The sequence below is a fragment of the Salvia miltiorrhiza genome, chromosome 1 (genome assembly GCF_028751815.1).
Source record: "Salvia miltiorrhiza cultivar Shanhuang (shh) chromosome 1, IMPLAD_Smil_shh, whole genome shotgun sequence".
Classification (NCBI taxonomy): Eukaryota; Viridiplantae; Streptophyta; class Magnoliopsida; order Lamiales; family Lamiaceae; genus Salvia; species Salvia miltiorrhiza.
Window position 1 is genome coordinate 72,326,690 of NC_080387.1, and position 71,161 is coordinate 72,397,850.

General features: G+C 35.1%; 7 protein-coding genes and 1 long non-coding RNA gene across 10 annotated transcripts in view; 3 read left to right on the top strand and 5 right to left on the bottom strand.

The window, feature by feature from the left end:
* Positions 1–23,279: 23,279 nt before the first annotated feature.
* LOC131006050 (uncharacterized) lies at positions 23,280–26,456 on the top strand. The gene is made up of 3 exons (XR_009095404.1): positions 23,280–23,921; positions 24,237–24,323; positions 25,184–26,456. It is a non-coding gene; the product is annotated as an uncharacterized LOC131006050 (long non-coding RNA).
* Positions 26,457–27,048: 592 nt separating this feature from the next.
* Positions 27,049–28,218, top strand: LOC131012661 (uncharacterized). The gene is made up of 2 exons (XM_057940652.1): positions 27,049–27,255; positions 27,343–28,218. The coding sequence occupies exons 1-2, from the start codon at positions 27,061–27,063 to the stop codon at positions 28,216–28,218; spliced, it is 1,071 nt and encodes a 356-aa protein (XP_057796635.1). The 5' UTR covers positions 27,049–27,060.
* Positions 28,219–32,991: 4,773 nt separating this feature from the next.
* Positions 32,992–36,392, bottom strand: LOC131005892 (receptor-like protein 7). The gene is made up of 3 exons (XM_057933009.1): positions 36,109–36,392; positions 35,071–35,214; positions 32,992–34,420 (listed from the first exon to the last, which is right to left on the bottom strand). The coding sequence occupies exons 1-3, from the start codon at positions 36,152–36,154 to the stop codon at positions 33,012–33,014; spliced, it is 1,599 nt and encodes a 532-aa protein (XP_057788992.1). The 5' UTR covers positions 36,155–36,392; the 3' UTR covers positions 32,992–33,011.
* A 7,599-nt stretch (positions 36,393–43,991) lies between these two features.
* On the bottom strand, positions 43,992–46,938 carry LOC131005956 (syntaxin-81-like). 3 transcript variants are annotated; one of them, XM_057933081.1, is made up of 8 exons: positions 46,786–46,938; positions 46,349–46,465; positions 46,049–46,132; positions 45,855–45,959; positions 44,982–45,125; positions 44,579–44,845; positions 44,355–44,486; positions 43,992–44,252 (listed from the first exon to the last, which is right to left on the bottom strand). In XM_057933081.1, the coding sequence occupies exons 2-8, from the start codon at positions 46,424–46,426 to the stop codon at positions 44,109–44,111; spliced, it is 954 nt and encodes a 317-aa protein (XP_057789064.1). In that variant the 5' UTR covers positions 46,427–46,465; positions 46,786–46,938; the 3' UTR covers positions 43,992–44,108. The 3 variants fall into 3 exon arrangements, with proteins under 3 accessions (XP_057789064.1, XP_057789066.1, XP_057789065.1); XM_057933083.1 differs by lacking the exon at positions 46,786–46,938 and adding an exon at positions 46,598–46,785; XM_057933082.1 differs by lacking the exon at positions 46,786–46,938 and adding an exon at positions 46,588–46,779.
* Positions 46,939–47,027: 89 nt separating this feature from the next.
* Positions 47,028–49,386, top strand: LOC131006033 (uncharacterized). The gene is made up of 3 exons (XM_057933192.1): positions 47,028–47,178; positions 48,096–48,368; positions 49,077–49,386. The coding sequence occupies exon 2, from the start codon at positions 48,098–48,100 to the stop codon at positions 48,329–48,331; it is 234 nt and encodes a 77-aa protein (XP_057789175.1). The 5' UTR covers positions 47,028–47,178; positions 48,096–48,097; the 3' UTR covers positions 48,332–48,368; positions 49,077–49,386.
* Positions 49,387–50,339: 953 nt separating this feature from the next.
* Positions 50,340–53,417, bottom strand: LOC131005902 (proline transporter 2-like). Its single transcript, XM_057933022.1, has 8 exons — positions 53,071–53,417; positions 52,787–52,970; positions 51,932–52,156; positions 51,740–51,834; positions 51,461–51,650; positions 51,213–51,334; positions 50,929–51,144; positions 50,340–50,856 (listed from the first exon to the last, which is right to left on the bottom strand). Exons 1-8 carry the CDS (start codon positions 53,122–53,124, stop codon positions 50,479–50,481), a joined length of 1,464 nt encoding a protein of 487 aa, XP_057789005.1. The 5' UTR covers positions 53,125–53,417; the 3' UTR covers positions 50,340–50,478.
* A 10,507-nt stretch (positions 53,418–63,924) lies between these two features.
* On the bottom strand, positions 63,925–66,407 carry LOC131005899 (uncharacterized). Its single transcript, XM_057933019.1, has 2 exons — positions 65,552–66,407; positions 63,925–64,792 (listed from the first exon to the last, which is right to left on the bottom strand). Exons 1-2 carry the CDS (start codon positions 66,332–66,334, stop codon positions 64,079–64,081), a joined length of 1,497 nt encoding a protein of 498 aa, XP_057789002.1. The 5' UTR covers positions 66,335–66,407; the 3' UTR covers positions 63,925–64,078.
* A 2,288-nt stretch (positions 66,408–68,695) lies between these two features.
* Positions 68,696–71,161, bottom strand: part of LOC131005926 (uncharacterized) — a 2,815-nt gene continuing 349 nt past the window's right edge. The window contains exons 1-3 of the mRNA XM_057933047.1: positions 71,128–71,161; positions 70,333–70,680; positions 68,696–69,463 (exon numbers count right to left, since the gene is read on the bottom strand). The exon at positions 71,128–71,161 is cut by the window's right edge and continues 349 nt beyond it. Of these exons, the coding sequence (XP_057789030.1) occupies positions 68,879–69,463; positions 70,333–70,680; positions 71,128–71,161 (967 nt within the window). The 3' untranslated portion in view covers positions 68,696–68,878. The remainder of the gene's footprint in view (positions 69,464–70,332; positions 70,681–71,127) is intronic.

A 71,161-nucleotide genomic window follows, 5' to 3' on the forward strand; every position in this document is an offset into this window, starting at 1 on the left:
TTTGTGTTAGAAATTAGAATAGGGTTGGGCTTAGGTTTTGGGCCTCTATGTGGGCTGCGAATTATATTTAACTTTGGGTCTTCTATTTAATTGTTTGGGCTGTTTTTACTTTAAAATCTTAAATTCCTTTAAAAGCTCGATTAGGCTCGAAAGCCTAACGAGTCGAGTATGAAGAAACTCGAACTCGGGCTCGACACCTAGCGAGTAGCTCGAGCTCGAGCTCGACTCGACTAACATCGAGTCGATTTCGAGTAATTTTCGAATCGATCCCGAGTAGCTCGCGAGCTAGCTCGACTCACTTACACCCCTAGGTGTAATTAATGGTGGAAGAGGGCGGTAGTGAAAAAAAAACCACACTCCCATTATAATTATAATGAGGTAAAGTCAACCTAAGCATTGTGCACCTGCGCATCTTACCTTAAAATCATACTAGTGTATAACCCGTTGAAATTCGACGGGACTTTAAATTTTGATTTAAATTATTTATATTATTTTTAATTAATTTAACTTGATGTAATAGAGCTTACGTTATATTAATTTCAACTATATTCGTCAATTAAATGTTCATTTTTTGCTAGAATAATAAAAATACTCTTTTATATAAATTTTGTACAATTTTTTTATATTGACAGATAAAAATTAATTTAAGATATCATATGCCATATAAGCATCATCTCATCTCAACTCTATAAGACCAGAGGGTCATCAAGAACTCGAAAGACAATATTTTACTTTTGAACGCCAAACTTTTGAGGATTATCTCGTCTCGTCTGGACCCTGAAACAATATATCTGACTTTTATGCGTCAATCGTTTGAACATCACTATTTGATACTTTAAATATCATAACTTACTTCTAAATATTATTTTCATTAGGAGCTTGAAAGACCATGACTGATTTGTGAGATTATACGATCTGAAGCTTATAAGATCATAACTAACTTTTAAATATCATATTGTATGGAGCTTGAAAAACCGTAATATGATTATGTGCATCATCTCATTTGGAGTTTAAAATACTATAACTAACTTCTAAACATCATCTTGTATGGAGCTTGAAAAACATAACATAATTATGTGCATCATCTCACTTGGAGCTTAAAATAGAATAACTGAATTTCAAGCATCATTTCGTTTGGAGTTTGAAAGAATAAAACTGGCTAGTAAGCATCATCTTGTTTGAAGTTTGAAAGACCATAATTAAGTTTTGAGAATCATCTCGTCTAAGGCTTAAAAGAATTGATACGAGATTCAAATTATATTATATCAATTTATTTAGTATTTCAATTGGTAAATTTTAATAAAAAAATCAATGTGGGATGAGAAGATTTAGATAAATAAGAATTAATATATATATATATATATATATATATATTGAGAAATAGGATAAGATAAAAATGCAAAAATATGGTGATGCTACATAGGAGTATTCCATTTTTTAATTATATATGTGATGATATTAATATTATTATCGTCCCAAACCCATATATATACATATATATATATGTGTATATATATATATGTGTGTGTGTGTGTGTGTGTAATACCAATTAATTTCTTGAATTTATTTAAATTTATAAAATATGTATATAAATAAATAAAATATAAATCAATAATTGGTTAATAATCTCGACAAAATTTACACGAATAATCATCTCGTTAGTTACTCCAAAATATCTATATCCTTAAAAACTTCTGGATTGAATGCAGTATGCAATATACTCCCTCCGTCCCATGAAGCAAGACCAAGTTCTTTTCGGCACGGGAATTAAGAAATTTGTATTTTGTGTGTTAAGTGTGGTAGGTGAAAAAGTGAAAAGGTGAATAAAAAGTAATTTTTTTGCTACTTTTAGAAACTGGTCTTGCTTCGTGGGACAGACCAAAAAGGAAACTTGATCTTGCTTCATGAGACGGAGGGAGTATATTCTATTTTTTTTCTTTTCATTATATCAATTTTTATTATTGTAATTTTTTTATTTTTTTCAATATACATTTCAAATATATTAAGTTAAAACTATTTTTTAATTATATTTATAAATATGATAATTGAGTTGATATCAATTTTATATAAATATAAAAGTTTAAAGTTTCCCGTGCATTGCACGGTGTGCAAATGCTAGTATTACTTTAAACCTCAAATTATTTTTACACTATCAATTATATCCTTAATTATAGATATTTTTTTTACAAACCTTGAATTATTAATTTTGTATCAATTGCACCACTCATCTATTTTTTTTTTGCTCTGAAAATTTGACGTGGCTCGCCGGATGCTATGATTATTCAAAATCAATCCTTTTTGAACATGCTTTATACTCCATAAAACAACATCATTATATGCTTTATTAATTGAAAATTTAAAGAGTGAAAAATGGATGAAGGGTACAATTCAAACAAAATCGATAGTTTAAGTCTTAAAAAATATTTTTCAATAGTTCAAGATATAATTGATTGTGTGAACATAATTTGAGGTTTAAAGTAATATTCACCGTTATATCTAATCCTTATATATCTTATATATATATATATATATATATATATATATATATATATATATATATATATATTATAATAATAAATTACAAATTATAACTTTCATGATTAGTTATAACTTATAAATTATATTTTCTCTCCCAAAAAATATTATAAGTTATGTTTATATAATAAGTATTAATGTATTATACTAAAGCCTAAACATATCTATATAAAATATGATTAGTATTATACTAAAGATGTCTAATTATATATCTTGTATAACAAAAAATTATCTTATATAACAAATTTCAAACTATAAAAAGTTATATAAGTATCTTATATTAAAGACATCTTTATAAGTTATACAAGTATCTTATAAGTTAATTGACCAATTAAGTTGTATTTAGCTTATATAACAAATATTAAAGTATAATTAATAAATATTAATGTATTAAAGACATCTTTATAAGTTATATTTATTAAATAGCGATTTTATAAAAAGAACCTAAAAAGAAACCCTTGAAAGCACAGAAAGCAGACTAAGGGTCGGGCCTCATTAAAACCTTGCTAAAGAAAACCCAATGGGAAAAACCTTAACAAGGAAAAAGAGTACCCGTCTACTAAGAACAAGAAAAAAAGAGACAGCCAAAAAGGCAACGAAAGGTGAAACAACTTCAGGAACTCCGGCCTAACCATTGCCCCTAAGAAGTTTCGGACCCTTTCGCCGCCCCACAAACGGCCAAACCCAACCCAAACATAAACAAACCAGCCGAGAAAAGACGACAAACTAAGACGGGCTAAACTACCCATCACCAACTCTACAATGACGGTCCAGTTGGTGACACAAAAACTCAAGGCCGAAGGGCGAAACCCAGCAACACCCAACGCCTTGCAACCAAACGAGAACGCACTCTACGGCCCCAAGCCCGAGCGCACCCAGAGCTTGAACAAAGACCGTGAGCCGCCCCAACAAGCCCCACCCGAGAGAACAACCTCCAAAACCGCTAACGCCTCCGCGAAACTCCAGCCACGCCCGATCTCCAACGCCCTACCTATCATCGACCCAACAGGCTGCATATCGTGCTCAAGAGACTGATCACCGCATCTAACCGAACCCCGTCCCCGATCCAGAACAGCCCCCGCAAGCTGCTCCCCAACGAGGACCTGGTCATCACTCCACCAACTGTGGAACCAAGGCTCGTACGGATAAAAACGCCGACCCCAATCACGCAACACGCACATGAGAATGAGAGCACATATCCAAGCGTGCCATATTTTTTATCTCTTCAATTTCATGAGGCCACCACCCTTCATTGCGGACAGGATTCGCCATGATATCCGCAACTTTATTTCCTTCACGAAAAATATGCGTGACATGGGAGCTGGAAGTTATCCAACAAAAGCAAAGTATTTTCCCAAAGAGCAACGAAGCGCCAAGGAACCTTTTTGGATCTTTCCTGCAGAAGACTTACAACGTAAGTCGAATCAGCTTCCATCCAGAGACGAACCCAACCTCTAGCATGAGCAATCCTAATGGCAGTGATCACCGCCATTAATTCAGCCTCAAATGCGTAACTAGTGCCGTGCTTGTAATGGAAACAACCTCTGACCCAACCCCAATTATCTCTGAAAACCCCGCCAACACCAATGGCTCCCGGCGCCCCCAAAGCCGAGCCGTCAGTGTTCACCTTCATCCAAGAATGAGGGGGGGCACCAGCTCACCGAGATGAGATTCAGCGGCGGCGCGGCTCTTCCCTTCACACCAATCCTGCGAAGAATCACATAATCCGACCACTCGTTCTTCATATGCCCCAAATGCTTGAAGTTCTGCTCCATCTCGACAAAGGCCACTTTTACCCCTTGAAGAACCTGTCTATAAGAGAATTGCTTATTATCAAAGATACAACTGTTACGTTGTGTCCAAACCGCCCAAATAATCGTAATTATGCCAGCCTTCCAAAACTTCTGCACCTGAGAACTACAATTTCTATTCCACGTAAGCACCAGAAAACTTTTGATGTCTAATTCATGGAGAGCTTGCGGAAAATTAAACCAATTCAAAAACTCCTCCCACACTTTTCGAACCTGCACGCAATTCCAAAAAGTGTGATCCACCGTCTCCTCATTACTCCTGCAAATCGGACACCAATTAGGAGTAACAAGCCCATGTTTAATAAGACGATCATAGGTAGGCATCCTATCATGAAGGAGGCACCAACAGACCAACGAACGCCGAACAGGAATAAACGGTTCCCAAAGCCACGAGCTCCAAGAGACCTGCGGAAACTTCTGCCCATGATGAGCAAAAGCAAGAGCTGACGTGACCTTCCCCTGCAGAGATGGCTTCCAGAATCTCGTATCAGAGTCCCCAATCGGAACGAGCAAGATATCACAAACAATTTGCGGAAAGGCGTTGACAAACTCCTGAGTGAAGTGCCAAAACCCATCAAAAAAGTAATCTGCCACAGTATGGTCAAGAGTGTCTCTAACAAAAAACGGCACCCCACATTTGTCCACAAGACGATACCCAAGCCAATCATCCATCCAAAAGAGAGTCTCCCTACCACTACCAATGTAACTATAGGAGTCAGCGACGAGCTCCCCGATCTGATCGCGAAGACCGAGCCAAACAGAAGATGTCGCCACATTTCTTATCGAGCAGTGCGGAGTCAAATAACGTTGCTTCACAATGTCGTAACCAAAACTGTTCCCCTCAATCACCTTCCAGGCCATTTTCATTAAAAAACACTTGTTCATCGTCTTAAAAGATCTAACACCCAAACCACCTTCCGACTTATGAGAGCAAACACGATCCCAGCTAACAGAGCACACCGGCGTTTTACGGGTATCCCCACTCCAAAGGAAATTCCTGCAACTCTAGTCAAGGCTCTTTAATAAATCCTGAGGCCATCGATATACCAGCATAGAATGAGTAAGGGAGCTGCTGATCACCGAATTGATTAAGCACAGTCTACCCGCCATAGACAACTGAATACCCTTCCAGTGGCCAAACTTGTTAATAATTCTATCATGAATAGCGCGCAAATAAGAAGCTTTAGGCTTGCCTCTAAAAAGCGGAACCCCCAAATACACGAACGGCAACGAACCTGTAGCAAGAGGCAGATGTCTCGACACTTTCCTCTTAGTGCTCGATGTGACTTTATCCGAGAAGAAAATGTGAGATTTCGAAGGACGAACATCGAGTCGATTTCGAGTAATTTTCGAATCGATCCCGAGCTAGCTCGCGAGCTAGCTCGACTCACTTACACCCCTAGGTGTAATTAATGGTGGAAGAGGGCGGTAGTGAAAAAAAAACCACACTCCCATTATAATTATAATGAGGTAAAGTCAACCTAAGCATTGTGCACCTGCGCATCTTACCTTAAAATCATATACCTGCTGCACGTGTGGATGATTCATTTTCAGCTATTGAAACTGAAGCATCACTAGAATAAGTGAATATTGAAGTTGAAATGTGGAGAGTAATGTCGTGATTTCTCAAACAATCATATTTATTTTGTGTTTTTAACTTGTTATTTAAATAATATTATAATTATGTTAATATTTTTTAATTTAATTCTTTATATATTATTTAATTATTAATTTTATCAAAAAAGAAATTGAACCCCTTAAATCGAAAGCAAAAGTTTGGCGGCTCTGCCTGTGATCATCATATCATGTATGTGGTGTGGACTCAGGGAAAAGATTGTATGCAAAATATTGTACGTGTATTCTACACTTTTTTTTTTTATAAATACTCCCTCCGTCCATGAAAGAACTTCCTAGGAGGGAGTGGCATAGGTTTTAAGAAAAAATATTGTTGAGTGTATTGGGAGTGGTGAAAATGTGTTATAATTAATATTGGGAGTTGTGAAAAGTGAAAAGTAAGAGGATTATAAGTAGTGGGGTATAGTCCAAAAATAGGTAGGAAGTTCTTTTGTGGACGTCCCAAAAAGGAAAGATAGGAAGTTCTTTCGTGTATGGAGGGAGTATATTTTATGCGGCCGTGATGGGGACGGGGGGCCTGTTCTCTCCCGATCCCGAAACATACTTTCTCATTCCCAAATATATATATTTTTAATAATATTTGTCTTTATTTGGGAAAACATATAGTGGAGTAGTAACATATATAAATAATTAATTTTGAATGTGTATACAAGCTACATATGAATCGACCCAGCAATGGTGATTATTGATTAGTTTAATAAGAAAGCACAAAAAAGAGTGAATAAAAACAGCAGAACTTGAAGGACTCAAATAAAAAAAAAATTAAGTTCTAATTATCCTTAGAATAAGGAAAACCTCGTGGTGAGGGAGAATCCACGCAAGTTTTTGCCTTCAAAAATTGGAGGGTGTTTGGCTAAGCTTATTCTGAAGAGTTTATAAGCTTTTGAGCTTATAATTAGATGTACTCTAATTTTTAAGAGCTTATAATTTGTCAATTTGTTTGGATAATTGAACTTATAAGTTAGAGAGATGATTTTTTGTTAGTGAGAGAAAAAATATATTTTTTAGAGAGAGAAAATCGAAGAGAAATGAATTTGAATGATATATGATGAAAATAGTTGAAAAACTATTTGTAAAATGATTGTTGTTTATGAGACTATAAAAAAATAAATTGGAGTAGATGAACTTATTTTTTGGGGAGCTTATAAGCTCTTAGAACTTATTTTTGAAGCTTATAAGCTGTTGAAGAGCTTATTTTGCCAAATACTTTGAAGGGGCTTATAAGCTTTTAAACAACTTATAAGCTATTTTGAATAGCTTATAAGCTCAGCTAAACACTCTCTTAATGTTATAAAGTTCAAAATTCAATTCAACTCTATCATTTGATCTGAAAGATAAGGTAAAAGTAATCTACTTTGAGACATTATAAAATCCAAAGTTTATCTTAAGTCTAGCATTAATTAACCAGAGGACTGAATAGAGACTGCAACCCAAGCAAATAAGTTGGAGTGGAGAGACTTATTTTTATAGAGCTTATAAGCTGTTAAAATTTATTTTTACAATTTATAAGATGTTTAAAAACTTATTTGCTAAACACTTTGTAATACTTATATGCTTTTAAAAAATTTATAAATTATTTTAAAGAGCTTATAAGCTCACTTAAATGACGGATCCAGAATTTTTGAATTGGGGGTACGAAAAATAATCTCATAAATATAAATATAAAAGATACTTTAATATTAAAAATAGTACTCCCTCCGTCCCATTCCAATAGGCTCACTTCTTTTGAGCACGGAGATTAAGAAAACTTACTTTTTAGTAGTAAAGTGGTGTGGTCCACACCAATTAAGTACATATTTTTTACTCAAAATGGAAAATGAGCCTATTAAAGTGGGACATCCCAAAAAGGAAAATGAACCTATTGAAGTGGGACAGATGGAGTATATTTCAAAACATTGTTCAAAAATAAGAAAAATAAAAAATATTGTATAATTATTTAATTTATCCCGTGGACTCTCGCAAGTGTGTTTAATTATTAATTTTTTTATTTAGTTAGTAGTATTTCTTTATTAATTTTTTTAGAATTCTTTTTATTAACGAACCATTCATATTCCCTAGATCAACCCAATTCTTTTTTATTTAGTTAGTAGTATTTCTTTATTAATTTTATTTATATTTGAATATATAAAAACATTTACCGTGCATTAATTATAAATTATAATAATAATAAAAGTAAAATTATAAGGATGACTTTTTTTACACGAATTCGACCACCAGCCCTTGTTCTTTTCCTCACCTCACACTGCTTTAGTTGATCTTTATACTCCATTTCGTTTCTGGAATTGGTGGTCAAAATTTGAATATATATTTCAAAAAGTAAAGAGAGTCCACTTCTGTGGAATTCAAAGAATTCAATCGCCATTTCGTTTCTGGAATTGGTGGTCAAAGTTTGAATATATATTTCAAAAGAAAGAATTCAATCGCCAAGATTTGAGATCATATTTAATTTTTTTTGAAAGTAAGATAAGATCATGCATGAACTGAAGCTTTAGATATTTTGTGTACTCAGTCATCTCGTCGCATTCAAGCTATTGTCGAATATGGTCTTATTTTTTTATTTTATTTTTTTTTAAAAAAAAAGAAAAACAAAAAGAAGAAGAAGCAAGAAAACATTAAAGAACCCTAGTAGATCAAAGCTCGATCACTCCAAATACCAAGAGGAAACAAAATATATTGAGGGAGTAAAAATAGTACTCCCCATCCCACGATTTAATATCTATATTTTTATTTTAGTCTGTCCCATAATTTAGTATCTATTTTATTTTTTAGTAAAAGTATTCCACATACCCTATAAAAGAGGCGGTCTCCTGTAAAATCGGTTTTATGATGAAACCGCATTCACAATGATACTACTTCAACATAGAGAGAGTTCTGAAAAACAGTTAACCTCAACCAGTGACACTGACCAGCCAAAAACGGATGTTGATAAAAGTACTTCTTCCTCAGGCAATGCTCCGGGGGAAAGCAGTCACGGTGATGAGACGTCGTTTTCCTCTGCTGCTTCGGCCACTCAAACTCAGGACCTTGAAATGGCTTCACCAGAAGATGATGGTAATTTCTAGTACCTTGTGCATTAAAGCAGAGTAACCAATGATGCTACTCTTTGCAACAAGCCAACAAGGCAACAACTATGTAATATTAGCTCAGAATATTAATTGTGATATATGGTGGAATTTTGTAATATCCACTCCCCTCGTAATCGATAATATATATCTAAATTTAAATCACACAATGTAGTCGCGTGGCTCACTAGAAGCGCGACACGTGGCAAATGCCTCCCAAGACCCTCCAAAGCATTTCAAGGCAAAAAAATTTGGAGGGGGAAATAGTAATTTTTAAAAATTACTATATATAGGGTTAGTATCAATTAAGATTCCCTATAAGAACCAGAATTAAGAAGTAATCTTAACCATTGATTTAGTGAATCTAACGGTTTGTAAAATAAGGGAAATTGGTGATTTAAATTCATTGAATAATTCTTAAATATGTTTTACAATTTCAGAGGAGTAGTAAAGTAACCTTTTCCCATTGTATTTATGGCAAATCTAATCAGACGCGAAAATTTCGTCCTTCCTTCTCTGATTTGTTCAGCAGTATTCAATGAAATCATACTGAACATAAATAATTCATACATTTGTGAATTTGTTCATTGTATTAATTTTTTGTATTTTTAAAATGAAAACTGTGTAAATATGAGCGTAATTATTAGTTTCATAGTTTGGATTTCTGTTACCAGTGGACACAATTTATGATTAAATAATGTGTTATTTAATTGCTAATTCGTGAGTGACTATGTATAATTCATTAAATTTGTTAAATTGTTCATACATTTTGTATGTTTGTTCATAATATTTTTCGTTTAATGCAAAGTGTTAAATATTTTATTTTTAATACGTTAATTTGTTAAATAAAAAATACTACTACATTTTATTCATAAAATATATATATATATATATATATATATATATATATATATATATATATATTAAAGCAAAATAACAATCCTTTATAAAGAATCCAAAAACACAAGAAATTCGAAATAAGCAAATAGGTTAGCACTATTTATCGAACGAGAAGAAGCACTATGCTTGTAATTTAATGCCAAGATTTTCCAACTGATTTTCTTGACAAAATTAGAACAGCAAATACTGAGGTTGTAAACTAAATCGTTTGAAAATATTCCCAAATTCCTTCTCTTATTCTACTACTATGGGAGTGTTCGGTTGCTCGAGATTAAATTGTTCTGAGATTAGCCGAGATTGAATTGACTCGAGATTATTTTTGTCATAGGGGATTGTTATTGACGGGTGTAGAAATGCGGACAGAGTAACGACGCAAAAGTATGAACCGAGGCAAGAGTTAGACTCTTTCTCCGTAAGACAAAATTGCCCCGCACAGTACACACGGTTCGATGGCAAATGTCCCCAAGATACAACGGTTTGAATGAGTACGAGACCTTGTACTAGGAACTCGAACTTCCGGCGAACTACAGAATACTCGGGACTTGAGTATGAACTAAAAGACAGAATGAACGATTTAATTATCTGAATTATTTCGGTGTGTTTAATCTCATTCTGCAGGGCTATATTTATAGGAGATGGAAGGCTGCCATGGAGAGGTGTCTGCAGGGAGGTGTCCATTCGAACCAAGCAAGGGTCCGAACCATTGCAATGGTTCGGTCAATGGTTGCGAGCCAACCACCCCCACCTCACCAGCCTAATCCATCCGAACCATCACATTGGTTCGGTCAGCCTGATCCATCCGCCCGCTGCCACGTCAGCCTTATCCGCCATGTCACCGAGCCACATGTTCCACGTCACTGCCACGTCACACGAGCCACCGTTTCAGTTGTCAAAACTAAAGGCTCCTCAAAGCTCCTCGCGACGACGTCGCGAATGAGCTAAGTGCAAAGTGCGCCTACAAAGCGCCCATTGCGACAAGTGCGACGTGCACGTGCTCGGCCTCGGACTCGGCCTCGGACTCGGAAGGTGCTTCGCACCTTCCTCGTAGGAATTTGAGTGCTAGCCTTAAAAGACTAAGTCAAAAACCCACTTGGGTGCACCATAAGGTCCACCATAGAGGAGCACACTTGATTGTTCCTTTATGGTAGAGAACACTTTATAAATAGCTTTAAACTTCCTTATTTTTCCAATGTGGGATGACACTCCACATTTCCATCTTCAATGGCTATCTTTGGGCATTAATTACTCATTCAATTCTTAATAGATTTGAACAAGTAAATATACCAAATTAATCTACTCAAAATGTAGATTCCAAATATACCATTTAATTCCATTAATTACAAAGTAATTATGGACTATTAAAGCCATTTATTCCAACAATCCCCCACATGAATGATGATTAATGCAAATGCAAAAAACTAAGTCCCGACGATCCATTATTGCATTAGGATAGGTAGTTGTTAGCTTTGAACCTTCCTTAGTGTAATGTCATCGGATTTACTCGTTGCTCGGTGAACATGATGTCTTGAACCGGTCAACTTTTGTGTAAACCTAGTCAACAACATACACACAATAATAGATCTAATATCTTTCGTTCTTACGTTGTGTCCATTTCGGCCTTGGACCAATTCTTGGATTCATAAGTGTTTTTGATAATTGAAGCGGCCTCACTTCTTCACTTATATAGGTGATCTCCTATAAGGAGTATCCTGCCATACTCCACCTAATAAGGCTATAGGAATCATTAAAAGCTTGAAGGCTTACCCTTTACCACAAACTGCAGGCTTTGCACTTGAGCAGCTATAGGAATGGATTTTAAAGTTTCAAGTGCTCAACTTGAACTTCCATAATTTAGTTGTCTCATTGAACCATGTTCTTGGGATCTCCAGTCATCATGGTTGAGTTACCACTATGAGAGTTCTTAACGTGTGGATTTTAATCCCATTCCCCTTACTGCGTTATACAATTGATCACGATTAATACCTTTAGTAAACGGATCCGCAATATTGTCTTTTGACTTTACATAGTCAATGCACATTATTCCTGTAGTGATCAATTGTCTAACGGTATTATGTCTTCGACGAATATGTCGAGATTTACCGTTATACAAACTATTCTTTGCTCTCCCTATGGCAGCCATGCTATCGCAATGTATCATAACTGGAGGCAAAGGTTTTTCCCAACAAGGAATATCTTCTAAGAAGTTTCTTAACCATTCGGCTTCTTCGCCGGCTTTGTCTAAAGCAATAAATTCCGATTCCATTGTAGATCGGGCTATACATGTTTGCTTAGAAGATTTCCATGATATTGCTCCTCCACCAATGGTAAATACGAACCCACTTGTGGATTTAGAGTCTTTAGTGTCGGATATCCAATTGGCGTCACAATACCCTTCCAAAACTGCGGGATATCTCGAATAGTGTATACTATGAGAGATTGTGTGTTTTAGGTATCTCAACACTCTTGTCAACGCGGTCCAATGATCCTTCCCGGGATTACTTGTAAACCGACTTAATTTACTAATCGAATATGCTATGTCTGGCCTTGTACAATTTGACAAGTACATTAGGCTTCCAATAACTCTAGCATATTCTGATTGTGATACGGGTTCTCCTCGATTCTTGGCTAAGTGTATACTTAGGTCAACGGGCGTTTTAGCCGGAGGCAGATCAAAAGCTTTGAATTTCTTAAGTACATTCTCAACATAGTGAGATTGTGATAAGATTATTCCCTCGGGTGTTCTAAGGATTTTAATTCCTAGAATCACGTCAGCTAATCCCATATCTTTCATGTCAAAGTTTCTCTTTAACATCTCCTTGGTTTCTATGATGATTTTATTGTTGCTACCCATAATTAGCATATCATCAACGTAGAGACAAAGAATGACAAAATTGTCGGATGTACCTTTGATGTACACACATTTATCACATTCATTGATTTTGAATCCGTTTGCCATCATTGCTTGGTCAAATTTCTCATGCCATTGTTTGGGAGCTTGTTTGAGTCCATACAAAGACTTTACAAGTTTACAAACTTTCTTTTCTTGGCCGGGAATCACGAACCCTTCGGGTTGTTCCATATATATCTCATCTTCTAAATCTCCATTTAGAAATGCTGTTTTTACATCCATTTGGTGAATCTCAAGATTATACAATGCGGCTATAGCAAGTAGCATTCTAATGGACGTAATTCGAGTGACTGGAGAGTATGTATCAAAGTAATCATACCCTTCTTCTTGTTTGTAGCCTTTAACTACTAAACGTGCTTTGTATTTATCAATAGATCCATCGGCTTTGTATTTCTTCTTAAGAATCCACTTGCAACCCAATGGTTTATTTCCCGGGGAAAGATTAACAATGTGCCAAGCGTGATTGTTTAAGATTGACTCGATTTCACTATTGATAGCTTCACGCCATAGATCGGCATCAGGACTAGACAATGCTTCTTTGATTGTCTTTGGGTCATCTTCTAAAGTATAAACTACGAAATCCGGACCAAAGGTTTTCGCAGTCTTTGTTCGCTTTCCGCGCCTTGGTTGCGGTGTTGGTTCACGTGTTGGTCCATTATCCTTAAGCGAAATTTCATCATAAGTTCTCTTTTTCAAACTTGTATCATTTTTCTCTTTCTTAGGGAATATATTTTCAAAAAATATGGCATTTCTTGATTCTATAATCATTCCCTCATTCATATCGGGTACTTCCGATTTGTGTACCAAGAATCGGTACGCACTACTATTGTTTGCATATCCTATGAAGATGCAATCAACAGTTTTTGGTCCTATTTTTACTTGTTTGGGTTTTGGTACTTCAACTTTTGCTAAGCACCCCCACACTTTTGTATATTTATAGGACGGCTTCCTTCCTTTCCATAGTTCATATGGAGTTTTCTCTTGTTTCTTTTGGGGTAGTTTATTCAAAATTTTATTAGCCGAAAGAATAGCTTCCCCCCACATGTTATGTGATAGGCCTGAGCTTATCAACATAGCATTCATCATTTCTTTCAATGTTCTATTCTTACGTTCTGCAACACCATTTGATTGTGGAGAGTAAGGTGCAGTCGTTTGATGAATAATGCCATTTTCAAGACAAAATTCTTCAAACGGTGCAACATACTCACCTCCTCGATCACTTCGAATCATTTTAATCTTGGTGTTAAGTTGATTTTCAACTTCATTTTTGTATGTTTTGAAAGCTTCGAATGCTTCGTCTTTGCTTTTCAAAAGATACACATAGCAAAATCTTGTGCAATCATCTATAAATGTTATAAAGTAATTCTTTCCACCTCTTGTTTGCACAAGTTTTAAATCACATAGATCGGTGTGAACCAATTCAAGAGGTTTCGTTGATCTTTCCACCGAATAGAAAGGAGATTTTGCCATTTTCGCTTCAACACAAATTTCACATCTTTGATGTTGATTGAAGGACATCTTTGGCAATAAGTCTAAATTTACTAAACGACGTAGTGTGTTTAGATTTGCATGTCCTAATCTATCATGCCATAAATTAGGAGACTCAACCAAGTAAGTAACTTTTTTCTTTATTGCATTATCAAGTACATGTACAAGGATAACATTAAGCTTGAAAAGGCCATTATCTATGTAGCCTTTTCCTATATAGTGACCATTCTTGGTCATTACAACTTTTCCTGCTTCAAACACTAGTCTAAATCCGGCGTTGCACAAAGCGGATCCTGAGATCAAGTTCTTGCGAATGTCGGGAACATGCAACACCTTTTGTAAGGTCACCTTGAGTTCCGACGTCATCTTTAGCACAATAGTTCCAACTCCGATGATAGAGGATGCGGCAGAATTGCCCATATACAGCTTTCTGTCGTCGGAAAGAGCTTCATACGAGGAGAACATTGTTTTGTCGGCGCAAACATGCCGGGTAGCACCGGTGTCGATCCACCATCCTTTTGGGCTGCCGACCATGTTGACCTCGTCTACGACGGCACATAAGTCGAGTTCGGCTAAGTCAAGGGGCACAGATTTCGTCTCTGTCACGTTGGCTTGATGGTGACCATTGTGCTTGTCTTTCTTCGGTTTGCGACAATCTTTGGCCATGTGACCGGGTTTGCCGCAGTTGAAGCAATCTCCTTTGATCCTCTTTTGACCTTTTGAGTCTGGATTTTTGCCTTTGAACTTGCGTTTCTTCTTGTTGCTAGACTCGGCTAGATTTGCTTTTGCCTCCATGGAAGTTTTGTTCGTCTTGTTTTCGGAGATTCTATTGTCCTCTTCGATTCTCAAGCGAACGATCAAGTCTTCAAGTCCCATCTCCTTGCGTTTGTGCTTGAGATAGTTCTTGAAGTCCTCCCAATGTGGTGGTAATTTCTCTATCACCGCAGCAACCTGAAAAGATTCAGACAATTCCATACCTTCGGCAAGAATGTCGTGCAAGATTAGTTGAAATTCTTGCACTTGTTCCACAACGGTTTTGCTATCCACCATTTTGAAGTCTAGGAAACGACCGACTATAAATTTCTTTAAGCCGGCATCCTCTGCCTTGTACTTCGTCTCCAAGGAGTCCCATAGTTCCTTGGACGTCTTGGCGCTAGAGTAAACATTGTAGAGAGTGTTGTCTAGCCCATTGAGAATATAGTTGCGACACAGAAAGTCGCTGTGATGCCATGCATCATATGCTATCCGCAGTTGCGAATCAGTATCGTCTTCCCCCACAGTTGGAGGAGACTCATTCACAAATCGAGCCATATTTAAAGTAGTGAGATAAAAAAGCATCTTTGACTGCCAACGTTTAAACTCAGAACCTGCGAATTTTTCCGGCTTTTCGGCAGCAGCAGGTGCTGGAGCATGTGTAATGTTGGTCCGAACTGGTGGAGCATCGTTGATGGGTGGTGTCGTCATCTTCTACACAGAATTTTGTCTTACGATTGTTATTGACGGGTGTAGAAATGCGGACAGAGTAACGACGCAAAAGTATGAACCGAGGCAAGAGTTAGACTCTTTCTCCGTAAGACAAAATTGCCCCGCACAGTACACACGGTTCGATGGCAAATGTCCCCAAGATACAACGGTTTGAATGAGTACGAGACCTTGTACTAGGAACTCGAACTTCCGGCGAACTACAGAATACTCGGGACTTGAGTATGAACTAAAAGACAGAATGAACGATTTAATTATCTGAATTATTTCGGTGTGTTTAATCTCATTCTGCAGGGCTATATTTATAGGAGATGGAAGGCTGCCATGGAGAGGTGTCTGCAGGGAGGTGTCCATTCGAACCAAGCAAGGGTCCGAACCATTGCAATGGTTCGGTCAATGGTTGCGAGCCAACCACTCCCACCTCACCAGCCTAATCCATCCGAACCATCACATTGGTTCGGTCAGCCTGATCCATCCGCCCGCTGCCACGTCAGCCTTATCCGCCATGTCACCGAGCCACATGTTCCACGTCACTGCCACGTCACACGAGCCACCGTTTCAGTTGTCAAAACTAAAGGCTCCTCAAAGCTCCTCGCGACGACGTTGCGAATGAGCTAAGTGCAAAGTGCGCCTACAAAGCGCCCATTGCGACAAGTGCGACGTGCACGTGCTCGGCCTCGGACTCGGCCTCGGACTCGGAAGGTGCTTCGCACCTTCCTCGTAGGAATTTGAGTGCTAGCCTTAAAAGACTAAGTCAAAAACCCACTTGGGTGCACCATAAGATCCACCATAGAGGAGCACACTTGATTGTTCCTTTATGGTAGAGAACACTTTATAAATAGCTTTAAACTTCCTTATTTTTCCAATGTGGGATGACACTCCACATTTCCATCTTCAATGGCTATCTTTGGGCATTAATTACTCATTCAATTCTTAATAGATTTGAACAAGTAAATATACCAAATTAATCTACTCAAAATGTAGATTCCAAATATACCATTTAATTCCATTAATTACAAAGTAATTATGGACTATTAAAGCCATTTATTCCAACAGGGATAGGCTAAGACTCATAAGCCATAACTAATCCTACGTGGCATAATCTCAAGATTAAGTCTCGGGCCCTATTTATTCAACCAAACATAATATTACATAATTAGGGTTGCATTCCATGACAACCACTATATTATGTAGAGAACAAAGACCAGATCTGGTCCATTCATATAATTTAAATCAACAGATGATGATTTATTCTGAATCAGTTTTTTATGAATTAAAGTAATTATTTTTCTAAATTATTAAATACGATAAGGGTTCTTTTGTCCTTTGAATTTCACATACAATCTTCCAGCTGAACGAATCCCGAAAAATTCTCCATTTCCTAAACAAACTCTACTGAATGAAATCAAAATTTCTAGGTTTTCATCGAATAGTTTCACACTGGAATCACTTCGTGCAAATAATATGAGTTGTTCTTCTCGATTCGGCGCTACCCGCTATTGCAGTGGGATATTTTTTTTGTGATAACAAAGAAGAATTTCTGAAACAAGGAAGACGGCGAATCCAGATTATTTCATATCTTCGAGATAAAGAATCATCCACAGAGGTATATTTAAATTTCGTACAATATATTGATTACTTTATAATTTGTTGTAAAGTATTACTTAGTAATTAACTAACTGAATTCGATGACGGAGTAGTTTTCGTTTTGAGGTATATTACCTGTTCCTAGTTTATATGAATTATTATTTTAGTTCGGATTATTTACATGTATGGTGTGTTAAATAATGTCGCCACTTTGTTTATGCTTATACCTTTCCTTTATGATTATTTTTTCATCATGATTATTTTTCCAACATAGTTATGGAACCTGTGCAGCGAATTGAAATTGTAGTTCCAGGTAAACTGAACTGTAGACATATTCATTGTTTAGATTTGCATTATTCATTATTTAACATATATTCTTATTTTGGCAGATACACCAAGTGATTCTTCGATTTCTCCGGACAAGAAATGGAACAAGATAGTTTATCGAAACAATGCACGGAATAGTAAAGGTAAAAAGCAAACTAACTGTTTATTTGTTAAGATATAGTTACAAAGTATTCTAACCATACAAAGTATTCTATTTTTCATTTTTACTAAGGCAAAAGACCAATTTCATTCCGTCCTACTAGTCGACTGACTCCCACTGGCATAACTAGTGGTATGTTTCATTCGGCCAAATGTGATATAATATTTTGCAGTGTATAATACTAAAATTTTGTGTTTTATATATATAAAGCATCATCTTATAAATTGATTACCCTACAACTTTTCTGTTTAATATATATTAAATGTGTCATATTCATATACAGATTTAATGCATTTTTAATCCTGGAATGACATGTGCGTCACGAAAACGAGCATTTTTTGATGCATTGAATCGTGAGCTGCGTTTGTATCAAAGCAATGATATTGGTTTAATTGAAATGGTAATATTTGGTATTATGCTTATAAATATACTTTGTTATGGTGGTAATATTTTCATTGTTTTAATGCTTCCAGTTCTTCTTCCCTGTTTTCCCAAGGGATCATCCATATGTTATATGTTTTGACATAAGAAAAGAGTTGATATTCATCATAGACAGTTTAGTGAGGTTGAATCAGCAGCCTGTTGGATCAAACTACGACATTTTGTGTGATATGTTTGTAAGTTATCAAGTAAAATCAATTTATTGAATTGTGGTAAATTTTCTTATTAAGTCTGTATATAATTCTAGCGTTCATTGCTGTCGGAGTTTCTACAACACAATGGTGAAGATTTAAGCTCTGCGTCTGTTGCCAAATCTACTATACAAGTTGTAGATCTCAAATGGGCAGACCCTAAAAATCAAATAGATTTTTCAGTGTATTTGATGTGGCACATGGAGACGTTTGAGGGCGACACATCACAGGATTGGAATACTGAATTGGTGAATGCAACACATACTAATCTATGTCTATTGAGGTTGAGATACTGTGTAGCCATAATTTCATATGACCACAAACACTCTTAAGGATGACGTTTTAACAGATTCATCTGAATATGTCATTGAACTTGCAAATAATTCAACTACTTTTGATGCAATTCTGTTAGGATGATACAACCTCTTCTTTTGTAAAACTTATTCAGGCACTTACTATCTAGTTATTTTTTGTTAAATTGTTGTGTTTGGAAATATTTAACAATTCACATATTTTTTATACAGAGCAATTTTTGGAGTTTACACTTTGCTATATTTCTTGTATTTGTACTACTGTTTTACAATGCGTACCTGAGGTAAGGTGTATATTTTTTATATGTAACTGAGCTGTTAAATTATATAATATTTCGAATTTTTAACCAGTTGTCTGCGGCCTAATTAGGCTATGTTATGCATGTGCGTTTAATTTGTTCATAGTAGTAGTGTATGAACTAGTATGTTCATAAAATTAGGTTGTATGTCCAGTAATTACGTTAGTAACGTTATAAAAAATATGATTTTGCTTGTTGCATTAACCTCATTCGAATTAACATGTATATTGTATATTAACTAGATATCTGCATACCATATTTGTTACACACACGATATTTATTGACCAATATAGCTTAGTGCATGATTTTACTGTAATCTATCTCGCAAAAAATTTTAAGTAATGTTCGTCACGAAATAAAACAAAATATTGAAATATTTACATCGGTTCATTAGTTGTGTTCAAAATTCGCAATGAAAAATTCATATGAAATTATATAATGAGTAACCATCCAAGCTCATATTTACACGCTGAGTGGTACGCCTCTTGTCGAACATGGTTTCATAGTTTCAAAAGGTTCGTTTAATTTGTTCGTAGAAATAGTATACGAACTGGTATGTTCATAAAATTATGTTGTATGTCCAGTAATTACGTTCGTAACGTTATAAAAAATATGATTTTTCTTATTGCATTAACCTCATTCAAATTATCATGTATATTGTATATTAACTAGATATCTGCATACCATATTTGTTACACACACGATATTTATTGACCAATATAGCTTAGTGCATGATTTTACTGTAATCTATCTCGCAAAAAATTTTAAGTAATGTTCGTCACGAAATAAAACAAAATATTGAAATATTTACATTGGTTCATTAGTTGTGTTCAAAATTCGCAATGAAAAATTCATATGAAATTATATAATGAGTAACCATCAAAGCTCATATTTACACGCTGAGTGGTACGCCTCTTGTCGAACATGGTTTCATAGTTTCAAAAGGTTCGTTTAATTTGTTCGTAGAAATAGTATACGAACTGGTATGTTCATAAAATTATGTTGTATGTCCAGTAATTACGTTCGTAACGTTATAAAAAATATGATTTTGCTTGTATATTGTATATTAACTAGATATCTGCATACTATATTTGTTACATACACGATATTTATATTTACTAAAAATTATGGATATATTATTGATTTATATAAGAGAAATTCTATACATACAATTTAGAATAATTTATTATTATACGTTCACATAATATTTTTATGTGTTGCAAAAATCTGATGTTACATTTTGCAAAACTATTTATATTTTTAGATGGATCATTCACATTCATTGACCAATATAGCTTAGTGCATGATTTTACTGTACTCTATATCGCAAAAAATTTTAAGTAATGTTCGTCACGAAACAAAACAAAATATTAAAATATTTACATTGTTTCATTAGTTTTGTTCAAAAGTCGCAATGAAAAATTCATATGAAATTATATAATGAGTAACCATCCAAGCTCATATTTACACGCTGAGTGGTACGCATATTGTCGAACATGTTTTCATAATTTCAAAAGGATCGTTGAATTATTTAAACTAGCACAACAAACTGATACTGGCAATATTTTCATTATCTGTCTAACAATATTTGTAAAATGTATTATGACTATACTGGCAAATACAAAACATTTAAACACACACAAGTTGAGTAAAATATAAAGAACATAATACACGATGATAAAAATAATATATGTACATGCACAATTAACAAAATGCATATATTGATGATGTAATGTCATTAACAAATTTTAAAAAATATAATCAATCCAATTTACGAACATGACAAAATAGCAAAATGCAAATACAGTAAAAATTCGCATGTTCATTGCATGATTTCATTTAATACATTAATTTGTTCAACGAACGTGCGTACGAAACCAAAAGTATGAAATCGCTTACCCAACTTATTTAGCATTAATTTGTCTATAACAACATGAATTTGTCTTATTTTAATCACGAACTGGGTTTTTCCTAAACAACAACCTAGCTATATGCTGAAATTATTATATGTTGATATCTTACCAAACATTTATGTTTTCATCATAAAAAAAAACTTATGAATTATAAATTAAATATTGATATTATTATGGACAAAAAAAATGAACATATATATTTAGTGTTGCATTATATTTGTGCACCAAATAGTAAACGAACATAACTTATGCTTCTGAACATACATTTTGTACGTTTATATTTTCAACGTGTGAATTGGTGCCCATACATGTTTTTGCATACATAAATTATTTAACATGTGAATTACTAATTTAATAGGTTTTGAATTTGAAATTAATGTTCAAACATAATTTTAATTAACGTTAAATATCATGTACTAATATACTAATGAAACATACAAATGAAACATATTTTATTCGAATACAAATAATGAAATTAATAATCAACGTATCAACAATGAACATATAAATGAACATATATCAAATTTGCAATTTACTGCCCATATCTACAAGAATATTAACAACATCATAGAATAAGCAAGAATGACAAAAATCATTGTAAGTTAATATAATAATACATGTATTGTTTTTCTTACAATACTTGTAATTCTCAAAACTAGTTAAATAAATAAAAACAATTATAATGAACAACCCTATCATATATAATTTCAACTACTTGTTTCTGCTACTAAAAAACTTGATATTTTCGTGCAGCAATTCATTCTCAATAGAAATATCTTGCATTTTATTCTGGAGTTTGCCGTTTTCTGCCTCAAGAACATCTCGTTCGATTATAATTCTTTGGAAAAAAACACTTCTGATATGGTGGAATTTCCGGATCCAACCATTTAAAATACCTGCAATTACCATTCTATAAAGAAAAAATAAATTATTAAACATTTAGAATTGGTTCAACAGATGCATTCCTATATAATTATACAAAGGTTTAGTGCATACCGTTTGAATACCGTTTATTCCCCTTTTTTAAGAACATCAAATAATATGCTCATATTTTCAATCAAGTGTTGCATGTATTCATATTAAGTTTTTTTTTTCTTATTCAAGTTGTTTTGTTCGAACAAGAAAACCATGAATACTAATAATCTTATTTTATTTTGAATGGATTATTAACTGCAGTATTCAACAATAAGAGCCCAATCAAACAAAATCATATCAGCAATTCATATTAATATATGTGTTCAACAATTCGAGTTTTTTGCACGTACCGTCCATCTCCATTGAAATAGATTATTGAACTTCCGTCTTCTTCACAAAAAATATACAGAATAATACGATAGAGATTAATTGTGAGATTTTGTTTTCTCTGTAACTGACGCTATCTTAATGATAATCTTCCATAATTAACAGATTTTGGTAGATACGTTTCACTCAATAAACGGATATGGGTTGACATAAAATTACTAACTTATCCTTCCTGCATAAAAAACGATTGAAAACATTATGAAAATTAAGATAGATCAGAACCGTTAGATATCACATAATCAACGCACACGAATCGGTCTTTGTTCTCTACGTAGGGGAGTGGTCTTCATAGAACTCTCCCCTACATAATTAATCCTATCTTATCCTATAAACCGAACACCCCCTATATATCTTCGTAATTCCAAACCAAACTTTGGGCGGTGTTTGAGGGTTTGATGGAGTAAGATTGTGATGAGGCATCATCAAACTTGCATCAAATATGGCTTTAATAATTCACCGCAATTGTTTCTTTTTTGAGAAGTCAGCCGCAGTTGTTGACAACAAAGATACATATACGATCGAATCCGGAATCGCAAGCCTCTAGATTCTTAAAAAATTGAACAACACAATTGCAAGTACTATACTGGTATGGATAGTTTAGCTATAATTTCTTCAAATGGTATTTATTTGAAATTGTATTTAGTTTAACATGTACGATCATTTCTTTTATTTATGTGAAGAAAAAATAATTTTCCACTTTAATTTATTCATCCTAATCTGCACATCAAATATATAATACGGTTAAGGAATCCTGCGCTCTCCTCGATTCTAGGTCCTACGTGGCATCATAAGAAATTAGAATTTTAAATCCCAGCAATTCTAGAGCATTTGAGTTTATAATATCTATCCTATGTGGCAAAATACCTCTTACATGGCATATCTTATAGGAGTAGTATTTTAAACGATCTCTTAAGACACACAATGAATATTTCTCTTCCTCAAATTCAATTTCCCTAACCCCCCGTCTCCACACAGCTCTCCCCTCCCCCGTCTGAAATCAGTGGCCGCGATTCGCGTCACCGCCGCTGCAGGCGTCGTCACTCCATCTCCACACCAGACTCCCCCTTCGGCCCTTCCCTGCCCCTATTCGCCGGCGGCGTGGCCACAGTCCAGCCCCAAGTTGCGCCGCCGCCCCTTCCTCCTATCGTTTCCGTCTCCACACAGCTCTCCCCTCCCCCGTCTGAAATCAGCGGCACCAACTGCACTCGGATTCCAGTCGCCACCGCCGCCTTCACCGCGCCGGCCACCTCCCTGCCCCCGCAAGCCCTCCCATCTGCATCGCCGCCTCTTTCTTTCTTCAATCGGCGGCTCCACCGCCCACCGCTCTCTCCGCCGCTCCCGCAGCCTCAGCCGCTTCTCCCGTCCCAATGCGCCGGAGCCGGAGGCCGAGATGGACTACATCAAAAACGTGCCCAGGGGAAAATTCGTCAACACCACGAGGGGCTCGACCTCGCTGGCACCAACCGAATCGCCGAGCCCCTAGATCCCCAAAGTCTCACCGCCTCTTTGTGATTTCCGGCGAACACGGCAGCCATGTCCGCCGATCTGCCACCTCCCTTCCCCCATATGGTAAGTATTAAATGTTTGACTATTTTAAATATAGAATGATTATTATTTTAGAAAGAACAAATTTTGGAAAGATTTGTAACAATGGAAACATAAACCCTAGATTTTTATGATAATTAATTTTCCGTAGCTGCAAAGAAATTTTTTTGGAAACAATTTTATCAAAGGAAACTTAAACCCTAGATTTTCATCTATAAATTCATTAGTTGAATTATTAAAGATACAACAGACGCAAGGTAAAATTCTTCTTCTTCTTCTTTTGTTGTCTTTCTTTTCTTTTGTATTAACACGGCAATACCTCCTTCTTCTTTTTTCCAGATTTTTTGTTTAGAGGATTAAGGGATTGCTTACTTCCCTGTTTTGGCTGGTGGCGGCTGGAAATTTTTTAGACATTATATGACCAAGGTTTGTGATTTGATAAAGTTCATGGATTCATCACTCAAATAAATATGAATAATTGTGCAGGGATAACATAGCTGATAATGCTAATCTTGATTCTTTTGTATATAATTGAGGGGGCTTGATCTTGATGGGTTGGTGCTAATCTTGATTGTTTCGTTGCAGTCACTGGTGGTCTAGGTCTAGCTGAACAGCTTGCTTTATTTTCATTTGACCTTAAATCTGGTGTTCTGTTGCTATTTAAGATGTTATCATGCAGATACCACAACTTGTATTATGTTCATAAAAACTGATTCTTATATTGACGTAAATAAAAGAGAATTCAACATTATGCTTTATTTTCATTTGACCTTAAATCTGGTGTTCTGTTGCTATTTAAGATGTAATCATGCAGATGGAAATTAACGCTGCCATATTAACATTTCTGGATGCATGGTATACTGTATTTTGGTGTCCTCTGCCATATTAACGCTGCCTAAAACTTTCGAGCAACTGTATTTTGGTGTCCTCTGTAATCTTTCATTTGTATGGCTTTATGTTGCCACTGTTGCCAAATTGAGATCCTACAATGCAAACTCATGTTTTACTTTTTTGTCACATCTAATAACTCACATGAGGCTTTCAAGCATTTGAAGAATCTGCAAATATTTTGAATGGAAAGGTTTTGTAATATGTGCCTTTTAACAATTTTTTTATATCAGCAAGATTGGGAATTTAACAAAGTAGTAAAAAACTTATCAATAAACCTGCACACTTTTATTCCTTTCTTCATCATTGTCCAATTTATTGAATTTCATTTTAGAGTTGCAATTTCATTTTAGAGTTGCAATTGCTTACTTTGTTTGATTTTTTTTTTTCCTTTTCAGGCTGAAAGGATTCTTGGGTACTTACCAAGATAAAAAGTTTCTTCTTCAAGTCCATAATAGTTTTTGACTGATATATACTCATTTGAATCTGTTAAAAAGATACTGGAATTAAAGCTGAACATATTAACATTTTTGGATGCATGGTATACTTGTAAATCTGTTAGTGACTGATGCTCATTTCTTTTGTTAGATTTGTCAGATTTTAAGCCATTTTACTGCACCCCAATTCCAATTCCATCTACATGAGTTTTGATATATATATATATATATATATATATTAAAAAAAAAAACAACTGATAGAATATTTAAATTTTGATATTGAAATTCTTTTACTGTAGTACTTTTATATAAATTTTAAGTTTGATGTCAACAAAACTATTTCATACTAAGAGTGCCGAATTCTTTCTTAAGTTTGCTATGATCAAGTTTGAAAAGGTAAACTTAATATGCGATGCATTATTTAATTAAATGACATTAATTTTTTTTTTCGTCTTTTGGATAGATTTGCAGCTGACAGATGACCAATTAAAAAACCTTGCTTTAGCTGAAATTGAAAAGTTGCTTGTGGCTAACTCTACCAGTCTCATTAACTTTCCTAATATGCCATTACCAAACGAGATTGTTATATCTTCTACTTTAAACTTGCTCATCTTGGAAGAGACGTCTTATAACATTGAAGAAATGAATGTTGAGCATCAAAAGCTATATCACTTTCTAACGGATGAGCAAAAGACTGTTTATGATAAGATCATGACTGCAGTTGATAGTGGTGAGGGAGGACTTTTCTTTCTGTATGGATACGGCGGTACAGGAAAGACATATATCTGGAGGACCTTATGCTCGAGCTTACGTGGAAAAGGCTATATCGTACTGCCTGTAGCCTCGAGTGGAATAGCTTCATTATTACTCCCTAAAGGCAGAACTGCGCACTCGAGATTTGGTATACCGTTAGATTGTGATGAGAACTCCACATGCCACAAGATTAAGCCAGACAGCGATCTCACTGGACTTCTCAAGAAGACAAAACTCATTATTTGGGATGAGGCACCTATGACGCACAGATACTGCTTTGAAGCGCTGGATAGGAGTGTAAACACAAATTTTATTGTATTCAATTTAATGAAATACAAAAATGTGTACAAATCCAAAATATATGGATTGAGATGAATTTGTTGCGGGTTGCGAATCTCCACTTGATCCTCTGATTATCCTCTTCAAATGTTACTTGAAATATTTGGAGGGAAGTACGCCTTCTTGATCTCCTTGGATTTGACTTGATGACTTGAACTTGAATTTGAATTTGATATGTTTCTTGAAATCTTTGGAGGGAAGTTCGCCTTCTTGATCTCCTTGGATTTGATTTGATGACTTGAACTTGAATTTGTATTTGATGACGTTAATCCAGAGGGCTTCCACCTTATTTCCGAATCAAACGTTGACTTGACGAATTTGATGAAGAACTTGTTGACTTCCTCGTAGAACGCCTTGATTGTTGGAGATGACTTCGTTGTAGTGAATTACTCCTTCAATGCTTGAGCTCTCAAATGATTTGTGTGTGTTTAGAACTGATATGGGGACCCCTATTTATAGTTGTAGGAAGAGCCAGGCTTTGGGCCAAAGCCCGCATGATTATGGGCTTAGGGCTGACGTGGCACGATCCTATTGGCTTTTGAAGATTGATACATATCAATATTAGATTTGACTTGCTGCCAAAGAAATTGATCTCTATCTTTGAAATATGGTAATATCTTTATCAATAATATATCATATTTAATCTTGGATTTCATAAGATTCCAGAATAAATAAAGATATAAAATTAATAAAATATTTTTATTTCTGTTAAAATTAGTGCGCCTACAAGGAGCCTGAAGGATGTTATGCGATCCCCCGAAGGAAGTTGTTCAGTGAAACCATTTGGTGGTTTGGTTGTTGTACTAGGGGGGGATTTTAGGCAGATCTTGCCAGTTGTCCCCAATGGGAGCCGACACGACATTGTGCATGCTTCAATAAGCTCTTCTCAACTTTGGACATCATGCAAAGTTCTGAGGTTGACTAAGAATATGAGATTACAGGTATTCCATGATAACACATTATCATAACTAAGTTCATCTATATTATGTCTTTGATAAATTGACTGTATAAATAACTTCTAATGTCAGGGAGGAGCGTCTGGATCTGATGCTGAAGACATCAAGAAATTTGCAGAATGGATACTTAGTATAGGGGATGGTACAGCTGGTGAGAGTATTGGTGATGGAGAAGCCGATTTGAGGTTACCAGACGATATGATAATACGGGATTCAAGTAATCCTATTGCATCTATAGTGAAAAGTACTTATCCAGACGTACTGCATACCCTGTCTAATCCAGAATATTTTAAGGATAGAGCTATCCTGGCCCCAACCAATGATATAGTTGATTCGATTAATGAATATGTCATGTCCTTGATGCCTGCCAAAGAAAGAGTATATCTTAGCTCGGATAACATTTGCAAAGATAATGGAGAAGTTGACCTCGATGATCAAGTCTTTTCAGTTGAGTATCTGAACACGATCAAATGTTCGGGATTGCCGAGTCATGAAATCAAATTGAAGGAAGGATGCATTATCATGCTTCTCAGAAATATAGATCCTTCAAATGAGCTTTGCAATGGCACAAGGATGATAGTCACTAAACTTGGGGCCCGCGTGATTGAAGCCAAGATGATTTCAGGTAATAATGCAGGCAAAAAGTTTCTCATTGCAAGAATGATCACGAGCCCCTCGGACTTCACAAAATTTCCGATTCGATTTCAAAGGAGGCAGTTCCCACTAAGTCTTTGTTTTGCAATGACAATAAACAAAAGTCAGGGTCAGTCTCTTGCAAATGTAGGTTTATACCTACCGAAGCCTGTGTTTACCCACGGCCAATTGTACGTTGCAGTCTCAAGAGTTACTAGCAAAAAAGGCCTCAAAATTTTAACATGTGATGCAGAAGGACAAACGCACAACACAACTACTAACGTTGTGTACAATGAAATTTTTGATAAACTGTGAGGTAATTTTGAATATTATTTTTTATTTTATTTTTTATGTCATGCTATAGATATTTAATAAACTTTCTATGTATTATTCAAATAACTTTTTTATTAATTTTTTAAATAAAATGTTCATTTTTATGGATTTTTTGCAGGTAAAATTGGTGGAATTAAAGAGTGGGTGGAAGTTCTTTTTAAGAAATATTCTATTTTAGTTTTACACGGAGACCTTTTTTTATTATAATAGTTTGACATGCCATATAAACAGTTTTTTAGTAAATGATCTCCATAATTTATAAATATATTGTGAAATAATTTTTACGTCCTTTTTTTTATTAATTATACTAACATTAAATGATACCCGTCGAAATTCGACGGGTTACACACTAGTATACATATTAATTAACTATCTTACTTGATATGTTAAAAGTTTAGAGTTCAGAATTCCAATAGATACATGATATGATGATTATTTTATTGTTAGGTACATATAAAATAGAATGTTTATTATACTCCGTCCATATGTTATTATATTGACGATGAAGCGCAGTCTGTTGGTAAGACGCTTATCCTCTAATCAATAGGTTGGGGGTTCGAATCACCCTAGGAGCTTGAGTGTGAGTGAGTTTTTTCCTTTCTTTGATCGTAACAATTTTTTTTAAAAAATATACCATGTTCATCTGAAAATCAGTATTTTTAATAAAATTCTACATAATAATAATAATAATAATAATAATAATAATAATAATATTAATAATAATAATAATAATAAATTAATAATAATGAACAGTGATTTTTTGCATAAGTATAAATCTATGCAGCCACATTGTGGTCACCCACACACTAGTATAATAAGAAAAATTTTGATTTATTTAATTTATTTTTTAAAATAAAAATAGGATTTAGTTATTTTACTATATTCTCTACATTGTACTTTTTTTTTTACATTTTTTTTAATAAAAATAAAAAAGTTACTAAAAAATTACAAAAAAATAATTAGAAAGTAGAGAATATGATAAAATAACTAAATCTTATTTTTATTTTAAAAAATAAATTAAATTATTTTTTATTTAGGTAAATTGTGGATGGCCACAATGTGGCTGTTTAGCATTACTCTTTGCATAAATTGAATGGAGGAGAGTGAGAGACTACCTAGAGAATTAATTTTACTAACTAAGTTCTAATTTTGATACGTCAGCATTGATTTCATCATATATAAAAAAAAAAACGGATAAAAAATTACGTAAGTTTATATCTAATTTCATCAGATATAAAAGAAGTCGGCGTTGATGTTGACATGTTGTCGACTTGTTGTGTTGATTTGATGATAGTTGTATAATAAGTTGTGCGGGCACGTGACCCCAAGGGATATTCTTCTCCAGCATCGAAATTTAAACATAAAATCCCGACTTTGAAGTTCATTTCTAGCAAAGTCTTTCAACGGATTTTATATTTTGTTTCATGTCAAATATTTTTCTAACTATGGAGGGAGCTAGCATACTTAACAACCGTAGGAGAAGTTCCGACATGTATTTATTTTTAACGTTGTTGCTGATTATGCATCAGCTGATTTTCTCACAATGTGCCATTAATGATATTTCTTTCTCGGATCATAGGCTTAGGAATCCAAGTGTGCCCTCGACCTCGCCACCTTCCGCCGGCAGTCGTGGGCAGCCGCCGCCTTCTGAAATAAAAAATCGTTCCATACAGACAGTATTTCCACAGTCGGATCCACCACCTAAGCCAGCTGCACCATCTTGTAAACCCACTTGTAAATAGTCTCTCTAGCTATGTCAAACGTTACTACGAATTTCATGTTCCTTGTTTTTCTTAATAATTCTGTAACATCATTCGTTATATTTGCTGATTGTTGTCGTGTCTGAATGATAAAACTAACCGCCGTTAGTTAAACGTTTTATGGTATTATATGAAAAGTTTTATATGCCAATTTTCGCTTATCGAAGTTGGCAAAGATAATTGGATTTGAGACGTCAGAAATAATTATATTCAATAGTACATTCAATGTCAGACAATGTCAGAAAATGCCATTATCAGCCCTATCGCAAATTCTAAAACCATCACGTAGCTCAGCAATATCCCGACGATCATCGGTTTCTTGCTGCCATGGCTGTAGTGAGTGTCCAGGCGGCGGCGGCGGTTTCTTGCTGTCGTTCGCCGGAGTTTAGAAAAGGGGAGGTCCGGCGGCGGCTTCGCTGTGTCGCCCGGACCCAGGAAGGAGACGCCGGCGCGCGGGCGTCGTGGCGGTGGTCGCCGGAATCTGGGGGAGGGAGTCGGGCGAGAGAGAAACTCCGGGGGTGGTGTGTGCCGTCGACGGCGGCAGCCTTCGTTGCTGCTTGCCGGTCTGTCTCAGGGAGGAAGACGTCGCGGGGTGCGTGCGTGTGAGCGTGCTCTGTTTCAGTGAGAGAAGAGAGTAGAGAGTAGTAAGCGGCTCATCGCCGTTGCTCCGGTGAGCTCAGCTAGGGTTGAGAGGTGGGGTTGGGTTCGTTTACTTTTTTTGTTGGGGGGGGGGGGGGGGGCAAGACTGGAATTGGGCCGGGTCAGTTGGTCTGCTGGTATTTTTATTAAATTGGGCTCAAGTGAATTGACTAAGAATGTGGGCTGCCACATTCTAAAACCATCACGCACATGCAACACAAACACAAGCAGCTCAGCAAAATCCCGACTAGGGGTGAGCAAAAAATCCGATTTTTGGTTCGAATTGAATTTTAAGTGAATTTCGGATTTTCGAATCGGATCGGATTAACACTTTTAAAATTCGAAATCCAAATTAAATTTATAATATAAATAATATTATGTATAAAAATATATAATTATTAGGTTTTAAATAGTTAAATATTTCTAAATTATAACTCTATACTTTCATTTTGGTTTATTATAATTAATGGTTTGTTAATGAGGACCTTAATTCGATCATAATTATCTAATTAGTTAGGTTGATATGTATTCTCGGATTGTTTGGATCATTTCAATTTTCGATATAAAAGTGATAAAGTATGAGAGAAAATGGAATAAAGTGATAAAGTAGAAGATGGAAGGTAATAAGGGATAATAAGGGAGTGATTAATTAGTTGTAATTTTGCAATTAAAATCCTTTGTTGGGAGTCTTGGGACGACCCAAAAAGGAATATGCAGCATCTTCGTTGGGACGAAGGGAGTATTTTGGATTGTTTTTCACATTTCGAATTTTTCGGATCGGATTTTATCCGAATTTTTTTGGATTTTCATATTCAAATTTTTGGATAATATGGTTTGGATTGGATTGAATTTTCGGATCGGATTAGGCAAAAATCCTATCCGAAATCCGAATGCTCACAATCCAGATAAAGACGCCGACGATGGAGGGCGATGAAGGCGGTATGGTATCTACGATCGTCATTTTCGTCGCCAAAGCACATGCTTTCAAGTTCTTTGATTTTACAAGCAATCAACTCTTCAGGAGGAATGGCGGTGGCTTGCCCTTGAACTTCCCTCTATCCATCTCTCTCTCTCTCTCGTGATTTTCTAATCGAAGAGAGAAGCAGATTCGAGAAAATTGATTTTTAAGAGGCACCTTTTTTGTGTATGTGCTATAACTATATGTCTGTATAACTATATAAGCAGACAAAATTTGTATATCTTGCACAAATTGTTCTATTTTGGCCATATTGACTTGTTGTCGGTCAACGGCACAGACGACGAGTCTGCTCGCCGGAAATCGGGGGAGGAGGCGGTGGCAGATTTGGGGATCTAAAGTTTAAAAGAGAGATGAGAGACAAGAGTCAAAGAACGAGAGACGAGTGGCTCTGGGCGGCGGCGGCAGCCCTGCCGCTGATGTTGGATGTAGGTAGAAAGATGGGGCGGTGTCTCTTTGGGTGCATGGTGTTCTGAGTTGAAGTGTGTTAAAGGAAGAGTCTGTTGTCTGCATGTTTGAAGTGTGTTCTCTTGGTTTCTGAGAAAGGCGGCGGCGGCGGCAGCGGCAGCTGTGGCGGTGGCGAGGGTACATTTGGATTTTCAATCACATAGAAATTAAATATTCAAATTCTAACAACAAGCTAAAGCCGTGAGCAAAACAATAAATTTGCTTCAATAAATTCTCCCTCACGCCGCCCGTCTTATGGTGAAGCTGGTGAAAGGATTCAATTAAGTTTTACTCTCTCCGTCCAATTTCATTGCGGCACAATTTTGGAGAAGCGTATGATTGTAGGAGCTAATTATGTTAAAATAGAACGGTAACTTTAATTTAGTGTTTTTAAAATAAAAAATATATATTACGAAATTTGAAAATGAGGACTATAATTTACATTTTTTTTTTATAATTTATACTTCTATTTAACACATCAAAATGAGAACTATATATATAGCTTTCATCACGATTCGAAATACGAGTGTAAATGTAAAAATGGAAACTATAGTCCATATTTTCAAATTTCGTAATGTATGGTCCTTATTTTTAAATTCCGTAACATAAAGTTTTCTTTTTAAAAAGCACTAGATGTTACGGTCATGTTTTAACTTTTAACAATTAGCTCTATTATAGTGTAATTATATGTAGGCCCAAACATATGTAATATAAGCATTGGTTGAGCCTCTAGTTGGCTCAATCATGCTTTGGGCCCGTTTATGAGCCAACTATTACATTAGTTGGGAGGGGCTTATTCCGGGGGCCCTAGTTAATAATCACAAAATTAAACTAAAGCATAAAAAGTTCAAATTGAAGAAAATATATATAAGAAATTAAATAAATTGAAAGTGGGACACAAAGTGTGGTACACTGAATCTTATTCCCGGGGGCTTGAGCCCTCAGATCCACCCCTACTCCCGTCCATCAATGGAGAAGATCGGTATAATTTGGTTCAAGTTTGACCGAACACCGAAAAATGGTTCCAAAAGCCATTTAGGCCTTCCATATTTCATCACAAAACAACCCATCAAAACTCCAATCCCGAATCCACATCCATATCCCAAAACCACAGGTTTCCAACTAAATCCATCCACAAAATCAGACTCATCTTCATCTTCATCTTGATCGTCACGAGTCAACGTCGGAGTCTGACCGCACTTTTTAGTCAACGGGAATCCGCACAATCCCGAGTTCCAAACGTACGAGCTGTTATCAAATGTCGGAAACTGGCCGCCAGATTGAGGAATCTCCCCGACAAGATCATTCCCCGAAAGATTCAACGCGGAAAGGAAATTCAACCCCGTCAGCTGCCGAGGAATCTCGCCGCTCAATCGATTCGACGACAGGTCCAACGATTCCAGCGCCTTCACGCTCCCGAGAGAGGACGGAATCTTCCCGGTGAGACCGTTGCGCGACATGTTCAGGTATCTCAGCGAGTTAAGATTCCCTATGGATTCCGGAATCTCCCCGGAGAAGTAGTTCCCGGACACATCGATCGCGGTGAACGCCGTCAAGATTCTGACCACCGGCTGCTCCGTACCTTTGAGAACAAACACCATTGATTCCTCGTATTTGCTGAACCAGTTTCTCTTCTCTGTCACATTTTCCCTCACGTTCATCATGGCGGGGAAGGTGGCGAGATACCTAGTTGGGAGGGAGCCGTTGAATTTATTCTCAGAAATATCCAACACTTGCAGCTTTTGAAACGGAGCGGGATCGTCGTCGATGGGCGGCGAAACGGCGCCGTTGAATCTGTTGCGGCTCAAGACGAGGACTCGGAGATCCGCGAGAGTCTGCAACCAAAAGGGAAATTCATCTTGTATTCTATTGTTTCCGACGTCGAGCACCTGCAGCTTCCCACAATTTGCTAGGGTTTGCGGCAGCTTTCCTCGGAGATGATTGCCGTTGAGGTCGAGAGACTCGAGAGCGCAGCCGTTGGGGAACGACCGCGGGATGAGGCCGTGGAAGGCATTCTCCTTCAGATGAAGAACTTGCAGAGATTTACTCAGATGTCCTAAACACTTTGGGATTGCTCCATGCAGAGTGTTGTTTGAGAGGTGGAGGAATTGGAGGGATGTGAGGTTGCAAATGGATGATGGAATCTGTCCAATGAAGTTGTTGGAGTGGAGGATTAGGGTTTTGAGGGAGTGGAGGTTTCCAATGGTGGAAGGTATGGAGGAGGAGAGATTGTTTGTGGCCAAGTTGAGGTAAGTCAAGTTGTGGGATTTTTCAATATTTGGTGGTATGGAGCCTTCGAAAAGGTTAGTGGAGAGATCAATACTCTCTATTTTAGCTGTGAATAATTCTCTAGGAATGGTACCTGAAAGTTATGGGATTAATTATAGAGGGTTTTCTTAATTTCAAAAATTATAATTATAAATCAAGTCATAATTAATGTGTAAAAACAAATGGGAAATAATAATTAAATAAATAGAATTAGGTTATAGTGAGATTACTATTTTTTCGTGAGATTTGAGACTAATGAATAAATCACTATATAGGAATAAGGTAATTTATAATGATATTAAAAAAATTAGTAAAATTTTCCTTTAGATAAATATCAATCAGAGAATACGGTAAATCAATATTTACAAATCAATCTAAGATCTCACCATATACGAGCGATGTCATAAGAACCATTCCCTAAATAAATATATGTATCTACATATTACTCCCTCCGTCCCACGAATCTTGACACGTTTGGTTTCGACACGAGAATTAAGGAGTTGTAGATTAGTGTTTTAAGTGTGTAGTTAATAAAGTATAAAAGTGATAAAGTAGGAGATAGAATTTAATAAATATGATAAAGTATGAGAGAGAAGGTAATAATTATTACCTTATTTAGAAATGTATCAAGATTCGTGGGACGGTCCAAAAAGGAAAATGTGTCATTATTCGTGGAACGGAGGGAGTAATTCATTGTTGCGGATATTACTGAAGATCGTAACGATGATCAAAGAGTGAGCTTACCAGTCAAAGCATTCTTCTCGAGAGATAATGCGATAAGTGATTTCATGTTGAAAATGACTGGAGGCAAACGGCCGATGAAGTTGTTGGAAGCCATGTACAATGCAGCTAAATTATCAAGGGCACCGATCTCTTCTGGAATCACACCTAAAGAAATAAATAAATAAAATAATTTAATCGTTAATCATATTTATATAAATGTGTTCCATTAATTAGCATCAGATAGTTAGATACATGATTTTGTATCAGAGAATCCACTAGTTTGACTGATAAAGCAAAAGTGCATAAATTATCTGCAATATTCTATATAGTGTTAATAGGCAAATATACCCACTTTCATAATCTATCTATCAAAACTACGTACTCATCCATATAATAAATATATTTAAAATTAAAGTGATATCGATAGGCTTGCATTGTTTTGTATAAAAGTTCTTACATAATATAATTGTACTTGTGTAAGAAAAATGTAAGATTGTTAGTTAAAAATTGTATAAAATCTGAGAAAATATGCATTTATTGAGTATATTAATTTATTATAAGAGTTGGTAGTTTTGATAAATAAGTTATGAAAGTGGTTAGTTTAAATTTCAGATATTATATTGATGAAAAGAATGAACAATTATGTAATTTATATATCGCCTAAGCATATCATATTTGAATGACGAATGATAGATAAACAACGATCCGATAAGCATTTAAAAGATTCAACTTTTGTCCGATCAAGTGATGAAAAGCTTCTCTACAAATAAAGAGATCTCCGATTCAAACCCCATTGGTCGCTTTCGGATAATTTATCGGAAGTAAAGAAACAAAAAAAATATTCTCAAACAAAAAAGAAAACAGAAAATTTAAGTAAAAAATGAACGACATGGGCCTCTTCTTTCACTAATAAAAAATGGGTCAATTTTTCCATTAGTGATACATTCATGCACCTAACATTTATTAAAACTCGTGTCACCAATAATCATGCACACTTCTTTTTATGGGACGAGGGGAGTACAACTTAAAAAATAAACTATACTACAAGTAAAATCTTACCGGTAAAAGTATTGTTGATGAGGTATAATTCCTTGAGAGCTTTCATGTAACCAATTTCTCTTGGCAATGTCCCATTTAGAGAGTTATCTCTCAAGGAAATAGTCTTCAAAGACGATATGTTAAAAAAGCTCGGCAACAAAGGGCCCCCCAATTTGTTAGAATCAATGGACAAATATAGCAAATTATTAAGATGGCCAATCTCATTTGGAATAACACCTATAAAAATGTAGAATCATCAAAGTCAAGCCACTAATCAAATTTATAAGAAAATTTTTACAAGTGAAGTTCTCTACTTGCTACTCCCTTCGTCCCACTTATAACGTCCTAATTTTTTTTTTGGGACGTCTCATTTATAATGTCCTAATCCCAAAAAAAATAAAATTATTTTATATAATATCTCTATTTGTCTTCTCATTTGCTTTTATCTTCATTTATTTTATTCATATTTTCTTAATTTGCGTGCCTCATTTTTTTTTGAAGCGTTATAAGCGAGACGAAGGGAGTATGATGCACTTTGTCTTGTGATGACAAAATGTCTCTCCTATTTTTCAAACACCCTAGAACATGGAACCACATCGTGTGTGTGTGGAAGAACTACAGTAAAAATAGCTCTTAAAATAAAAACTACAAACCAGCAAAAATGTATGAATTTTATGTGGAACCCGTATGAATTCACTGTATAAAGGTATGAATTGTGAAGAAGAAAAAAATTGCTACCTATGAGATTCGAACTCATGACCATAATAAATTCATCCAACAAGGTGATGAATCAACCGTAGATCTTGATGATCTAACACTACAAAAAAACATCTTTTTACTCATGATCATAATAAATTCATCCAACAAGGTGATGAATCAACCGTAGATCTTGATGATCTAATTAGGGCTGAAAATAGTTCATATTTTATACAATAAAATGTGTTTTTATTATAGCCCTCCCCTGTATGTATGTGTGTGTATATATATATATAGATATATATAGATAAACAACAAAATTAATAAAGATTAATAGAAAGGAAAAAGTTGAGGTAGAAAAGGAGAGAAGCATACCACTCAAAGCATTGTTATCTAGGATTATTGATTGAATGGCTGTCATATTCCCAATTTCTTTTGGAATTGATCCATTAAGTCCGACGGATGCCAGGGTTAAGTTCTTTAAATTATTAAGATTGCCAATCTCTTTAGGAATATCAGCTGACAAATGAAAAATTATAAAAATGAAGATCAAATTTGGTTATTAATATGTTATATATTATATGTATATTTACTTGGATACTAATATTATATAATATCTTAATTTTAACATTTATGTATTTCATGGGATACATAATTAAATTTTCACCTAATAAGTGAATATAAATGACTAAATAAATTAAATTTCGAAGTGAAAATATGAAAAGTAGAACATACCAGTTAAAGTATTATTGGAAAGGATTAGGTCTTGAAGGGCTGTCAAGTTCCCAATTTCTCGAGGGAGTGGTCCACTAAGTTTGTTGAATTCCATCCATAATCTACGTAACATGTGCAACCCACAAATTTCTTTTGGAATATCACCTAAAGATAATAAAATTATGAAATTTAATTAAATTATAAGGTGTGGTGATATGTATAAGTGACTTTTTATTTGATATCACTTATTAATTCATTCATGTATGTAAAAATCGAAGGTTCACATAATTGTCTGAATTTTAAAATGTTAGTAATTATGCTTTCATCTAGGAAAAGTGACAATTGTTTTGAATAAAATTTATAGTTATAAATAAAAATATTAAGAGTGTTTTCTCTTTGGTTGTACATTTACCGTGAAAAAGAGGAAGAAGAAATGATGAAATTTATTTCTATAGAAAGTGAGGGAAAAGACAGGGAATTTAAAAGGAGAAAAAAAAAATTGTATTCCTCATTTTTTCTATGACGAATTTACAATCAACAAAAAATACACCCTAATAGTTATGAATAAAAGTAACAGGCAAAATTATATAAAAACGCAAATAGAGGCAGAGAAATGAGACATAATCTCAGCCGTTGATCTTATCTAATCTAACGGTCAATGTTCGTTCGTTCAACGTTCAACGCGGATTTTGTGTTGAACATGAACAGCCCCCAAAAGTTCAACAAATCATTTGTACGTTCAACATCATTAATTAACTGTCATGTTCAATGTTTCTAATTTTCCTGTAAAGCTCTGTTTCTGTAGAACGCAACCCTAAAAGTAACAGTCGTTATATATAAGAGTAACAATTTTCATAAGCATGCACATGGTGGGGGAGAGTGCAAATGAAACCAGACACCTCTATAGATTGACAAAAACAAAAAGATGAGGGAAATATACATAGAAATAAGAACACATATATATATATATATATACCTGTTAAACTGTTGAACCCAAGGAATAATTGTGTGAGCAACGTCAAGTTCCCAATTTCTCTTGGCACCTCTCCAACCAAGCTGTTGTTGTACAAGGAAACTAGTTCAAGTTTGGAACATTGGCCCAAACTCGATGGTATTTCTCCACTCAACTTAGTGAAAGATATACGAAGTTGTTTGAGGTTGTGAAGATTGTGTCTGCACATGTCGATTGGTAGGTTACTCGACACGCCATTACCATTCAAAGTTATCACCTCTATCGATGACATGTTGAAGATGGATGGAGGAATGGGACCATAGAAGAAGTTGTCATCCATATTCAGAGAGATGAGAGAAGAAAGATTTCCGATCTCCGGTGGAATGGTGCCCACGAGTTGCAAGTCGGAAATATCCAACCCAGTCACGCGGTTATTGAGTGAATCGCAAGTAACTCCGATCCAGTTACAAACTAGGGTTTTGGTGGTCCAATTTTTTCTCAATAAATTGTTGGGATCCGATGTGATGTGAGATTTTAGGGATAGAAGGGAAGAGCGATCGGTGTTGAGATTGGTGTTGGATGCTACGATGAAATAGTGAACATGCAAGAGAAGAGCAAGTAACAAAATTTGGGAAACTAGTCTCTCCATTAGACTTAAATTGGTCTTTTGCATGTGTGGGAAAAACAAGAATTGAAGATATATATATATACTAGTATGTGTCTAGTCTTGTTTTATTTATTGATTTTTGAAGCGCAACGACTATTAGTTTTGGTCTTCCTTAAAAGTCCAGTCAAACTGGAAAATATGTAAAAAGCAAAGGCAAGACTAAGGAATAGTAAAATTTCCACGTTTTAGTAGTGTTCATATGTAGACGTTTTCTTTCTTTCAATGACACCCTCTATCTTACGATTCTTTGTGTTTCATCATCATGTTAGATCATTAATATAACTATTTTATACATTTATTTTAATATAAAAATGAGATGTATTATTATATAAATAATACTCTCATCCGTCCCACGAATCTTGACACGTTTGATTTCGGTACGGGAATTAAGGAGTTGTAGATTAGTGTTTTAAGTATGTAGTTAATAAAATATAAAAATGATAAAGTAGGAGAGAAAATGTAATAAAAATAAGGGTTAATTGCCCCTAAATATACCACCTTTCCTTGAATTCTACAATTGCACAACACCTTTAAAATCTGCCCCTAAATACACCACCTTTCCTTGAATTCTACAATTGCACATCACCTTTAAATCCGTCCCAAAATACATCACCTTTATATTTTTTCTGTTTTTGCACATGACTAAAAAATCCTCAAGAAATAAATTAAAGTGTTAATTTATAAATTTAAATATCTTTTTAGCAGTGGAAATATAATAAAATAAAATTCTTTATAAAGTTTAAAATTATATATATATATATATATATATATATAAATAAGTATTTTCGTAAAGAAATAAATTCTCTAATAAATTTTTAGAAAGAACTTGAATTAAAAAAATAAACAAGTCATGACATTAAGAAAATAAAATGAAACTTTTATTTTAATAAATTTCACACGAATTCGATATAATTTGGAATTTAGAGTTACAATAATCAAAAGTACCACATGAATAATATAATGAGTTTGAAAGAAACATTTTTTTGTTATTTTTTTAAAGAGGTTCGACTCGCCCATTCGACTCTCCACGCGCCTCCAATGTCATTTACCTGAAATATTAAATATGGGATAAGCATACATAGTATACTTAGTGTGGGAACATGCAATTATTGTCCACGTTAATAAAATGGTAACACATACGATCATAACATTCAAAACGACATAGTTTTGCCAATCTGAAAGCCACGTCATTTAAAGTGGTAACACCCTAATCTAGTTAAAGTGTTAAATATAAATTTAAATATCTTTTTAGCAGCGGAAATATAATAAAATAAAATTCTTTATAAAAATAAAGAAATAATTTTATTTTATTATATTTCCACTTTAATTTATTTCTTGAGGATTTTTTAGTCATGTGCAAAAACAGAAAAAATATAAAGGTGATGTATTTTGGGGCGGATTTAAAGGTGATGTGCAATTGTAGAATTCAAGGAAATATGGTGTATTTATGGGCGAATTTTAAAGGTGATGTGCAATTATAGAATTCAAAGAAATGTTGTGTATTTAGGGGCAATTAACCCTAAAAATAATAAAATAGGAGAGATAAGGTAACAAAAGTGATAAAGTAAGAGAGACAATGTAATAATTACTCCCTCCGTCCGCGATATCGTTTCCACATTTTCCGTTTCGGTCCGTCCGCGATATTGTTTCCACTTCCATTTATAGAAGTAGGGTTCACAAACTTCCACTCACAACAATAGTGTGACCCAAACTCCACTCACTACATATCCACTACTATCCACCACTTTTCTTAAAACCCGCGCCGTCCAAAATGTGGAAACGATATCACGGACGGAGAGAGTATTACCTTATTTGAAAATGTGTCAAGATTCGTGGGACGGCCCAAAAAGAAAAATGTGTCAAGATTCGTGGAACGGATGGAGTATTTAATTATCACCAAAAAAATAAAATTTTAAAAAATTATATTCCCTCTGTCCCCCATATTTATGCATACCTTTCCTTTTTGGTATGTACTCCAAATTTATGCACACTCTATTTTTAAACAATACCCCACATAATTTTCAAAATTTTATATCGTTTTAATTTACACTATTTACCCACATTATACTAAACAAGATGAAACTCCATTAGACATACTCAAAATAATTTTTTATTAAAGCATGTATTGTGGTCAACTATGCATATTTATGGGGGATGGGGAAGTATACCATATATAACTCTGAATTAATAATCCTAATAATCAATTATTTATTCAAAAATTGAAAAATAAAAATAATTATAAATCCTAATTGAATTAGTAAACTCTAATTAACTATCTTAAAGGTACACTAAAACATTTATATATAATATAAAAAAAGTAAGTTTTTTTACCTCTAAATTCTCTCTTCTCTCATTTTTGTTCTTTTTTTCTATTTTAATTCTTTTCAAAAAATGATTAAATTAAAGATTATGAGAAAATCTTTAATTTGATATAAACATTATAGTATAAAATAAATTTGAAATGAATAAGTTATGATCGATTAAAGTATCACAATTAATTTTGTTCCCTCTCATTTATCACGAATGATCAACTCAATTTCCATTTTGCTTTCATTAGTTGGTGAAAAAATAAGTAGATGTCATTTAAAAAAATAGAGTTGACATAGTGTTTAAGTATAAATTTTAAATTTAAATATTTTTAAATATGAACTTTTAATAATGCAATTTGATTTTTTTTTTTTTTTTTGACTTGGGGGAATTGGGGAAAGGGAGCAGTGAGGTTTGAATCCGGGACCTCACTGTTCACACACAGGAGGTCGCACCGCTTAGTGTCCCCTTGGGAACAATGCAATTTGAATTTTTAAGAGCCCAAAATGGTTGTATTAAATGACGGCTATTAATTTTGTTATATTGATGGTTTAGTGTTATTTGCTCAAAATAAAATTGACTTAAATTATTTTCTTTGCAATGTATAAATTTACTTGTTATTATAAGTATTTAATTATTATTATTATACAATAGTTATCAAATTGAATATTATACTCATTAAGTTGATAATATTGTTAGTATACAATATTTTAAATCAAATACTAATATTTAAATTAACATATTTTTTTGTTATCAGTTAATCTAATTCATAAATAATAAAAAATTTGACATTTTTACATGATTTATAATTTTAAAAATAAATAAATATGTTGTAACTCGTGCATATCGTACGAAAGGATATACTAATAATAAATTAAAATTTATATAAAAAAAATTAAAAATGGGACACAAATTGTAAATTCAAAAATAAAAGATGGGGTCTTGGGTACAATTGGTTGTACCATACAATCGAGTTACACCTACATTTAAATTCTGACTCTTATCTTGATTCGAACCTATATCCTGACCCAAATTATATAAATAATATTATTATGGGTGCGGGGCAATTAAGTTGTATGGTTACAACTTATTGTACCCAAGTTTTTGTAAAAGTAAAATTGAGGATTCCATCCCGTGTGCTAGCTGTAAGAAAAACGCATAGTTCCAGCAAAATATTTCTAACGAATATGATTCTTTTTAGCAACTTTAATTATTCCAGTGGAAAAATTTTGTTAGAAAATTCCAATGAAGAATTCTACGAATGCATTTTTCTATTTGAATTTTTGTTATTTATATGAAAAGAAATTTGCTGGAAAATTCCAATGAAAAGCTTTTAACTAATACTCTCTCTCTCTCAAGTCCCACAATTTTTAGCACACGAATGAAGAAGAAAATACAAAATTGATTAAAAATAGTAGGATCTACATTAATTTTTAAAAAAATTAATTTTTATCATTTATGAAACAAGTCACCTATAATGAGACAATCTAAAATGAAATATATGTCATTTTTAATGGACATAGAAAATATAACTTTTATTATTATCTTTATATAATGAATTGAGTTATGGATCAAGTATTGGGCTGGATTCCAAATCAGATCCAAGCCAGGATTGGTTTGGACCGAACCCGATCTCAGCATCCATATCTATTACTAATATATAAAAGCACGTGTGTTGATCGTTTAGTTTAGTGATAGTGTGGTTAATGTCCCAACTCCCAAAACTAGAGATTTCGGGTTCGAGTCCTAAATCATAAGAGAAACAACAACAATTTCTAAAAAATTCAGCCGCAATCTAAAGAGCATGATGTCAATTAATTGATGCTCGTCTAGCATTTTCACCGTAAAAAATAAAAGAATTGAATGAGGTCAATCTTCGGTCCGACTTATGCAAAAGTTTATGAACACAATAGAAATTTTCTTCCAATAATAATACATATTGATTTTTTTTTGGTTTATTTGAAAAAGATGCTGCTTTTCTTAATTATTAAATCTTTTTTTTTTAGATTTTTTTTTTCTTAATTGAGAAAGAAGATAACTTCTTGAATCTACAATCTGCTTCTTTTTCTCTTCTTAACTGAGAAAGAAGATGAAAACTTGAATAAAAGATGACTTCCGTAATGCAATCGCATCCCATGACGCAAAATCACATCCCAAATTGCATTTTAATTCACTTTTTGAGCTGAAGAATTGTTTACAAATGCATTCAACTAGTTTTTTATTTGAATTTGCAAGTGGTAATGCACATATACACTATCATTGGTACAAAATGTTCACATTTGAAAATTAATTATATACATGCAGTAATACGCTAACGGGAAGGCATTTGATCATTTATGAAATGATAATCACATTTACTCTAAACAAAATCACTTTAATTTATTATTGGAAGTTTTCTTTTTTTTCTTCTTTCTTTGTTTTGGAAAAGAGGATCAATGACAATTCGACATTTCCCCTATGATGACTCGAACTCAAGATCTAATGATTTGAGGGAAAAAAATATTTTACAAACTGAATTGCGCTTCATCCATGAAACTTTTCACCCATCTTGGACTTGAACCAGAGACCTCACCTGTAAACTGATCTGTCTTTGCAATTTTAAAATTCTTTAATTTTCGTATAACATGCATAATCAATACTCTGTCGACTATCCGCTCAAAAAAAAAACAAAACAAAAAAAACCTATCAACTATACCAATCAAGAAACAGAACTGAAAAGGTAAGAACAAATAAAAAGAGTAAAAGAAATGTTCTGCTACTGCTATTCCTTTGTATGGCTTGTGATAGCTCCTTATTACCAAGCTCCACATTATGCGTAGCCTCAACTGCCTGTTAATCCAAGAATCAAAGGAATAAAATTTTTTTATAAATCTTTCACATCATTGGGCATAGATCCTCTATCAACTGAAATTTGGATCAAGTAACACTGACCTGCTCATACAAAAATTCTATCTGTTGGGCCTGTTGCAAAACATGAGTAGACATGAGGTGGTTCAGTGCAGACATTTCCACCATCTTCGTCTCAGTATCTCGAACAGCGTCTAACATGCTGGCCAACTCTACCTGCATCATCATCGCACCAACTCTCAGTAACTATGGCTTGAACAACTTAAGCCATAAATACACAAACTTCTGCTAGTCGCCAGTTGATTTACCTGAAGGGCACGTGTCTCATCATCTAACTGCTGTTTCTGGAACCTAATCGGCTCTGCTTGAACATCATCTGTCCGCCTGACATCCGAATTGTTTACTTCGCTGGGCTCAGTATATCCGGAAGTCGAGCTCTCTGTGACGGCAGTGGGGTTGCTCTGCTTTACTTTTCTTCTGGGTGTCGCCCGGTTGATAGCATCTCGGAAACGCACAGCTCGGAGCTGATCAAATTGTGAAGTTACTGAATGAAGTTTTTCACTTAAGATCAATACCTGAAATTGTACAGAAACATAGTTCTACTGAGCAAAAGGTCACATAGAGCAAATGACAATACATTAAGCTTCTATAGAATAACTTTCACTGAGCAATCTGATTGATGTCAAAACAATGCAGATATATGATGTATACCACTCCATGTTTATGAGCTATGGTATCGGCATTCAAATTGTCGCTCCTTAAACCAAGCCATCCCTTTGAATTTGCTTCCTCGTCATTTATGCGATTCTTGAGAACATCAATTTGCTCTTTGCAGGCTTTGATGAAAACTGTAACCTGCAAAATGGAGATTTTGTCTATGTTGGTAATCCCGCGAAGTTTTGTTTACAGAAAACCTCTAAGTCAGAGAAACTAATCAAAATTCAAAAACAAAGTAAACAAAGACTCCAATTAAAAATTGACAAGAAACCGCCCATGGGACAGTAAACACGTCAACAATCCAAATAAAGTATGTTCCAGACATGAAACAATTGTGGATTTTAAAGAAGAAAGGCCACGAGGTGCTTAAGAGATTGAATGCTATTTAAGACTAGTTCAGTTGAAATGAAACAAAGGTCAGGTAAGATGCCTCCACCACCAACAATTTCTAGCAGAAAGTGTATTCTTTAAAAGAAATCCAAAAATACAAAATGGAAACTCAGGAATAAATTGGCAGATATCCACGACTCACTTAGTTAAAACTCTATGATATCCTATATAATATATCATAAATGCAATCGATAAAAAATTATAAATGACATCAATGCATGAAAGGCACCACACTGCATAATCAGAATATGTCTGCCATTGATTCTTCCAAATTAACAACCCAATACTAATGTCTTCTCTATGATTAATTCAAGAAAGCATGAACCTAAACACAAATCATAAACAGTCTTTATAAAAGTCAAAACAGGACCCAGAAGGAAGAATTCATGGGAGATCTACACAGAAAATTAGTACTTTAAATAGACAGGTAATCGCGCATTTGTCTTATAAAGGAGGGGAATAATGAAGATATCTCACCTCATGCTCAATGCCATCTCTCTCTTGTTCAGTAATACGGTGCACATCTATGTAATCTTTCTTATGCTTCAACAGGAACTGCTCTAAAGCTCTAATACTTTCAAGCTGGCAAATCAACTCAGAAAAGTTACACATCTTCACAAATCAACTCAACACAATACTGCTTCCCCAGCTATGAAAAAGGAAATATTTACCGTTGTTAGTGCAGCTTTGGTGAAAGATGATCTTTCCAAAGATTTATGCATGATAAAAGACGCCATTATAGTCGCAATTTTGGACTGCCAAACAAATCACAGATCAAAAAGAGATACAGCCACAATGTCCAGAAATCACAATTAACCATCAAGATGATAGAAACTCAACATAAAAGGTTTGCAAACAATGCATACAGATTCCAATGCACTTGTAAAAATGCTCTAGGAATTGAAAAATCTAGAACAATCCTGCATACCAAGACGAAATGCAAATTAATAAAATACAGAAAGGGGAAGCACCTCATCGTATCCCAAATTCAGCGCAGCTCGGCGTGCAGCATCCTTCAAATCCTCAGTTCTATCTCTAACTTTTGCCATGCCTTCAAATTCTATTTAGCTGGGGTGGAGTAACCTTCTCTACAGAAGCGGAAAAGTTTGAGAATGAAGCCGTTAGATTTGATCGTCGACATAAACAAGAAAACTACGAGAATAGCTAGACAAATATCAAGAAAATCAAAACAATTTAAGTCGATCAATACTCAAACCCACTGAGACGAAAAACAGCTACAGTCTGCAGATTCACAATTAACGCTACAAATATTCCGAATCCGTAAAAAATTTCGGTAAAATCGCATTAAAGTTGGCGATTTCTCAACAGACAGCAATCTACGCAGCTGAATACACACATCCAAAAGCTAAAAGAAACGAGGTTTTTCAAATGGGAGAGAGAACTAGACCTCAAAACCGCACTTCTAGACAAGAAAACGATTTGGTAAGAGATGAGTAACTTCTCAATCAAGCATGAGTAAAATTGTTTTTTTTCTTCTTCCTAAACAAAATTTATTATGAAAAATTAGGGCTTGAAATTGGGAAAAATGTACTTACTCGACTCAAAACTTAAAAGAAGAAAACTAATAAAATATGAATTTAAAATAATAAATAATACTAAAAATCCTTTTCTTTTTCCTTTTTCTTTTTGAGTGAAAATGAAAACGAAGTTAAAAGCCGTTGTTCCTGGCGACCTCAATCAAGACTTCTCCACCAGCACCGATCTGCATATTTTTCTTAGTTTTGTGATCAATCCCCAATTTTTTCTTCTCGAACCCTTTAACTCTATGCTGTTTTTCTCGGTAAGATGTTCTTTCTTCTCTCCCATCTGCAAACGTATTCGAAGATTGCCCATTTAGATGTATGACTAGAATTTTAATTGCAAATTATTGAACTCTTTTGTTACGGAACGCACTTATAAATTCGTATTGTATTTCGGTTTTAGGGCTCGCCTCCTGTGCTAATTTCCTTTGTTTATCTTCTGATTGCGGAGTAGTATATCTGTATATGCAGATTCAAGTGATGGGATAAATGTTAATATTTCACTTGAACAAACTAAGGAAAAGAATTTGATCAAAACTCTACTCAATGTGACTGGAATTCTGCAAATTTATTAATTTCTGTTCCTCTTGGTCGTGGGTTCATCTTATTTTCTAAATTTCTGAATTGAGCTACCATAAATTCAGATCTCGACTTTATTTGATAGACTGTAATACCTGCTTGTGATGCTTAGATCATGTAGTGCATGCAGACTAGAATGTATGACTGCCTTTTATGCATAAAAGATCTGTTCTCTTAGTTTTTATATTTCCTTTAATCAGCATTGCTTCTGCTTAGATTGCTCTTCGATATTAATAAAACGTTTTAGTCAATGATATAATGCATGTTTGTAATGACAGTTGTTCTTTATGTTAAGGGATGAGGGTCGAAATTTGTTAAGTTCCGTCCTGAAACAGTTTCGCGGCTATAGATGTATCTTACCATTGAACATAGGAGATTTTGTTGGATCTTTTAAAGAGGACTAGATATGTTTTTATGTTTCTTGCTGTAATTAGGATGTTACTTTGGTTGGTAAGCTGGAATAGGGTTGTAGATTGTCCTTATAAACATGTCGTCATTGTCGTATATAGCTGTTTCTATAACCATCAATCAGTTGAAGAAAGTCTGTCTTTGCCACAAAAAGTTTAGGAAAGAAATTCTGAATTGCTATATGATGTAGGAATGGGGTTGTGGACACTTCTAGAAGGCTGCCTGCTTCTTGCAAACGCCCTGGCCATATTAAATGAAGATCGGTTCCTTGCCCCTAGAGGATGGAGCTTCCAGGAGTATTCTGGGATTAAGAGAAACTCGTTCAAGGGACAGATACTTGGTCTTATCTACGCAACTCAGTACTTGAGAGTGCCCCTTATACTTCTAAATTTGCTCTGCGTCATTGTGAAGATGGTATCAGGGTGATGCTTGTGACCCTTTCTGAAAGGGATTGTTTTAATTGGTAAGTAGGCTTTATCTCAATTTTTTAATGTACTAATATATGTTTGACAGTGGGAGAAAAGTCAATGAAGAAACTAGGATGCATGCCAATAAGTTGCAATTTCGTGTATTTCTACTTGCTGATTAGAATATGCTTGCTTTACTTCTGGAAGTTTATATTTTCATTTTGACCAACTATTCATTCTAGACGTGGTGTTAACTCTTTGCTTATCACTCTCTCTCGCTCTCCCTCTCTGTGGCACACACTTGCACACATGACTTAAAAGTGGAGGTTATGCACTTTCCTGCTCCAAAAACTTGAGAGAATTGAGCCTCATGATTAGGGTTGTAAAGATAATTCATATGGGCTATTGTATTGTATTTATAAAAGAAAGTTGACTGTTGGACTTCATACTAAAAAAAAACCAAAATATTGTACTTCTGAGAAAGAAATAACACAAAAAGAAAAACCCTTATATAAAATTATGGAAATAGACCCAGAGTCTTGGGTATTTGGATTTGAGATGTTGGCTGCAGGAGTGGAAGATGTTGAAGTACTGGTAAACTTTTTTGTTTATGATTGATCATTAATAGACATATCTCTTAGTCTTCTTCCACTAACGCTACTTGTCTGGTTAATTCGTTTAATGTTGGACATATTTATGCTTGTTGTAGTATATTTGTTGAGGGCTTACCACACTGAAAGGGAACTTATTTTCTCTTATATCAGATATAGGTCAGGGGCATAACGGTTATGTACGCTTCTTTCAAGTAGACGTTTCTCTGAAGATCAGGACAATCTGTTTGAAACAGGATGTTGAATCTTACTATATTTTCCTTGAGAATGTGTTCTAGAAACTTATTATTGTCTCACAATCGTAGAACTTCCTCGAGCTGTTGTATTTGGTATCGAAGAATTTGCTAGTTTGATAATGTTTTAACCATCACCAAATATTTCCTGGCAGAACGCACTTGTGTTGGGTACAAGATGGAATTTTTCGAGCAAACTTATATTTAAGATGTTTATGGTTTTCCTCTTACCTTTTAATTGGTTAATCTCACTGCTATATTTTTGGCTTGTATCGAAATATTCGGTCTTCTGAATTGATTCCTAGTTTTTATCTTTTAGTAACTGTTTTGTGCAACTGTGTTTTCTATTAACAAACTTCTTCGGTTTTGTTAATTTAGCCTAAAATATATAGAGGGTGTGCTTGGTTGGAACTGTAGAGTATAGACCTCTCTCCCTTTTTTTTTTGTTAATTTTAGCCAATATTCTTGTTTTAAATCAATTCTCTGTACACTTTCTTGATTTATTGTGATGGGAAAGTGACTTTGTCCAACTTTAGAAAAACTGAATTTTCTATACTTTTCAAACTTAGTACTTAAGAAAATGATGTGTTTAGACTTGAAGAGTATAAGCTTCTCTTTAGTTAATTCTAACAAATATTTGTCGACTTTTGGGTCAAATTCCTAAAAAATAATACTCCCTCCGTCCCGGCCAAGACGCTACATTTGCTTTTCGGCACGGGATTTAAGGAGTTGTAGATTTATGTTTTAAGTGTGTAATAATAAAGTGATAAAGTGATAAAGAGAAGATAATAAAGTGATAAAGTACGAGAGATAATGTAATAAAGAAATACTTAAGTTAATTAAGTGTTTAAAATTCCTTATTTTTGCCAAATATAGAAATGTAACATCTTCGTTGGGACGGCCTGAAAAGGAATATGTAGCATATTGGGCGGGACGGAGGGAGTAATAAAATAGAAAAAGATTTGAATATAATATCAAATTAAGAATATGGGAGATGGGTGTCTTTGAAATTGAAGGGTATAGCCTCTCTTTTAGTTCAATATTTAGCAAATGTCTATCTTGCTTTTCTAGCCTTTCTTGATTCATTGTCCAAGTAGCTATCTTTGTCTAAAGGAGTTAGTGGGTCTCTCTCTCTCTCTCTCAAAGGAACTCAAAACCTCAAAATTCAAGCAAACCAAGCATGTGTAATGAACTAATACACTTAAATTATTATTTCATCTTAACAGTTAACACAAAAGAAAAAAAGGCAAACACCACTAGCAAAGCTTGAATCAGATCACAGATCCCCTTCAACACAAAAACTAGAGGGGAAAATCAAGAGATTATAAATCAGCAAAAACGTCGTAAGTACTCGAATGTACAGCGATGAGTCTCACGGCAGCAACTGCAGCTGCACCGGACATGCATCCAAACAGGACGACGTTGGCCCAATGCCACTTCTTCTGCAGAAAGCTAAGCTTGTTCTTCTTCGCGATGAGATACATGTGGTTTGCAAGGATGAAGGTGAGCGGGAACGTGCTCACAGCCCCCGTTAGGCTCATGAAATCTCCCAAAAACGGCAGCAACGCAGAGACCAACGAGGTGACAGCTAAGTAGCCCCCTCGCACGAGGATTCTGAAAGACAGATTGCGTACAGCCAGCGCGCTCCCCTTGATGCCGAACCTTGTATCCAAATACTCGTACATCGGGCTTGCAAATATCTAGAAACGAGAAGACGTTAAAACACAACTTTCACTAGGAAGGTTTTGACAGAGTGGTGGTTCTTTACTTACATGCAGAGCAATGACTGTTTGCAAGAAAGCTGAGATGTTAGCAAAAGTCTTCACCCAGATTGGGCCGCTGACGTTGTTGAGCAAGTAGGACGACGTTTTGGATCCATAAGCCCAGTATCCCATGAAGGTGACAGCATACATCGGCAGAACCCCAACTGTGAACTGGAAATACAGAGCCTTCATCATGTTTGGAACGACGGGTGGTCTCACCGTGGCCTGTGTCGAGATGAAACAGTCAGTAAAGCGATAAGAACTGTAACGACTACCACAACTCGCGTATCTACCTGTATTTCTGGAAGCATTCCGGTGTTGAAGGCGAAAACCAGATTTGCTGCTGCACCTATAGTTGAGAAAATCTTGCCTGCTTTTGTTCCAGGAATGTTGTAATCTGCTGCAGTGTCAACGCCTACCAAAATGAGCTAAAACATTAACACAAGAAGCTGCAGAAATGATGTGATCAATCAATAAAGTCCATGTTTGAAATGAGCATTGAAACAGACAGAAAACAGAAAGAAAAGGCAGCAAACCACACCATCTTTGAGCGCCAGTGTGAAACCTACAACGATGTATACAAGGCTGAAGAAGGTAGAGAACGCCAGCCAAATACGCAACGCTGATAAATGAGGTATGCAAATGGCAAAGATAGCACACACAATCCCAGCTATGGCAATAAAATACGGGAGCTTCATATCATTGTCGTCTCTAAAAAGAACATACACAGCCTGCACGTACGATGCAACACCACAATCAGCCATAGCTTTCAAGTCTTCAAAATCAAGAAGATTGGTGGAAACAAACACAGGTACATTACCTTAAGGGCGCTTCCGGCTAAAATAATATATCCGACATTGATCATAAACAGATTCACATACTGGAGTCCCCATGTAAGAGCATAAGCTTTTTTACCTGCACCACCAAAGCATCATCACTTAGTGTAACAAGATTTCAAAGTGATAATGCAACTATAATATAGATTTAAGCAATTTCCCACATCTCTGCTTACCATAAATAAATCCTGCAAGGTCTCTATACCTAATGTGCCTCTTCCCTCCAAATTCATGAAGCTTGGCAACTAAAGAATTCGCGTACAAAGATATCGCGGTTGCTAGAATAAGTCCAATCACGCCGCCAGTCCAGCCCAACGGAACCATGATGGTGCCAGAGTATCCTAGCACGTAGGCGCTGTTTATCCCCGTTGTGAGAACGAATCCAACTTGAAACCAGGAATCTACGTCGACATCAAACATGAAATAAGCCTAAATACTCCAATAAAGTGAAGAAATAACAGATGGTAGAATTCCCACATCACTTTACTCTAAATTGAATATAAACTTTAGTTGGAAGTTAGAAACCTCTTCTTGGTTTTTCCAATAATTAGGATGCTTGTTATTATATACTTTTCCATTCTCTAACAAGATAATGTTTTTGAGAAAGCAATTGATATAGCATGAAAACTGCAAACACACACAAACTGATGAGGCTGTGAAGGCTAAACAACAAATTAACTGAATCAAGAATTCAAAAATTTGACAATTTTAAACATGTTTTTTTCCCATCTCTCAATCATAATTCATTACCATAAAGATTAAAAAAAAAAAATTAATACCCCTAACGAATCATAGCATTAATTACTTTTAATTCACCTAATAATACAAATATGGCAAGTTCAGCCCAACACCAAAATCCAAAAGAAATCAAACAGAAAAAGCTAAACAACCAAATCCAACCACCCTCCAAAACAAACACACACACACACACTCAAGCACAAAAACACAAACTAAATAAAAACAAAAAAAAGATGGCATAAAACCAAAACCCAAAACTAAAATTAGCTAAAAATCAAGAAATGAAATAGAACCGTGGCTAATCTGGTGCGCAGTTTCCGGAATTGCAACATCCAAATGATAATCGGAGTGGACTTTTCCATCAGACCCGACGACGCCGTTTCCTTCAGGAGCCTCCATTTCCATTGGCAGCAGCAGCAACCGCGTCGCCTCCTCCTCCAACGCCGCCGCGCTCACTTCCTCTCCGCCGCTATCTCGCTATACACCACCAGCTATGCACCCTTCAATATAAAGAATTCAAGAAAAAATCCCCAACACACACAAAACACACAATGACCGTGTGTGGGAAAGCGCTCACGAATTCGGAGAGCACAAATGGCTGCGGGATTCCTCTGATTGGGGGCTCGTCCATATATAGCCAGCAGCGTCTCGGGATCTTCCAAGCGGCTGAGATATTTGGCAATCGTAGTTTTTTGTATGCGTTGACTGCAGCGCCGCTTCCAGCCGTTCGATGCTGCTCGGCCGTGGATTTGACTGTATCGACGGCGGTGATCTCGCCACGTCGGATTCCTGGTTTCCTCGGTGGCGTGTGGGAAGTGGGAGTGGGTCCCACTTTTGCCGGTTTTTTCAATTTTTTGGCCTTTTCGGAGGAAAGGTGAAAATGGAAACACTGCCGTTTTTGTATCTTTCTATATAATGTTTTTACTGCCAATTCCGTCCATTATAAATCCTGGACAAATATTAAGATATTAGTAAATCTAGAAATATTTCTGCATGCATATTAGATTTTGTTAGTTTTAGACGTACCACGAAGCTCGAGCAGCATTCCTTTTTAATTTATTCCACTAAATTTGAGCATTTTTCTTACTATATGGCAAAAAAATTTTCCTTCATTCATATTTTCACTTTTTCACCTACCACACTTAACAATAAATAAATAAATAAAACTCGTGTAGAAAAAAAAAATTGCTCAAGTTTCGCATGATAGAAGGAGTATTAAATACTCCCTTCGTCCCACTAGAACAAGATAAATGAGACAATTCAAAAAGGGAAATAGGACAAGATCAATGGGACGGGCTCGGGGACTAATAATTTGCATGAGATATTTCGATATTATTGATTTTCTTGATTATTTGAAATTAAATTTTACTAAAAATTTACTATTCTCAGATCGATTGGTGTTGCTACACGTGCTGCTCCTCCTCCGGATTTCATCGACGTGCACTGGTGGCCTCCAGCGTCCCCTTGGATCAAAGTTAACACGGACGGCTCTGCGATGGGTGCTCCGGGAAATATTGCGGCTGGTGGAGTCTTCCGAGATAACTTTAATTGGGTACGTGGTTGTTATCATTATAAGGGTGGCGTTGGTTTTGCCTTTGAAGCGGAGCTTCTTGCGGTTATCAGAGCCATTTTCATTGCTCATGATCGGGGATGGCTTCATTTATGGGTTGAGTCTGATTTTATGTACATTGTGCATCTGCTTGGGGAGCGTTCTACTGCGGTGCCTTGGCGTTTCATCGCGTTATGGCGTAAGGTTATTTGTCTCCTTCCTGCGTTTAAGCTTCAGTTTTCTCACATTTATCGGGAAGGAAACAAAGCTGCTGATATTATGGCTAACTATAGTAGAGATGAAGGCTGGTGGCCTTATGCCATTGAGGAGATTAAGGAAGCTGTGAGGCTTGATATGGCAACTCACAGTCATACTCGTATGCGATGATGGCTTGCGTTGGCGGTTGTTTGTGGGAATGTTCCATATGGTCTTTTTCAGTTTTCTGGTGCGCTAGATACTGGGCCATATGGAGTCGGATTCCGCTGGTTGCGTCGTGTTTTAGACAGCGACAGGAGTTTTCTGGCAAGATCTTTGGTTTGGTCTTCGCTTCTGCCGATTCCTTCGTTGATGATGGGGGAGCTGCCTTTTGGTTTGTTTGCTGCTGTTTTCTTTTCTGTTGCGTCTGTTCGTCTTCGATTTTGGTTCTTTTTTTTTCTTCTCTTTTTCGTGATGGTTTTTTCTTCTTTGCCTTCTGTGGCTTTGGTCTGCGTTTTTTGGTTTGGGAAACAAGCCGGGACAGCTTCAGGACAATGGTTAGGCCGGAGTTCTGGAAGCTGTTCCACTCCCTCTTGTTGGTTTCGTCGTAGACGAGTACTCTTTTTCCTCTCTAAGGTTTTTCCCATTGGGTTTTCTTTAGAGAGGTTTTAATGAGGCTCGGCTCTTAGTCTGCTCTCTTGTGCTTTCAAGGGTTCTTAGGTTTTTTGCTTTCTTTCTTTAATAAAGTCGCAATTTAATAATAAATTTTACTAAAAATTGTTGTGACAAATCATATCTTTCATAAATAAGTTCATAGTGAGAGGACAGATGTGGAATCAAGTTAATAAATGTCATTAAAAAATTGTTTAAAACGACGGATTTCATCGATGAACTTTACAAAATAACGATATCAGTTCTGGAAACTTTTGAAACGATATAGAAATTATGGCTGCAGTTTTCTTTTTGATCCAATAAATATTGATTTTTTAAAAAAATAATTTTAATTGCTTTAAATTTTAATACACTCAAAACCCATAAGAGTGGAATAAGCCTCATTTTACATTGTAAAAAGAGGACGATTTACACACTATTAACCCAAAAAAATTCTATATCCAAAATCAAATTGCATTTTTAATTCACTGCGTGTAAAGTAAAGTTCATCAATTACGCCATCGAGATTGGAATGCATACTCCAACTATCATTGAAAATAAGATCTCCTCCATAAAAAAATTATAATAATAAAATAAATAAATAAATGTGAAACAACCACACGATAATACTCCATAATTCTTGCAGTCCAATAATGAATATTTGATCTATAGTGTGAAATAGTTGTAAAACTCCCTCCAAAATAGGGTAATATTATCCGACTTCTCACTTTTGCATAAAAGTCTACTGCATGAGTTCTTGGTTAAAATATTATTTAAAAATGGTTTAACTAAACCAGAAATAGTCTAACAATCATGTTGGAGTTTTGGGTATAATATTATAGGCTGATTTGTATCTCTCCCAATTTATATAAACTAGCATATAAATGTTCCTACCATAAAGATATTTTTTTTTCGAGTTGTCCATAAAGATACTTAAAGCATATAAGATGCATACGTATGCATGCATTAAAATGATTTGACCAAAACTAGCCAACTAATAGTATTTAATACTCCCTCCGTCCCGCTAAAGTTGGCAACATTCGTTTCGGCACGGAGATTAAGAAATTGAGTGTTATATGTTTTAATAGAGTGTGGCCTACAATTGTTGACCAAATTAGTGAGTAATTATTGACTTAATTAAAGTAATTTTGGCATTTTTAGAAAGTGGCCTACAATTGTTGACCAAATTAGTGAGTAATTGTTGACTTAGTTAAAATAAACTTTTGCCATTTTTAGAAAGTGGCCAACTTTAGTGGGACACCCAAAATAGAAATGTTGCCAACTTTAATGGGACGGAGGGAGTAACTGAATTGAAAAAACAGTGCTAGTATTTAATAACGAGGCAGCTCATGTGATGTGATTGCTAAAATTTAGTATTCTTTTTTACTTTAAAATAGGTTGTTACACTATGTAACAACTTTTCTACTGCGCATCATCTCCAATATATTACTCCCTCCGTCCCATAAATAATGGTTTGTTTTCCTCTTTGGGTTGTCCCACAAATAATGGTCTGTTTCCTTTTATAGAAATAATTAGGGCATAGTTACTCCTTAATTAACTCTTCCTAATTTAAAGTTGATTATCCCTAAAATAAATAAAATACGGCTCATCTCTCTTGTCCTCTATTTCTCTCTCTTCAGAATTTGGGAAGTTGAAAACCCTAGTTCCGCCTCCTTCAAGGGGCGCCGCCGCCGACGTCTCCACCGCCTCTACCCTCTGCATCCATCGCCTCCGCCTCCACCTCCACCTCCATCTCCACCGCCTCTACCCTCTGCATCCACCGCCTCCGCCTCCACCTCCACCTCCATCTCCACCGCCTCTACCCTCTGCATCCACCGCCTCCGCCTCCGCCTCCATCTCCGTCTCCACCGCCTCTACCCTCTGCATCCACCGCCTCCGCCTCCACATCCTTCTCCACCGCCTCTACCCTCTGCATCCACCGCCTCCGCCTCCGCCTCCGCCTCCACCGCCTCTACCCTCTGCATCCACCGCCTCCGCCTCCGTCTCCACCGCCTCCACCCTCTGCATCCACCGCCTCCGATTTCCTCCGTCTCTGCTTTCGATCTCCTCCGCCTCTCATCTCTCTCACTCTCTGCATTTTGGGGTTTTCTTGGTTTTAGGGATCTGGGTTTTCTTTGTGTAGGGTTTGGAGAAGCGGTGGGAGATGGTTTCAATGGTGGAGGGATTTGGGTGGCGGTGGCCGTTGCCGGAGGAAGGGTTGGGTTTGGGTGTTGGTATTGCAGCAGTGGTGATGGTGATGGTGATGGTGATAGTTTAAGGAATTGGTGGTTTTAGTTTAAGCTTTCTTCATCACATTTCTGTTTTTTGGGGGTGGAGGGAAGGCGACGGCGGCGGCGCCGACCTCGCCGGTGATGAGAGCGCCGGCAGCAGCAGCTTTATTTTGGATGAAAACATTTTCTTTTATTAACAATATTTAAAACCAATTAACCATTACATTAAAGATGTGGACCATACAATTTATCTCCTAATATAACTCTCCTTAATTATCGTGCCAAAAAGAAACGGGCCATTAATTGTGGGACGGAGGGAGTATTACAGTCCTATGTATTATTACAATTCCATTAAAAGTGGTTGTATTTCATTTTAGATTATTTCATTATAAATAATTTATTTTCATAAATGTTAAAATTTAATTCATAAAATATATAGACTTTACCTTTTTTAATCAATTTACACCTTTTTGTTTTACGTTCAATAAAGTAATCTGTCATTTTTAGCGGGACGGATGAAGTACTTAATAAGCATTGTTTTTTTTTTTTTGAGAATTACTAAAGATGCTTTTTATATAATCAAATAAATCGCATGTATATTGGTGGAACCTCTATATTACATAAAGGTAGAATAATACTCAACCCCATGCAAGTGGAATTGAATTCAAGACCTTTTGCAAATAAGAGTCAGACCTTTTGTAAATGAGAGTTTTTTGACGCCTCAACTTTGCCACTTACAAATTTATTAGTAAACGCAGGTGGGACCTCTAGAAAAATACTACACACACGCATATAGTGAAATTGAACCCAATACCTCTTGCAAATGAGAGTCTTTAGATATCTCAACTTTGTCATTTAAACTATATATCTTTCACAAAAGAGAATTTTTAGGTGTCTTAGTTTTGCCGCTTGGATAGACTTCATTGGCAATATGGAGTAATTTTTAGCAGTGTTATTTAGCAATCTTTTGATAGTACAACATTATTAGGGGACACGGATATTCTTTTGTTCTACAAAATATACTTATTTACTTTGTTTGAATTTTTTATTTTCATATAAACATTAACTTTCGAAGCTATGAACTTTTTTGCTTCAAAACTCATACACCCTCATTTTGACAATCAATGTGAGCATATTTACTTAAAGCATTAATTGTTTACTATTACAAAAATAGGTCATGATCCACTTTTTTAGAACTTTAATTGATATAAAATGATACTTTCTTGAAATGAAGTGGATATATAAAAATGATCAAAAGGAGGAATTAACAAATTATATACCATGAACACTTTAAGTCTTCTTTTAACTTAATAATTCCCTACTTTATATGATTCCAAGTTCAATATTCAATAAGAGCCCCAAACAAATAAAAGTGGTGTCGATTTTGAATTCCAATATATAATACTTTATATGATTTGATAGCCAATGCACATTATGTTATCTTTATTTATTATGCTTCAACATAAAAGTTAGACCTAGAAAAGAAATAGAAACGTACTACATGAGATAATAAAACGTGATTTGAAGACTACAATGCAAGCCATAGAGGTTGGATTTGTGAACTTCAATGTTATCAAACTAAATTTAAGTAATATAATTATATAAAGATATTCGAGAAGAGTAATGCTAAACAGCCACATTGTGGCCACCCACAATTTACTTAAGTAGAAAATAATTTAATTTATTTCACTTATTTTTTAAAATAAAAATAAGATTTAGTTATTTTATCATATTCTCTACATTATAGTTATTTTTTTGCAATTTTTTGGTAACTTTTTTCTTTTTATTAAAAAATAAATTAAAAATAAAAAATGCAAAAAAAAATTTAAAAAATAAGTACAATGTAGAGAATATAATAAAATAACTAAATCCTATTTTTATTTAAAAAAATAAATTAAATAAATCAAGATTATCCTTATAATATTAGTGTGTGGGTAGCCACAATATGGCTGCATAAATTTATTGATCCTAAATTTATTGATCCGAGAAATCATATAAATGTAAAGTTAAATAATTAATAATTATCTTGATTTTAGCGTCACATCTCATTAAATCATGGTCTCAAATGCGAAGAGAGGTGCACCATTAAGAAAAATAAAGTAACACAAAGTTATCGAATAATTTCTCCCAGCTTTTCTCTTTAAGCTGGAATTCAAAGATTCTGTCCTTTATTTAATTTGTGAATGAATTGATAAATATTACTATTCAATTATGAGTAATGCTAAACAGCCACATTATGACCACCCATAAGAGTTTGAGGGTTTTTTAGGACAGTAATTTAGATTGATTTGGAAATTAGGACAATAACTTTCGAACTTGTAAAAATAGGACACTAAATTTTTTTAGAGTAAAACAGGACACTAATTAATAAGTGTTGCATCCGCAGGACATTTTTTAGCCAATTATCGGCTGAGAAATGTCCTATTTTTACGACGCTTATTAATTAGTGTCCTATTTTACTCTAAAAAATAATTAGTGTCCTATTTTTACAAGTCCGAAAGTTATTGTCCTAATTTTCAAATCAATCTAAGTTAATGTCCTAAAACATCCCCCGACTCCCACCCATAATTTACCTAAATAAAAAATAATTTAATTTATTTAACTTATTTTTTAAAATAAAAATAAGATTTAGTTATTTTATCATATTCTCTACATTGTAATTATTTTTTTGTATTTTTTTGGTATTTTTATTAAAAAATCAATTAAAAATAAAAAATGTAAAAAAAAATTAAAAAAATAAGTACAATGTGGAGAATATAGTAAAATAACTAAATCCTATTTTTATTTTAAAAAATAAATTAAATAAATCAAGATTTTCCTTATTATAATAGTGTGTGGGTGGCCACAATGTGGCTGCATAGATTTATTGTTCAATTATACCTTATTTCAGTTGTGATTATCGATATATTAATAACCCTGCAATTATTGAGATGATGTGTGGCCCACGAAAATTTCATCCCTATAATTTAATGTTGATACGAACCGTTTCTCAAAAAAAAAGAAAAAATGATTGATACGGACCGCTAAGGCCTAGTTCAAGTGGCAAAATTGGGGCACTCATAATTTTTTTTTTGTGAGAAATTTTGAGTTTAGTTGCGTGGGAGTAGTTTTTTCATTTTTGTGTAGATAGTGATGAGTACGAGTAATTTTTTCACTTTTGTGTGGGTAGTGATCCCGTCTGCGTGCGAGTAGTTTTTTCGCTTTTGTGTGAGTAGTGGTCCCGCCGTCTGCGTGCGAGTAGTTTTCCATATAGAGATCTCGTTTGCATGTGGATTGCTTATTTGATTATATAATAGATATTTTTTGTAATTGTCAAAAAATTATTTATTTGATTATACAATAGATATCTTTTATAATTTTAAAAATAAAAATAAAAATGATTGATATGAACCAATAGCAATCTCATAATTCAAAACTGAAACGAAAATATATTCTTCACTTTTTATTGCAAACGTTCGCGTATTGCTGTTGGATTGGTGGGGTCTAGCATCATTGATCGCAAGTTCTGAGTTTAATTCAATGTCATATGATCCTCTTAGGCTCATGGAATGACAAATGAATAATTAAATTTCTTAACTATAAAAAAATTAATGGCATCTTCTATATGGAAAATTGCTTTCAATTATTTTTCTTGGATGCAATAATTTTTATGATTGAGAGGGAAATATAATCATCTCTTACACGACGGGCAATAGACTTTGACTTAAACATAAGACTAAATGTGTATCACATATTATTTTCAATTCTCATGGTTAGTTACAATATACCAAACTCTTTCACTAAAGTTTTGGCTTAAAGAGTAGTGCAGACATATCATTTAAAGAGGTGTTGCTGAGGTATAGTTGACGGAGACTTGTGATGTTCAAAATTTGTCTTGGAAATGGTCCATTAAGATTGTTGTCACTCATGGCTAATATCTCTAGATTATTAAGGTTACCAATCTCTTTCGGTATACCACCTGTGAAATTGTGTTAAGTCATGATAACTCGATTTGAATCAGGTATAATGATATGTTACAAATAGTATGAACTCCAAAATCATAAGTATTAGAAAAATAGTTAGTGATGTGCTTTTTCTAATTATATAAAATTGAGGATAAATATTATATAATTAGTACGTCTTCTCGTGCATCGCGATACACGAACTAAAGTGATTGTTGGCCAATATTTTAATCCAAAGAAAATTTGGTGACAGTCGGCGAGGAGAAATAAACTCGAAGAAATAAAATGTGAACGTCAATGGGGGAAGTTGTGGATATAAACAAAAGGTGCGTTGATAATTATTGTTTACGATTATCTTAGATAAATAAAAATAACATAAGTAAGATTTTAGGATATCTCAAGACCTTCATAAATACTATTACGTGAGCTAATATCCCATTACAAGGGTGGGACTAAAAAAATTCAAATAATGAAAATAAAAATATCCATACATCTTATCAATTATGAAATGTAAATTAAGATTGTCCAACTATATGAAATTAAATGAATGTATGTATGTATCTCTTGTGATATTTTGAGTACTTAACGTGATCTTTCAAAACTTGTTGAACCTATAATGGTTATTAGATTCAATAAATCTATGCAGCCACATTTTGGTCACCCACAATTTAGTTGAATAAAAAAAATTCAATTAATTTAATAGAATTTAGTCGTTTTATTGTATTATCTATATTGTAGTTATTTTTTTTGCATCGTTTATTTTTTAATAAAACTAAAAAAGTTACAAAAAATTATAAAAAACTACAATGTAGATAATATAATAAAATAACTGAATTTTATTTTTATTTTAAAAAATAAGTTAAATAAATTAATATTTTTTCTATTTAAGTTAAATTATTAGTATAAAGACAAGAGCATACCTATGACATTCAAACAATGACACTCGTTTGTGTAAATAGTGGGGTATATGATTTAATTCCTTAGGACTATTTTTCTCGACTCCAAAAAGAAAAAAAGAAGAAGAGAAAAAAAAAAGGAAATTAGAGTTGAGGAGACCTAATCCAAACGGCAAAGTTAAAGCACCAAAGTATTTCTTTTGCAAGAGATCATCTATTCAATTCTAATTGATATCATGTGGGTTGTATTTCTAATTTGTGTGGATATCAGTCTAGTTTATATTAGCTTGATTGTTGATTTGAGTATATATAATCTAGCTAGTTTGATTAATTCATTATAGTGAAAATTGCAATTTAATTAAAATGAGAACTGGGAACATTGTATTGATGTGTTAAGTTACTGCATTCGTTGTACAATTTATTGCACATGAAAAAAATGAAGAAAAATAAAATTCATGCTCCCTTCAGGATTCAAACTCAGATGATGCATTCATCCATCAAAATGATACACCCACTTTAAATCTTAATGATTAGGTTGAGAATGGTTCTCCGCTCTCATTTGAACCTCTCCCAATATATATTTTTAATTTCATGATATAATTTGGTCTTGTATCTAAAAAGATGTCATTTAATATCATTTAATTCTATGTGTGAACATCTCATCCTCATTCAATATTGCTGCAACAATATAATTAGTAAATGATGAGAATGAGCTCTTCATATCCCCATTCAATATTAATGATTTTAATTACGTCACATTTCAAACTTTTCCCAACAAACAACTTCACTAAGTGTCGTGCATTTTTATAGCATAAAGCATGCAATTAATGAAGAATCTGCAGTGTCATCATCCAATATTATGATTACAAATTCCAATTATTGAAGCCCACGAAGAGAGGCCATCAATCAGCTTGTTTGCGCACATGAGAAAGTGGCCTAAATTATATTTCCATTTATCTATCTTATTTTAACTTTATAATTTGGTAGAAAAGATAAAATGCTCGTTGTACAAAAAAAATATTGTAAAATAAATAAATTGGTGTGATACGAATTTTAAGAAAAAATTGTTAGGTGTATTGAGAGTGGAGAAAATATTGTTGAGTGCATTAAGAGTGGTGAAAAAATGCTTGTAATTAGTAATAAGAGTGGCGAACATGTGAAAAATAAGGGTGAATTGAGTATTATAATTCAAAAATAGGTTAATTTTCTTTTTTTTTTTAAACATCTCGAAAAATAAAAATAGAAAATTCTTTCATAGACTGAGGGAGCACAAGATTTCCTGATTTTGAGAGACGAAAATCTAATTTTTTGAATAATTAAGCAAAGATATTTAAAGATGCCTGTGACTGATTGCATACATAATATTTGTCTAGTATAAAGAATGGTTATTTTTTTTTTTTTTTTTGAGGGAAAATGGTTAATTTTCTGGAAGGTTATTAAACTATAATACTTATTATATCATCTTCAATAGATTGTTCTGCCCTCACAAACCAAGGAACATAACACAAGATTTACATGGTGAAATTTGCAGTGAGATTTGATCTACAAGAAAGAAACTAATCAATACTCCATTCGTTTAACAAAAACATGAATATTTGTAAGTGACACGGATTTTAGAAAATATTAAATAAAAGAGTATTGTGAGTATAAAAAGGGTTCCATTTTGTGAAAGATAAAAAAGTAAAGGAATTGTGGTGAGATAATGTGTAAAAAGTAAAGAAATTTTTATGAGACGAAGGAAGTATAAAATTTACGCGGATCGGTCTAAAAGGATCTACATCAACGGAAGAACAGCCAAGAATCTTTCACTATCAAATAAAGAGCAAAATACATATTACAATTAAGAGCAAAAAAATCACAGCTCAGAACTTTCAAGACTACTTCTTTTTCACTCTTCCCACCAATGAATTCTATATCTCAAGTTAATGATCTAAGTAGACTACATGGGTATATATATACACGCAGCTCTAAGCTTTCAAACGGCTCAAGGAAACTAATCTCCTTTGAAACAAAAATTGTACAAGTACCAAAGGAAACAAAAATTATTAAAACAACAAATTTGTACAAGGACTAATAGAAACGAAAATTAAGCACAAGAATTTGAAAATGTGTTTTGCCATCATCAAATTCCTTCGTCTTCATCATCCTCATCCTCCTCGTCCTCGTCGTCGTCATCATCATCATCATCATTATTTCTACATTGCAGACTCCGAATAGCATCTTGTGCATCAGAAAGCAGGGCATCTTTTGCAGCTTTGACAAGATTTGAGCAAATCGGCTTTGCATCAATTTGGGCCGATTTCCTCAACGCAGCCTTCCTTTTGGCATCCCTGCAATGCAGCTGATCTATGTATTTCTCATGCAGAGCCTTGTTCTTGATCTGCTTCAGCACCGGGGGGCTAGTAAGGCGTGCTTTGTGATCGCCTTTTAATCTCGAGAGATGCTTCTTCCCCTGCGATGATGAAGACTCGGGCCTGCGCCCTGCGAGGAAGGCAGACACCTTGCTCGGTGGTGGTGAGGCGAATGTTGTATCCTCGGGAAGAACAACAGTAGATAGATCCAACGTCGGCTCAAGAAGTGCAAACAGATCTGCAGAGTAATCTTCATCTTCCTGCTTTTGCAATATTTTTCTCACAGTCTTCTGTGCTAGAAGTGTCCTCCTTTTGGATCCAAGCCTTTTAGTTTTCCTATCAGCTGGGAAAATTAACTTGCTTGCAGAATACGAGAGGGGTGACGGCTCCTTTGTTTTTGCCCTTGAGCGTGTTCGTGGAGGAGGTGGAGTTAAGTGATCCGAGTAGATTTTGTCGAAGCATTCCTGCGCGGATTTGCCAGGAACCTGCAGCAGCATTTCTACAACATGTCAAAATGGTCTCAACATCTCTTTATGAAACCACAGTGACATTCAAAGACAGCAGCTTTGCTGGTTAAAACAACATGTTTTATCTTATTAAATTTGATAGAATCCTAGGGAGTAAATTGCTCCTTTCAATTGGCATTTACTTCATGACCTTCCTCACTTCATAGGATTCGGAGGCCGGATGTAACTATTTTCCTTTTCTGGCCAAATGATCAGGAGATTGGACAAGCATATCTTAAAGTAAAGGCATACATTATCTTTGCAAATGAAAACATGATTTCATCACAAAGACACATTGTTGTAAATGTTTAAGGGGGCGTTTACTTTGAAGGATTAGCCTTGATAGATAAAAAGAGTAAGGCTAATCTTTTATTTACTTTGATGGATTGAAACTTTGGGATATCGCAAGGCCCTTGATTATTTCTATCATTTAAGCTAGTTTTTCTTGATTCTTATCCCATTGAAATGGTGGGATTAGAAAAATCCTACTATTGAGGATAAAAATACTCAATCATGCAAAGTAAACGCCCCTAGAATTCATCACCATCCAAGCTTAAGTGAGGCAAGTAATTTTTAACCTAGTGTCTTCTTATCTCTATTTCTTAAGACTTAAACCAAGATGCTAAATCTTGCAAGCTCCCAACAACACTCATATAAGAAAGGCAAAGACACATGTAGCTGAAATCATACATGAATTAAGATAGGCAAAGACAGGTAACAACATGAATTAAACATTACCATCCTTGCAACTTTCTTCCAAAAATGAGGTGTGGGCTTTACTGAGAAATAAGCACTTTGCAGATGAATCTCTTGATCCTCAGTCCATCCTCGAGCATCCTCGCACTCTCCCTCGACTCCATCTCTCTTCCTCTTCCCACCAATCCGCGCCTTCCTTGCACGATTCTGCTCTCCATTCCTCTTCATAATCCCACAATCTTCGACATCCTTCTCCCCCGTATCTCTTTCGGGTAACTCATCCGCCCCTTTGGGCACGTTGCTAACCTTCTTCATTTCTGCTTTACTAGAGCTACGAGTAACCATCTTCTCAAATTTGACATCACTTTCCTCTGTATTCAAATTGGAGTCACCAACTTTATTTCTGCGAGCCGAACTCCTTGTTAACATCTTCTCTACAACCTCTTCCTTACCCGCATTGGCTCTTCCAGACCTTCTAGAACCTTCGCCGGATTTCTCCGAACCTCCCACGGATCTACACCGGGCAACTGAACTCCTCGTTTGCCGCTTCTCTTTCACGGACTGCTTCCCTAAATCCGGGCTTCTACTCCTGAATTTCTCCGAATCAAACTCGACCTCTCTCCCCCTTCTGTTCTCTGAAACCCTATGGCCAGTTTTCTTGATTTTGGAAATAGGTGTGGGAATTGAATCGCGTCTCGTTCCAGCAGGCTTTGGAGTCCTTGGGCTCTGAGCTCCGGTTTGATTTTGACGGTGAATTCTGGTGGATCTTCTAAGAGAAATGGTGGGTGTTTCCTCTACGATTTCCTTGGATTCTCTCTTCGGCATTTCTTCAAACAGAAGGTCTGCAGCTTCTTCACCTCAGAATTAGACAGATGGCGAGAAAGCGGGAAAAGAGAGACGTTATATTTTTTTGAAGGAAGACTTTTATAGGAAACTGGAAACCCTAAGCATTTTTTATATTTATTTTTATTTTTTTTATAAGCGTTCCTTGTTTCTTTTAATAAGAAAACAGAAATGTATTTAAAGTAAAATAGACGGCTGCACTTAGTAATTAATCAATATTTTAATTAGAAATTAATTTCTAATAAGATTAGACATTAATTTCTAATAAGATTTAATTAAATTTCTAAATAATGTTTTAATTTAAGCTGTATTAATTTTAATTAGAGTTTATTAATCAGAATATGGTGATTTATTAGGATTTAACTAGAGATGTCAAAATCGACCCGGCCCGATGGGCCTGCCCGGTCCGCCCGGGTTTAGGGCTGGGCTGGGCTCTAAAAATTGAGGCCCATAAAAAACTGGGCCTAAAAAGCCCGCCCAGTGAACCCATCGGGCTGATCGGGCTTTTGGGCTAAAAAGCCCGAGGTTTTCGGGCTTTTTAGCCCGCCCGAAAATAATTAATTAATATTTAAATTATATATTTTAAAAATCATAAATAATAAAATTAAAATCTTAAAAGTTAAAATCCTAGTACCCTAATCGCTAATTTGAAATTTGACCACATTCCAGTAGTACATCCTTCCAAATTTCCTATCTTGAATTAACTATAGTCTATATACATAACTTTCAATTTGTTTTATTTTTATCATGTGATTGAATTACAGTTACTCAATATTACTATTGACATGAATGTCCGACTCATCCCCAAACTACATCAATTAATTCGTGTAAGCAGATTCTAAATTCCACGTTAGTTTTATTTCTGGAGAATTTCTAATTTAAAATTATTTTTAGTACAAAAAAAATCAAAAAAATATGGGCGGGTTTAGCCCGACCGCCCGATGGCCCGATAGGGGCTGAGTTGGGCCTAGAAATTTACAGCCCGATTTGATTTTGGGTCGGCCCGACCCGACCCGATAAAAGGCAAAGCCCGATGGGTTCGGGTCGGGCTGGCCCGACCCGTCCCGTTTGACACCTCTAGATTTAACTAATCACACTTTCAATTTCTATTTTATTTTTCCTTTAATTTCAATTTTATGCTTTAATTAGTTTAATTTTATCACTATTAATTAGAGTTTATTCCATATAATTAGGATATAGTCCCTCCGACCCACTTCAAGCGTCATGTTTCTTTTCGGCACAGTTATTTAGAAAAAAAGCTAAAAGGTGATGCAGGCCCCAAGAATTCTCACTTTTTTAGATAATTTTTTTTTTCATAAAAAGAAACAAGACATTTAAAATAGGACACCCCAAAAAGAAAAACAAAATACTTAAAGTGAGACGGAGGGAATATAATTATTTTTATCACATAATTTCACTTTTATTAATTAATAATTTATTATTAGAAATGTACTATATATTTTGGTGCTGCACATTAACAACGTTGCTCATCCGTCCATGGACAATTCTCGTGGGATGGCTCAAGCATCGAAAACTTCTCAACAAAAGAGATGTATTCACTTACTCACAAAACTCTCTTCTTCATGGACAAACTGCCTTCAGGAATATTTGGTTAAAATATGTCCCTTACAAAATCTCATTTTCTTTGTCTGAAAAACTTTTCAAAACAGAATCTCAACACAAGATAATTTGCTGAGGAGAGGAATTTTGTTTAAAAATGGCGATCACAACTGTCTCATCTGTTCTTTTCGGTTGGAGTCCACTGATCATATCCTTCTATTGTGCCCTTTTTCTAATATGGTGTGGGAGTGTATTTGCAAGTGATTGAAACTTCCATTCATCACTTCTTCATCGTCTCTGAACCATTTCTACGAGCCTGTTGAGAAAAAGGCGGAAACAAGCCTAGAAAACTGATGTGCAACATCATTTGACAATGTGTATGTTGAAAGATTCGAAAAGCCAGAAACGAAAGAGTGTTAATTTAAAGATGGAAGCCCTGATATTGATAGAACGATGGATGATATTATCATTTATACATGGAGATGGTTAAACACTTTCTTCTTCAATAGTTTCTGTTACTCGCCCCACGAATGATTTTTGGATCATTTTAGATGTTATCCGTCGAAGTGGTCTTGAGCTCTTTGTCAACGATTATTTGTCTGTTCTATTCACTGTTTGGTACGGGTTTGAGTACCCCTTGAGCTCTTTTTCAACGATTATTTATCCGTTATATTCATTCTCTGTACATGTTAATTTGATCATTAATTACCCCTTATACTCCTTCTTGATCAATATTAATATTTATTTTACCTTTAAAAAAAAGCACTAAATGTAACAAGAAAATTTGTGGGGCGAAAACGCAGCCTCCGTGATTAATAGACTAAGCAAAAAAAACATTACAAACCATGAAACTCACTAGCACTAAAAGCCAGTTGCTGCTGCATGCTACCTCTCTATATCATATAAATATGTACAAATTCATCAACACCAAAAATCGACCATCATCATCAAAAACAATACACTTAATCAAATCTCCTCATCCGTTTCCTCGTCAACAGCCACAACTTTCCTCCCACCTCTACCCCCAAAAATCCTCGACGCAGGCTTGCACTCTTCATGATCTTCCCTTTTCAGATCCGCGGGGGGCAGGAAGCAGTCGATCGACAGCCCCCTGATGTTGAAATCGACCTCCTCGACGCTCCAGATCTCCTCCATCCTCGTCCTCGTGTGGCTTTCGGAGCTCTCGCCGAATCGGAAGAGCGACACGCACGTCCTGCCGGAATGCGCGACGTTGACGCCCTCCACGGTGCGGTAGTCTTGAACGAGCGACTCCATCGTCGTCTCCCAGAAGACGTCGTCGTTTGCGTTTCCGGCCGCCGCCTTTATCCGCAGCAAGTGGGAGTCCTCGAGCTGGATCAGCAGGCCGCTTCTCTGGCTGAAGCAACCCCACACGGTGTGCCTCATGATCTCCACGTTGCTGCTGCTTCGTGCTCGGAGCGTGGGGGCCTCCGCCTCCAGCTTCAGCACGAAGCAGTCTTCGCCGTTGATGCTCTTCTCGCCGATGCAGATCGAGTTCGAGAAGAGGTTGGCCGTTGATCTCGGATCAAGCCCCTACATGCATATATATTGGAATTTTAATTATTTCACTAATAAATTAAGTGATCCCATAAATATATTTATTATTTTACCAATATTTTTTATGGATAAAAGTGGTGGGTCATATGTGATAGAATATGTAGATAAGTTGGTAGACTCAGTGTAATATAGAATGGGATAATGCTCATAAACAGAATTTGACTATTTTTTAGGGATGGAAATGAGTATTATTTAAAAAATTATAATTAGGTCAAGTGAGGTGGGACGAAGGAAGTATACACTAACTTTAGATTTGTCAACCTTAATTAAAAATGAATTCTTAATTAGTAAAAGTGAAATTAAATTATACAAATAATTATATATATATCCTAAATGGATGGAATGAATTTTAATTAACAATTATAATATTATAATGTAAGATAATTGAAAAAACATCAAATTAATGCAATACACGAATTTCAAATCTAGTAGGCAACTTATATACGCACTATTAGTGAAGCTTCTGATTAGGTGATGTGGGGCCACATGCAAGCAGAAAGTGGACAAAAACTTTTATGAGTTGTTAACAACATATACTATTAGAATCTGTTCAAATCTTGTAGTAGTATTTGTCAAACAAAAGTAGCTACCGGATTTAACAAATTCTCATTAGCTGTTACACAATCGGAATTTCATGGCTGGCTTTCCCTTTCCTATAATCAAAATATATTAAAAAATAAAAATTAGGTACATCACGTCACCAACACTTCCGAATATTTCACTAATGCAAAATATTTTAACGAATTGAATAATTTTGAACTTTTCGAATATTTCACTAATGCGAAATATTTTGATAAATTGATTAATTTTGAACTCATTTGAATATTACGCGACGGCGGACTAACCTGCAGAGAGCGGCGGAGGGGGCGGGGCGGGCCGCGAGAGGCGTGCGAGTTCTGCCACGGCGTCTGCCTCCACGCCACCTTACCGTCGCTGCCGGCGCTGATTTTGTAGCCGGCGACCATGAGCTCCAAGCTCCACAAATCGGGGCGCTTCTGCCACAGCACGAAGCCCCCCATTTCACCGGCTCCGTGCCTCGCCATATTCTTCACTTTGGCGTCGCCGGAGACGAACTCCGACGCCGCCATCTTCACCTTCCCCATCGCGTACATGCTGTCGATGCCGTTCAACGCATGCTCTCCGCCCGCAGCCGCTATGTATTGCTGCACGATGTATTTCGCCATCGAACTCTCCTGCAACCGCAAACCCACTTTACTTCCCGTTGTTCACTTAATAGTCCGAGTCATAATTTTCGAGCAATTTTTCAATATTTAAAAGAGATAATATCCAATTCTAGCCTTTTCCACGTAACAAAAGGAAATTTTATCCACGTAAATAAAAATATGGAAATAATAGCCACTTTTTTACTATTATACCCTAACGCATGATTTACAAAAAAAACTTACATGAATTTGCATGAAAATTTTCGTGTAAAGGTATTAAAGTAAAAAATTACTATTGTTTCTTTTATTTTTATCTACATGGCTATAATTTCCCGACAAAGCATTGCTTATTAAAAAAATCATGCTAAATTTTGACTCGAGCTATTAAGTGAATATCGCAGATAAGTGCATTCTATATTCGTAATATTTTGGAGTTGAGACGAAAAAAGTCAGCATGGGATCAAAGCTCGGGCTTACGATGGGGCAGCCTTTGATGTTGTTGTTGACGGTG

What these genes read in the sequence shown, in the direction of transcription:
- LOC131012661 (XM_057940652.1), top strand. Translation starts at nt 27,061, where the DNA reads ATGCGATCCCCCGAAGGAAGTTGTTCAGTGAAACCATTTGGTGGTTTG. An exon ending in CTAAGAATATGAGATTACAG is followed by an intron (nt 27,256 to 27,342) that starts GTATTCCATGAT and finishes TTCTAATGTCAG; the next exon opens with GGAGGAGCGTCTGGATCTGA.
- LOC131005892 (XM_057933009.1), bottom strand. Translation starts at nt 36,154, where the DNA reads ATGAAAGCTCTCAAGGAATTATACCTCATCAACAATACTTTTACCG. An exon ending in CATCAACAATACTTTTACCG is followed by an intron (nt 35,215 to 36,108) that starts GTAAGATTTTAC and finishes TTATTTCTTTAG; the next exon opens with GTGTGATTCCAGAAGAGATC. An exon ending in CGAGAAGAATGCTTTGACTG is followed by an intron (nt 34,421 to 35,070) that starts GTAAGCTCACTC and finishes CATAACTTTCAG; the next exon opens with GTACCATTCCTAGAGAATTA.
- LOC131005956 (XM_057933081.1), bottom strand. Translation starts at nt 46,426, where the DNA reads ATGGCAAAAGTTAGAGATAGAACTGAGGATTTGAAGGATGCTGCACGC. An exon ending in GAGATGGCATTGAGCATGAG is followed by an intron (nt 45,126 to 45,854) that starts GTGAGATATCTT and finishes TCCATTTTGCAG; the next exon opens with GTTACAGTTTTCATCAAAGC. An exon ending in TAGCTCATAAACATGGAGTG is followed by an intron (nt 44,846 to 44,981) that starts GTATACATCATA and finishes GTACAATTTCAG; the next exon opens with GTATTGATCTTAAGTGAAAA.
- LOC131006033 (XM_057933192.1), top strand. Translation starts at nt 48,098, where the DNA reads ATGGGGTTGTGGACACTTCTAGAAGGCTGCCTGCTTCTTGCAAACGCC.
- LOC131005902 (XM_057933022.1), bottom strand. Translation starts at nt 53,124, where the DNA reads ATGGACGAGCCCCCAATCAGAGGAATCCCGCAGCCATTTGTGCTCTCC. An exon ending in TGCGCACCAGATTAGCCACG is followed by an intron (nt 52,157 to 52,786) that starts GTTCTATTTCAT and finishes ATGTCGACGTAG; the next exon opens with ATTCCTGGTTTCAAGTTGGA. An exon ending in GAATGCTTCCAGAAATACAG is followed by an intron (nt 51,145 to 51,212) that starts GTAGATACGCGA and finishes ATCTCGACACAG; the next exon opens with GCCACGGTGAGACCACCCGT.
- LOC131005899 (XM_057933019.1), bottom strand. Translation starts at nt 66,334, where the DNA reads ATGCCGAAGAGAGAATCCAAGGAAATCGTAGAGGAAACACCCACCATT. An exon ending in GGAAGAAAGTTGCAAGGATG is followed by an intron (nt 64,793 to 65,551) that starts GTAATGTTTAAT and finishes ATGCTGCTGCAG; the next exon opens with GTTCCTGGCAAATCCGCGCA.